Source organism: Amblyomma maculatum, unplaced genomic scaffold (assembly GCF_055883805.1).
Source record: "Amblyomma maculatum isolate TAMU_Amacu unplaced genomic scaffold, ASM5588380v1 scaffold_13, whole genome shotgun sequence".
Classification (NCBI taxonomy): Eukaryota; Metazoa; Arthropoda; class Arachnida; order Ixodida; family Ixodidae; genus Amblyomma; species Amblyomma maculatum.
Window position 1 is genome coordinate 32,243,078 of NW_028146738.1, and position 72,089 is coordinate 32,315,166.

General features: G+C 47.9%; 1 pseudogene; it reads right to left on the reverse strand.

Moving 5' to 3' along the window:
* Nucleotides 1-13,971: 13,971 nt before the first annotated feature.
* Nucleotides 13,972-36,938, reverse strand: LOC146172518 (uncharacterized; annotated as a pseudogene).
* Between the last annotated feature and the right edge of the window lie 35,151 nt (nucleotides 36,939-72,089).

Here is a 72,089-nt window from a genome sequence, read left to right on the forward strand (position 1 = left end):
AAATATTGTAGTGCAAATTACATGAAGAGTAATGGCGTTTTTTTTTTGTAAGTGTTAGCACGTTTGCTGTCAAATTGAGATACATGCGACGCACGCATCTTGTACTGACTTAGTGTTTGTTTTAATGCAATGCATGGTTTATTTCAACTTGTCATGTCTTCACATGTCTAATATGTAATAAACAGTGCCTAACGCATTCTTCATTTCTTTCACAGCAACAAGTTTTGCATACATCATATGTATCAAGGCATTGTTAACAAGACCTGCAGCCTGAAAGAGACTGCTGACTGCCATCATAAATTTGTTTATTATTATTTAAAAAACTGCATCTGTTTTTTTTCATAAAAACATTGAAATTATTTGATAACTTTCAGTTTCTTGAGTAATTTTTTTTCATTCGTTGCATTAATTGCTTGCAGTCCAGAAATTCTTGACATTCTTATTTGACTACCTTACACTTACAAACACACATATGTGCTACACTATTTTTGCTTCCATTTGGTATCCCTTTCACAAAACCTCAGAGTTTAAAGACAATTATTTATCAAACAGCACTTATGAATGTATCCAAGTGGACACTTCTTTAATTGCACAATGATGGCATAATGCTATGAAGAATAAGTTAATGTGGTCCACAACTTCACTTTGCAAAAGACCTAAGAAAGAGAAAGGTAGCATGCACTATTGCAAATTTTTAACGTCAGTTTTCTGGCCGTATGCCATCCTTTATGCGACTAATATGCCAACAGTAAAAAAAAATCCCTTTCTTACACGTTACTATAAGGTATGGAGATGAGTAAAACGAGTATTTGCTGAATTTCAGGCTGTCCAGATGTGGAATTGCTTTTCAGGATATAAAAAGGCCTTTTTTTAGTATAAAGCAGGGGTTAGAAACACTGCTGTCCCTATAGACCATTTTACCGAGAGCGAGCATGAGAGAGAAGCATGCAACGACAGTCCGAGTGCAGCTGTATAATGGTTCTGCTTCACTGCTTTCCAGTCTATCCTGATTTAATTCACCTGTGAACCTTTTTTTGTAAGCCAGAGAGCCTTAGTACCAATGACGAACTCACGAATATGATGCCCATTTTACTTCCTCCGCCACAGCAACACACATGCCTAACAGGCCGTGCCTCCCGCAAGCTCTCCGCGCCAACGATACGCGGTGGATCTCTTCCGCCAGGGTCAGAGGAGCGTGCCAAAATCTGTTCCTCACTTAAAAAATAAGCCGACAACAAAAAAAAAGGAAAGAAAAAAGTTCTTTCTTGCGTATCTCTGGCCCATACTGTGTTGTTGATAAGTGCAATACAAGCAAGTTTCGCAACACATTGCCGCTGGTGCTGCGCGCGGCTCATCGTCTGCACGCTGGCTCCGCTGCTAAGGCGTCGCCGAAATTTACATCTTTCTTTTACTGATACAATGGGATCGGTAGTAGGGCAGTTGCATGAGAGACCATTTACTCTAGTGCTTTAGGTCTATCGACGACCAGGGAGTAGCGCTCAGCGAGGGTGCCGTCGCCCGCCGCGCCAGCGGGCGGCGCTGCTTTCGTAAGCACTGCTGTGTGTGCCGCGAATTTGTCGTCTTCATTCATGAAGCAGCTGAGAGCATACGTTTTTCGACGTTTTTCTCAACACTACGTTGTGAAAGCGATGCTGCTACGACGTACGGGATGGGGATAGGATGTTGTTGCGCCGCAGGACGAACACCAAGGCTGCATAAAAACATCGACGGATGGTACTTACGACACTTTTTTTTCGTGCTGTTCGTGAACCGTTGCTTAACTTGAAAGTATACACTGTTGAAGCAGGAAAGCTCGATCGTATATGAAATGGGTCGCATTTCACGTTAAATCAATGAGGCGATGACTGGAAAGCATCTTTCGTGGTATCTGTATTCCGCGTTCGGTAGCTGCCCGTACGGTTTATTCATTGTGTATTTATGTGTACAGTTACCATTGCAATTATAAAATATAATTAAAAATAGATGTATCATGAAAGATAGAACAGATACATCCTCACAGTTAACTCTGATGAATTCGGCCTGGGGAAGCGGAGCGCAGTTCTTCTCAGTCGCCACGGCCGATAGTGCTGTTTCCAACAGCTACCGCCATGCCAAACGCATGGTATACGGTTTGTTGGCGCGCTCAAACAAAGCACGAAATAGCGCCAAGGTGTCTAAGAGCTTTCACGAGCACCGCGAGACACTACTTTTACACTGCCGCATCGCAGCATCAACACGATCAACACGCACAGCACAGCCCAAGATGGCGTCAAGAGGAGTCGGAGCGGGCTTTCCCGGTTTGGCTCATAAGGGGCGCCACCATCAAACTAAGATGGTTGCGCCCAGGCATCGAAACTAAAATCGACTATAGGGTAGTGTGGACCGCACCGGGTGCTGGGGATGGGGGTGGGGAAGGTTTGGTGAGAAGTAGCAACTAATTCCTCATTGAAGTCTAAATTACTATGTGAAAATACAAAGTGAAATGAGTAGGTGCGGATGCTTTTTTAGGAAGTGCAGTTAGAGAAATATATGCAAGGCGATTCACATGCTGCATTACTGTGGGCCTTAAGTTCTTTTTCTCAAGAGAAGGCTTTCTCTTTGTTGTTGCTGAAAGAGAGGGTTATTGTTAAAATAAGAGATACAAGTAAATCCATAATGAAATCGAACCTAATAATCCCCACTATCACTCCGCTGCTGAAGACCACTTTGAGACTAAACGTATTCTCTTAGCGAGGCATCACTGCTCATTGGTAAATTTTTATTTGCATGGAGGGTATTTTGTCTGCGACTTGGCTTTTCTATGTTGCTTGGACCTATAACATGCAGTACCTGAAATAGTAAACGCTGCATAATTTCATTTGCAGACAAGGCACCCATACCTTGACAAAGTGGTGGCAAAGTTGGAGGCTTTAAGCTCTTTCTCGAAGATGAGTATGGCCACAGTGTGTAACGCTATTGAGCAGAAACTCGTAAAATCAAATGAGCTCGGAATATCAGTAGACAAGCCCCAAAAGTTAAACAAGAGTATAGTAGGGGAACGTGTTTGAGGTTCAGGGGTTTTTATTGCGGAAAGAAGTAAAAGGGGTGATGCTGGACTGTACTGGTAGATTTTATGCTGAGCTCTTCATTAAATCAAGTGATTTTAGAAGCCGCAGAACATATCTGGTTCTTTTGAAGTGAAAATATTTCTTTATTCTACTGAGGAACCGCTCAAGCATCGAAGTATGTATTTCGAGCTCACATTCTTCTACGGCAAGTGTCTGATAGAGCACATTTAATAGAAATTCCTTGGTTGAGGAGACAGCTCAAAGCGGCTGGCATTGGATTCGAAGAGGCCAACAGTTCAGCAGCATTGGACCTCCCCGGGGTGTGATCTTTTTGTCTATCCCCAGTCTGCATCTGTTCCTAATATACGAGTGTCTTGGTGATCGATTCAGTGGTCACTGACCATGGTCAATTTTAAAAACAAATGACGTTTCGGGAGCGCTACGGCTCCCTTGTTCACAATCTTGTGTCTATTGTACCCCGTGAGAGAAGGTTTTCCAAACTAAAGCTTATCAAAAAATGCTTTAGACCTATGATAGGTTCGTGCAAGCGTTCAGATCTTGAATTATCTCTCGAAGGTGAACTGACAAAAAGCATCGACTCTGACAAAGCGAGTAGCAGCTTAGCCTTAAAGATCGGAAAACGAAAATTTTGGCATTTTGGATTGGTTCTTCTTTTTTGCTTTATGCTCTTTGGATTAATACCCGCTTTAAAAACAAGGTTTATAATATCCGGAATTAGTTGCTCAAAGCAAGATGGCTTCAGTGTTTCCCACTTTCTGTACACAGGCCATTTCTTTATTGTTTAATGGATCGATCGAGAGGTATGCTTATTTCGTATGTGCGGCAGACATAATTATGCGCTTGTCCCTTTGCAAACTTTGTATTTTACAACGTAGTCGTTGAAGTCCTCAATTATGACTGCTTGTTTGTTTTTGCAACTTCAGTTCTTTTCTGTGTGTTCGGGTTATCCCTTCGCTATTATCATGCTTCTTTGAAGGCCTCAAATATGACTGCTTGTTTGTTTTTGCAACTTCAGCTCTTTTCTTTGTGTTTGGGTCGGCCCTTCGCTATTAGCGTGCTCATTTCTCAAATGGCATTTCTATGTGTATCTTTACACGTGAGCGCTCAGTATAACATTCCAGCTGGTTTGCTATTGGTTTATTCTTTGTCACTGTGGCCGACGTAAGTGCAGTTGTCTTGTGCATGTTCAAAGCTTTCAACAGACCTTATGAAGGGTCTGTGGAAGCATAAAAATATGGACTGCAATACAGCACATCTGCCAGTTCTCTATGTTTTTGCTGGCACTGTTATGCCTGACGTAAATGAAATAGTCCACAATGGCACCATGTTATAATCCTGGTGGCATCTGCCACTTTGCCACTTTTTAGTTACTGTGTGTGCATCAGACCAAGTATTTCTACACGCATGCTCAAAGTTCGCAATTCTCGTGGTTTTTATGTGCCCTTTTATTTTTGTGGTGCCAATCTAAAAAATCATCTGCCAAAAATGTCGGTTTAGTTTTTCACAATTGCGCCTTTCTTAAGAAAAGTTTTGCTGGTCTGGTTGTACTGCCGAGCCCACAGTTCTGTATTTCCATTGCAAATGAATGCTCATGTGTATTGCTTAATCTTTTAATCCTTTGCGGTGATATCGAGCAAAATCCCAGGCCTTTGACTCGCGGTGGAGCCGATAGCACCGGAACCTGCGCAGGCGTCGATAGCAAAAATATCAAGACTGGCCAAACAGCCATTCTAAGTGAAGGTCAAAGTGCATCTTCAGTGCCTGTGTGATATTTTCACAGTTTACTTGGTCTAGCATTTTTGGCTGCAGAAGTGCACAAATGAAATTTAAGTCTCAGCTTCACATGACGTAAGAAGGTATACATGTTGCTTGACTGGGTCAGTCATGCCAATGCATTTGAAAAAACTTCAGCCAGCAATACCATATCATAAAGATGCACCAGACAAACCTTTGAGCTCCATCTGCCCTGAGAAGTCGCTTAGTCGGGTTGCTATGCTCACGTTTGTTGCGCTGCAGACTGAGCCTTCCTCAGCGGCAAAATGTTGTCAGTGTGGCATATTGCGGGGAAACATCTGAATTGACAGGAACAGACCTGGTGTTCTTTGCTCCTTTAAACAGAATAACTCCACCTGGATACACTAAACTTTTTTCTATGCTGATGATGGCGGCATCCACATTTATTTCAGACACAACACTAATACACAAAGTGCAAGATGACAGCCATGTTCTGTCTTACAAAAACTGCATTGCCTTGAGGCATTACTTTTCTTACTTTACATTTTCTCTCAGTTAGCTGCAGCGAAATTCAGAGTTCAGCACGCTGCGAGGAAGAATAAATCCACGGTGAGAATTGCACTGGCCCTGCTGCCGTGGCTGAATGGTTAGGGGGTCGAACTACTGAGCCCAGGGATATGGGATCGAAGCCCGGTGGTGATGGTCACTTTTTTGATGGAGGCGAACAGCAAGGGGCCCGTGTGCTGTGCGATGTAAGTGCACGTTAAAGAACCCCAGGTGGCCAAAATTCCCAGCGCCCTTCACTGCAGCATCTCTCTTAGCCTGAGTCGCTTCCAGATGTTAAACCCTACAAACACAACCAAGCCACAGAATTGCATTTTACAGCATACAACCTGCGAGAGTATAATTAATTGTACAGATGCCAGAAACATCGGTAACTCAATAGTGAAAGCCCCAAACGAGATATTTGTTTTGCTAAGGTAAAAAAAAAAAATATTGCTCCTTCTCTAGTCAACAGGAGGTATTGCTACATCAGCTACAGCCAGCTTGCACACTGGCTTTGAGGAGGCCTGGGCAGAAATCACCGGAAGGATCTCCCTGCATGTGCTGTAAACCAAATAAGGGAGAGATTTCTGTCCGAAGGTTACACTGGTTTCCAGTATGCACAAGGTTTGTGAAGTCATTACCACCACCGGTTCTGTGCTAGCTGCATCCACTTTACTCCTGCGAACTTCTTAATCTCATCCGCCCACCTAACTTTCTGCCGCCCCCTGCTACGCTTCCCTTCCCTTGGAATCCAGTTTGTTACCCTAAGCGACCATCGGTTATCCTCTCTTCGCACTACATGTCCTGCCCATGTCCATTTCTTCTTCTTAATTCCACTAGAATGCCGGTAACTTGAGTTATTTCTCTGACCCACTCTGCACGCTTCCTATATCTTAATGTTACCCCTGCCAATTTTCGTTCCATAGCCCTCTGGGTTGTCCTCAACTTAAGTAGATCTCTTGGTTAGCCTCCACGTTTCAGCGCCATAGGTGAGTACAGGTAAGATGCAACTGTTATATACTTTCCTCTTTAGCGATACCGGTAAGCTGCTAGACATAATCTGCGAGTGCTTGCCAAATGCGCTCCATCCCAATCTTATTCTTCTTGTTATTTCCTTTTCATGGTCCGGATCTGCGGTTACTACCTGTCCTAAGTAGACATATTCGCCTACTACTTCCAGTACTTCGCTACCTAATGTAAACTGCTGTTCCTTCCCGAGGCTGTTGAACATTACCTTAGTCTTCTGCATATTGATTTTCAAGCCTACCTTTCTACTTTTCCTGTCTAGGTCGTCAATCATTATTTGTAGTTAATCTCCCGAGTTGCTTAGCAAGGCAATGTCATCAGCAAATTGCAGATTACTGAGGTATTCTCCATCTACCCTTATCCCTAACTGCTCCCATTCCAAGTCTCTGAATACTTCCTTTAAGCAAGCTGTGAATAGTACTGGGGAGATTGTGTCTCCGTGCTAAACACCTTTCTTTATGGGAATTTTGTTACTTTCTTTATGCAGAACTATGGTTGCTGTGCAGCCACTGTATATATCTTCCAGCACTTTCACGTACGGCTCGTCTACCCCCTGATTTCGCAATGCCTGCATCACCGCCGAGGTTTCAACTGAGTCAAATGCTTTTTCGTAATCAATGAATGCTATGTATAAGGGCTGGTTATATTTCGAGCATTTTTCTATCACTTGATTGATGGTATGAATATGATCGATAGTAGAGTACCGTTTCCGAAACCCTGCTTGATCCTTTGTTTGATTAAAGTCTAAGGTTGTCCTGATTCTATTAGCGATTACCTTAGTAAATACCTTATACGTAACAGACAGTAAGCTGATTGGTCTGTAATTTTTAAGGTCCTTAGAGTCCCCTTTCTTATGAATGAGGATAATGTTTGCATTCTTCCATGGTTCCGGTACCGTCGATGACACCAGGCACTGCGTATACAAGGTGGCCAGTTTTTCTAACACGATATCCCCCCGTCCTTCAGCAAATCCGTAGTTATCTGATCCTCTCCAGCTGATTTCCCCCTTTTCATAGTTTCTAATGCTTTGTTAACCTCGTCCTTCGTCACTGGTGGAACGTCTGAATGTTTGTCCCTACCGCCAATCTCATTACGGTCCTGACTACTTTGGCTACTGTAGAGACTTGTATAGAATTCCTCGGCTACTTTGACTATCTTATCCATATTCGTGATGACGTTGCCCGCTTTGTCCCTTATCGCATACATCTGGTTTTTGCCTATGCCCAATTTCTTCTTTACCGCTTTAAGGCTTCCCCCGTTCTTTACAGCATGCTCAATTTTCTCCATGTTATACTTTCTTATATCGGCCACCTTGCGCTTATTGATTAGCTTTGATATCTTGGCCAATTCGATCCGGTCTGTTGGATTGGAAGCTTTCATTCTCTGGCGTTTCTTACTCAAATATTTCGTCTCCTTAGACAGCTTACCGGTATCCTCTCTAACTGTCCTACCGCCTACTTCTACCGCGCACTCAGTAATGATATCTCTGAAATTATTGTTCCTAGCTTCTAGGGTAATGTCGCCATCCTCGGTTAGAGCTGCATATCTGTTCTGTAGCGAGATCCTGAACTCTTCTGCCCTCCCCCTCACCGCCAATTCGTTGATGGGTTTCTTTCTTACTAATCTGTTGCGTTCCTTCTTCAGATTTAGGCTAATTCGGGACCTCACCATCCTGTGGTCACTGCATCGCACTTTCCCGATTACCTCTACATCTTGCATAATGGCGGGGGTTGAACACATTATGAAGTCGATTTCATTTTTAGTCTCCCCGTTCGGACTTTTCCATGTCCATTTCCGGTTTTTCCGTTTGCTGAAGAAGGTATTCATGATTCGTAAGTTATTGCGCTCTGCAAACTCAACTAGTAACTCCCCCCTGCTATTCCTAGAACCAATGCCATAGTCACCTACTGCCTTGTCGCCTGCCTGCTTTCTCCCTGCCTTGGCATTGAAGTCGCCCATTAGTACAGTATACTGCGTCTTTACTTTTCGCATTGCGGATTCTACATCTTCGCAGAAGCTTTCAACTGCCTGGTCATCATAACTACATGTAGGTGCATAGGCCTGTACAACCTTCAGTTTATACCGCTTATTAGACCTAATTACGATGCCTGCCACCCTCTCATTAATACTATAGAATTCATCGATATTACCCGCTATATACTTATTGACAAGGAAACCTACTCCTAGTTCTCGCTTCTCCGGTAAACCTCGATAACACAATACATGCCCATCCTTCAGTACAGTATATGCCTCATTCGGCCTCCTAGCCTCACTAAGCCCTATGACATCCCATTTCATACTTTCTAGTTCCTGTAAGAGCACTGCTAAACTAGCTTCAGTAGCTAGGGTTCTAGCATTGAACGTTGCCAGGGTCAGTTTCCAATGGCGGCCTGTCCAGCGGAGCCAGGCTTTCTTAGCACCCCCTGCGGCGTCACAGGTCTGACCGCCGCCGTGGTCAGTTGTTCCGCAGCCGCTGGTGACTGAGGGCCGGGGTTTTGTGGAGCTTATCATGAGAGGTTGCGGCCAATTACTGCTCCAGGGTGGCCAACTCCTGTTCTGGTGAGGGAGTGCGTTGCCGGAGGTGTTCACCGGCATCAGGTCGCACCCCAAACCTGTTTATGCAATTCCATCGACACGCGGATTTTTTTTAATCCGGTGGAGAATTGCGCGGCACCGGGATTTGAACCCCGGTCCTCTTGCATGCGAGGCGGATGTTCTACCGCTACGCCACCGCTGCAACCTAAACATATGGTTTGTCTACTGCTGCAGTCTGAACTGAACAAAAAGCTTGATCGTAATCTATGAGCTATGTGTAAGTTTTGGTTATATTTGAGCATTTTTCTGTCCCCTGGTTGATAGTTATGGCTATGATCTATAGCAGAATAGCCTTTACTAAAGCTGGCCCGATTGTTTGGTTGATTGAAGTCTAATGCCTTGATTCTATTAGCGATAACCACAGTAAATACTTTGTACGTAATGGATAGCAGGCTGGTTGGTCTGTAATTTTTTAAGTGACGTCGCCTTTTTTATGGACTTTAATGTTATTAGCACTTTTCCAAGATTTTGGTACAATCGTGATCCTGAGGCATTGCGCAGGGTGGCTAGTTTTTCTAGCATGATATCCCAACCATCCTTCAATAAATGTATAGTTTTCTGATCTTTTGCAGCTGATTTCCCCTTTTCATAGGTTCTAAAGCTTTTTTTACTTCGTTCTTCATTACTAGCAGAACATCTGATTGCCCTGCACTACTGCCATTCTCATTATTGTCCTGATTACTTTGTACATGGTATACTTCAGTCAGAACTGGGCTAATTTGTTTGCAGTCATGTCTTGCTAATATGACAAAACTTTGCGGGACTGATCTTTGTCCACTCATTCTGCTGCACTAATTATTGCCTAGATATTATTTACTTATTTGTGTTCTAAAAGCAAGACATGCAATTTGACTGCATTTAAACCCCTCTTCTCATACTTTAATTTCGCTTTTGTAAACAAAGATCAACTGCTACAATTGCATATTACTACTCTGCAGGTAGCGCTACTTTGGAAACTATGCTAACTTATTCTGCTGCATAGATCACATTAAGTGCAGTTATAATACAGCTTCCAAAAATTGCTGTTCCACCAATAGTGGGTCATGCAGCATTGAGGCGAAGCTGACTTAATATTTATGAAAGAGGTCCTTTGTGGACAGATTCAGTAAACAAGGCTGACAAAGGCAGAAAAAAGAAAGTAAGGTAATAGCAGAATGAAATCAGCTGCACCCTTTTTGATTACTTCCTTTCCTGAGGGGCACACAACTAAACGAACATTGGTGTGGTGGGTAGGCAGGTTGACAAATAAGTAATGAATACACTGGCAATGTGTGTCTTTTGTGCATGTGGCAAGGCAATATGCTTCATATAGGTAATAGGAGGCAGTAAACTGGGAAGTGGAATTGAACTAATGTGATGAGAGCTGTAAAAGTCAATTTCAGTTTCAGCTTAAGTAAAGAAAGGTTTAAAAATCAGTGATTATTCATATTGTTTGATACGTAATCAAGTGAAAGCAAAGAGTGCCTCATTAATTTCGGAGGTGCAAAACTTCATGAAACTTAAATGTATTCCAGTAACTGGACCAAAAAACAGGGTTTGAAATATCCGTTCTCACATAAATTGCTTGTTTTGTTGCAGTAAAAATTATGCTCACTGGCTATAATTTGTTTCTTGTTATTTGTATACTAGTCACATTACAATTTTTCTGGATAGAACTGTCCATATTAGCCAGATATCACTGTATTATGCAGATCGAGGAGTGCACAAGAGGGTCAATGCACAATTAGGACAAGTGACTGCAAAGTGTGCCAAAGCATTTCAAAGAAGTAACAACACATAGGAGCCCTTCTTCCCTTTTCTTTTTTTTTTCAAAAGTGTTGTTTTTAAATATGCCAGATTTCAGCCTATCCATTTCTGGTAGATAATTATCTAAAGTTGCATTTGCATCCACCTTGTTATTGTTATAGTTTTGCTTTCAATGTGCTGGTATTACATATGAGGGAAAGGAGGCTCACCTAGAATGTATTTTGTACACTCTACTCCACCTACAGTTTTGATAGGTGGAATTTTTTATGGGTGAGTAATGGCCTGAAATACATCATAATAAATGTGTAGCTGTATGTACTTGTTTCCATATTTAGGTGTAAGGCACCAAAGTAGCATGAATAAAGATGTTCTGCTCCAAGTGAGCTGCCTTGTAACCTGAAAATTTTTAACTCCTGCCATGCTTCATGGTAGGCAATGAATTGTGGCCAGCCAATAAATTATTTTGAAACTAAAATGCCTTTATTTCAACACTTCTGACTTGGTGGTATTAGAGAATGCCCACCTGTATTACAGGGTGGTGCTCTCTGTGGCACTGGTAAACCTAGACCTTCTAGCTGCCACGAGTTCACCTTTGGAAGGTCTCAGGAAAGAGTGCCTCATGGGGGTGGTGTAGTTGAAGGGTTTGCTGCAAAAGCAGCCTTAAAAGATGGCCACTGTTTGTAGCAGCATGCCGTCTCATCCAGAAAGAGACCAACATAATCTGTAGACCAGAAGGTGTGCATATATGAGTGTTATCCTTTCTTAATATTTAAAGGTACAAAAAAAAGAGGACAACCACAGAGAACAAAACGTGTTGAAGCATTAGCCTTATCTTTTCAAATATACCACACATTAACCAGTGTTACAGCAGTATGCTGAAAATGCATGCATAGCAAAGCCCTCTTATTGGTGATTGTATGCAGCCGTACTTAGCATGAAAACTCCTGTACTAAAACCCTCTAATGACATGGAGTTATTTCTGATTTCTGGTTGAATATGGCATCAAAACACTGGTGAAGCCTGATTCTAAAGCCGATATTGGGAGTTAGATGAAAGATTACAGTTAACATTGTAATGCAGGTATATAAAGCAAGGCCTGTAATGTAACATATGAAGCAATGTGTCCAAAGACCATTTTCATGTCCGGGCATGCTGTCAGTGTTCCATAGTTCTAGGCAACATCAATTTATAGATTTTATTGTATTCACGCCACTAGGGGGCTGAGAACATCATTTCACAGATATGGACATCCTCGGCCACATTGCACCTTTAAACTGGAGTGTACAGACTGAAAAATAAATGGTTGATTGAATATACCATATAAAAGATGTAACAAATTTGGCCAATACATATCTGAAATCTTGAATCTTAAAATTGTACATTTCGTTTTCCTAGTGCTAAGCATACTATACCTACCATATGTAGGCTCATCCTTCACAGGACAGGCAACGGCTGTGCCCTTCCTTGCGTTTGGACTCTTTATTTTTCATTTAGACAGGCCTTCAGCTGTGGTGGCTTGTCCTTTGCTGGCATTCTCATTAAAATGGAGTATTGCCAGCTGTGTTCTGAAAACAGGCAATCCGACAGTTCTTCAATAAATTTTCGACAGGTCTCATTCACCACCTACCTTGCACGCATGCCCTCAGATAAGAAACATATGCACTTTGGTGCAAAGCCTATAAGCACGTTGTGAAAGGTCTCCAAGCTGAAAGTGTGTGTGCCTGCTGGGTGCCAGTTTTCCAATGTCTTTAACGAGACGGGGTGCCATGACAACCTCGACAAACTTGTTGTGTGCAGGTGTCCCTATTATTAAAAAAAATCTGGATAAGTCTTCTTCAAATTGCACCACAATGAAGTACAATTGCACATTTTTAGGTGCACATAATTTTCATAATTATTAATATAGTTGTATAAGCATTGAGGTAACAAATAGTAGCTTGGCAAAGGTTGACCACTAGCTGAAATCAGGAACCTCAGCTGTTTGGCAAAACTTTAAATTTAAGCATTTTGCAAGTCATGCTTGATTACAAGAACATACATTCAACATGAAAGGCACATTGAGGAGTCTGCAAAAACTTTATTTGATTTTGAATAGCGACATACTGACCTGGAACAAGCCATTGCCTATCTCCAAGATCATCATGGGCACAATGTGTGTAGAGGCCTGAGTGATCTGAGTGCACATCTATGACATGCCGTTCCATCCTTTTCCTCATGTCTCACAGCAAATCGATGTTGCCATCACTCATGGTGGCACACCAGTAAAAGTGATTGCTGTTCCAGTATTCTGCATGCAGCTCGTTTTGCATGGGCAGCCAGCTTTTTTTTATGCCTGGAACGAAGTTGTAATAAATGGATATTAATCAGTTATGCATATGTTAATTGCTGTAAGGAATGCTTAGGAAGCGTCTCTGGTAGGTGATAAAAATGACAAATAATTTTGACATGCAATTAGTCGGATAGGAACACCTAATTTGGTGTCCCTAGCTGCAGTCTGCATGTATCAGTGCATGTATGGCATGCATATGCCTCATCATTCTTTATGTCAGACAACCAAAAAAACAAACAATACCTTTGCTCCTTCTCATGCTCTCAACTTCTGACCCTCCCTTTGCTACTGTACTTCCCTATGATATTGTTCTCATGGTTGAATTCCACCATGGAATCTAACAAAATTTATGGTAGCATGCTGCCGCATTTTGCAAAACATGTTTTGTTCAGTTGGGCGATGTGCAGTGAGTAGGTCATAAATTTTGCCGAGAACCCTGGGGAATCGCAGCATTCATCACAAGCCAGGTCAACATTACAACCTTGTAACTGGCGAAACAACTCCTACTGCTGCTGTTGCTGTTAATTGCCAGATCTGGTGCGAGAAAAGGGTTTTTTCACTGACCTGGTATTACATGAACACATGTACAAATTGCATGGTGTCTTTTAAGAAGCATTCTTATATTTACAGGCACATGGGCACATGCAGGTTTTCCACCCAAAGGGGATTAGACTATTATATATTGTTCAATAACATTGGGGGAAAAAAGGGAAACCAGGAATAACTGGCTGCACATTCTGAAATTTAATTGGAGTTGAGTGTATTCAACCACCTTCTGATTCATCCCTTGTATAGGCATATGGTCCAGTTTCTAAATGCTTTTGCTTGTGGTTATGGCTTTACTGCATAAGCTGAAATAACTCTAATCGTAAAGTATTGGTTCAGCAATTCATTACGCAGCACATAACCTTTGTCCCACCCTGTCAATCACAGGAAGCAGGTAGCCTTGCTGGTAGTTTGTGGCATGAACACCTGCAAATTCACATGCTCAAACATTTGCAGCACTGAGATGGGGCTGGTGCCGGCAAACAGCATGGCTGCTGACAGTAGCACGTTGCCTGCTGGCTTGCCGTTCATCATCGGTTGGCTCTTCCATGTAAGGCAGTGGTGGTTCGCGCACATCGTCTGTACTTGGAGCAGAGTCCCATCAGTCACACGACTTACACTTTTGCAACAGGAACAGCATTCACAGCATACTGTGAACAGCTTCTTGAGGCAGCTTTCAAACATGATGAACTTCCTCTCATCCTGAGGAAGGGCTTCCTCAGTGCTGGAGTCAAGTCTGAAAAAATACAAAGTTCGGGTCATTAAATTGTAGAGTATTTTTCTGCAGAGGTGATTGGAGGCTAGAATTTAACAGGATTAAAAAGCAGCAGTAAATATAAGGGCTGCCCAAACTGGCACTACATCTATGGTGTTCTAGTGCATATTTTTTCATACCATGCGCTCTGCTTTTAAATAATGTAAGCACAGGTTTACAGAGCTTCAAGAATTTTTACAATGTTACACTGATGCTGTCTGAGCAGCTCCTTGTGCCACTGAATATTTTGAAAGTGTTTGATGGATCAAGACCTACTTGGTGAATATTTATGCATAGTGAGGTTTATGAGGAGCACAAATATTATGCACACATTCACATTTCAGTCACGCAAGCACAGACAATATGGTACTCATACAAATAGAAAAACGTAGTGGAAGGAATGGAACTAAAGACTTCTAGGTTTAGCAGTGGAAACTTTTGCCACGTGTGCTTTGGGCTGGGTGTGCTAACCCACTGATGCCTCTGATCCCCCTACTCATGAAAGTGGTGCACACCCTTATGTGCCCTTGTTTTTCCTAAGTCATTGATTTGATAATCATACGATCATAATGGAATAACATGCGGCACACAAAGTCGCAATTTTTACCCTAGGAAGCTTTTGTTAAATTATGGGACGAATTGCGAGTGCTCCAAGTTATCCTTCTCTTCTTCAGTCTGAGGCATCCGACTGCATGGACTAGACGCTTGCCTTGGGATGAGGAGAGAGTGCTCGATCAAGTGGAATTGAGGGCCCTGTTTTGGAGGAAGGTGATAAAGGAGGAGAAAGGAGGCGGTGCAAAGGTAGGTGCACTTGCAGTGTTGCTGGCCTCATGGTATGTTTCACTGGATTGCCTGAGATCTGTCTGCACCTGCATATCTCTTCTTGAATAAACATAGAAGTTCCCCTGCGTATCTGTAAGTTGATGAAAAAATAAGAATAAAACACATGCACTGTGAAGTGCTATTTGTTTATGCAAATGCAACATCATTGATCTAGTTGCACAACATATTTCAGATAAATTTTCTCTAAATATTATAGATGAATGCCTCATTATCAGTTTGTAAAGGTTACATTCTTGATATCATTTGTTACACCATGCATGTGAAATGCATGAATACTTTCTTTGCTGGCTTTAAAACTGTTCCAACATTCCGCCACAACATTATACAGGTTGGACCCGACACCACCTAACTGCCGCTCCCAGAATTTTTTTAGCATTCATTGATACCACTGGACAATGTGGAAAACAAATGTTTGCTTGCTCTTCCCATACTGAAGATTGAAAACACCCTAGGTTAGGCCGTGGTTCAACTATGGTGCCTAATTATTATACACAATTTGTGCTTGTTAAATACGGAAATGAAATGAGCACGCTACTGTTAAGAGGAAAACCTTACGTCGCGTTTGCACATCCCTGCCATCAGTATGGAAGGAAGCACTCGAGACACTTCTGGTGGTTTGCGTTGAATTGTCCACCATTCGAGGCGAAGTTTGCACTTCCTCAGTGGTCAAAACTTCATACTGCGAGTCGAGTAGTTCCTAAGAAAAGGGAAAGCTGTTAGCAGTTCCGCAAGATATAAGTATAAATTGCAACAAAGTTGACATCTATCATGTGAACTTACCTCAGACCTCCTCCGCTTTTTTTACTGGTGTACTGGGCTAAAGGTTTTGCGTTAATACGACGTCTGGCTTGAGGCGATCGTGCTTCGCTTTCATGCCGAGGCTTCGATCGAGCGACATCAAGGTTCATTTCATAATCTTCTGGTAAAAAATGATCATGTACACACGAACCTGTCGTGTGTACATCATCATTTCGCTCCTTTACGTCAGGGCCACGACGTAAAGGAGCGAATAGCAAACAGACGGGGGCCCTATTCTCGACACACATGGCCGACGTTCGGTGCCATTTTGTTTTCTCTGATTGGTTCTCAGAACAGTCACGTGTTTCAAAATATGTAACCTGATTGTGTGCTTACATTACCTGGCACCATCCTACTGCAATGTCACGCGTACGTCACAATTTCAACAAAATGGTGAATTGTCGAGAGTTGGGCCCCTGCTTTACTCTCTGTGCAGGTTTCTGCCTCCTCATTCTTAACCTCTCCTCAACGCCTCATATAACTTAACTGTCCTCCTATATTGCGCGACATTACTTGGTAGCGCAGGCCTCTTTATTAGGGAGTTTTAGAATAGGGGGACCCAAGGCTTGGGGCCCCCCAAGGAAATAGCGCGCGGCAGCGCAACGTGCTAGCCGAGCGGCGAGTTTTAGAATAGGGGCTTTCCCGACGCAGCGGAGCCGGGCTTGCGTTCGTCGATTGCAGCGCCACGACGGTAGCCAAGGAAAAGCATTTTAATAGATAAAAGCCAAAAACGCTATCTTATTCGTCAAAAAGTACTATTATTGTGAAAATACTATCTTAAGACTACCGGTTATATAAACCGTTTTCGTCAGACAAGACGAAATCGGCCAATTGTCAATCCAGGCTGAGACCGGGAAACCTCATTTGAACCTTCCGCGCTTTCCGCCGTCTGGTCCCCATGGCAACCAAAGGAGGCGAACTCGCTAAGCCTAGCAGCTCGGTAAATCCGGAAGCAATCTGAAAATATAGTGCGTTTTATCGCTAAAATTTGGTTGTGCGGGCATCATGAGACATAGCATAAGCTTCGTTGGCCTTTCGTTTTCCATGAACGCGTGACACCATAGAGCGATGACGACGAATGTGTGCCGAGGCGAGCGGCCGCCGCTTGGCCGAACGCCGCCATGTTGCCGTAACCCAAGCGACCCAACGGCGGCTTGGGGCGAACGCTATTTCCGAAAAATAGGGGCCGCCCCTAGCGTTAACCCACGACCCCAAGCGCGCCTTACGTTCTGCGTATGCGCATTTCGACGCCCCAAGCTCCTTGGGGGCCCCAAAGCTTGGGGCCCCCTATTCTAAAACTCTCTATTCTCTGAGGCCCTACTCGCCTCATCATAACTCCGAGCCCTCTGATACCTTCATATTGCATAATCGTTGCGCCCAGCAAACAGCAAACTAAGAGATAATGTAATCATCTAAGTTCAACGAAAATATTTAGATATGGCTTCACCTGTCGGATATCAGCGCTAATTCATTCATTCATTCATAAACCTTTATTCATGAGGATGACCTGAGGCCTAGAGGGGAAGGGGGTGGGTTAGGTCAGGTTGAGGGCGCCAGACTCCGACATGAAGTCTAGCAGGGCACTAAGCTTGCGCTTGGCGTTGGTATTGGGGGCTGTCCAGTCTTCGTAGCTCTGAATGTGGTCAGCAGATGTGTAGCGTGCGCGGAGGCCAGCCGTGCCAGGACAGGTCCAGACCAAGTGCTGCAGGTCAACGGAGTCAGCAGGGCAGTTGGGGCAGCTGATCTTGGTTCGGCGCCATTGACTCAGGATGTCCGGTGTGTACGCTGCACCGGCTCGCGCCTTGTGAGTTAGAACTTGGGCTGGACGAGAGAGGCCGGAAGGGATCGGAGGATTAATACCGGCGACAAGGTCCCGCAACAAACCCCTCCGCTCATGTTTAAGCCGCGTGATGACAGAGTCCGGTATGATGAAGGAGACGGGAGAACAGTAAGGGTGGTCCGAGTTGGACGGGCCCACATCAAGGCTATGCCGGCGGTCTTCCTCTAGCTGCGCGCCAGCGGCCTCGTGGGCCATTCTGTTCCCAGTTCCTTGTGCGTGATGTCCAGGTGTCCAATGTATTCGTACCGAGACTTGTGAGGTCTCTCGCAGGTATCGGCAGCGCTCTTTGATGCTGTGTTGTACCGAGGTCTTGTAAGAACGGGCTTTCAGGGTTTTTATAGCCTCTTGACTGTCGGTTTAGATGTGGATGAAACGATCTGTTCCTTTGGTGCAGTGTTGAAGGGCCTCGTCGATGGCTGTTAATTCGAGTTCAGTTGCGGACCAGTACCTGCGACCACTGTGGCTAGTGGCGTGCAGCTGTGAACCCTTTTGGTAGTAAGCAGTGGTTGCAAACGTGATGCCGGTGTCATCGTCATGATATAGGGCGGCGTCGGTATAAATGCGGAGACCGATGTGCTGGTCTTGTGTATCAATTATGTGGCGTTGTCGGTGATCTCTTCCTGGTCCTTTGGTGTTGGTTGGAATGGGTTTTGGATCTGTGTCCATGGTGCTGTAAGGTGGTCCAATATGGGCAAGTGTAGGTTAGCTTCGTCAAAGATTCGAGTGAGGAGGCGATGCCCGTTGGGTGTGTGACGCAGGCGAGTTTCATGATTGGCTCGGTGCGTAGCAATAAGTGCATCCACTGGTGGGAGCTGAGCGAATCTGTGGAGCTCCGTGATGCGCGTGTGTACGGGTAGACCAGTTATAACCCTCAAGGCAGAGTTATAAAGTAAGCCAAGTGTCTTGTAATTGGCTGCGGTCAAGTCAAAGTAAGGGGCACCGTAGCGGAGCTTAGCGAGCAGAATAGCGACGGTGAGGCGACGCGCTACCTCCGTCCCTGCGCCCCCACTCTTGCTGCTGAGCCGTTTGATTAAGTGGAGCGTTGGCCTCCATTGAGATTTTAGCTGAAGGATCCAATCCTTAGCAGTGCCATGCTGATTAATGGGAACGCCAAGTATCCAGAGATAACCTTCGGGGGGTTGTGCTATATTTTGACCACCGAAGTGAAGGTTGACGTCCACGCCGCCAGGCGGTGGATGTATGACCAGAAATTTAGTTTTTTTTTTTCTGGGGATGGACGCATGCCTGTAGAATGAAGTTCAATCTCGATTGTATCTAGTGCTAGTTGCAGCGTCTCTGTTTGTTCTCGAGCCGTATTACGGTACGTGGTCCAGAGCGTGATGTCGTCCGCATATATTGTGAACCATAGGCCATCGATTTTATCTAGTTGCCATGCGATTTTCGCCATGACGATGTTAAATAAGGTGGGGGAAATGACTGAGCCCTGAGGCACACCCGTGCGGTTTGTAAAATGTTGTGCCGTGTGATTGGTATCGATTTGAATTTCATAGGTTCTATTACTCAGGAAGGATTTCACAAAGTTGATGACGCGAGCTCCAACTCCAGTGTGGATTAGCGCGTCGACAATGGCTTGATGGCTGATGGTATCGAACGCCTTGTGTAAATCGACAGCTACGAGTATGTCAGGACGGCCTTTGCACCATCGGCGTGCTCTGTTCAGGTTGGTGTGTAGAAGATAAAGGCTGTCCTGCGTTTCTAGCTGAGGGCGGAAGCCAGTCTGGAACGGGTGAAAGTAATTTGAGGTCTCAAGGTAATGTGTAAATCGATTGGTGACCATGCGTTCCATTAGCTTACAGACGGTTGATGTTAGAGAGATCGGTCGCAAGTTGGCACGTTGCGTGGGGTGTTTTCCAGGCTTGGGAATGGGGACGACTACCGAGTGTTTCCAATGTGGTGGTAGGCAGCCCGTATCCCAGTGCTGGTTGATGAGGTCAAGCAAATTTTCCTTAGTAGGTGTGCTGGAGTTCCGGAGCATGCTCCAAGTGATGCCATCTTTGCCGGGAGCGCTGTTCTTTTTAACTTGTGAAAGAGCATATTCGAATTCAAATGTGTTAAAGGGGGCGTTAATGCCAGTAGAGTCTGTGGATGGAACAGGTGCATAGGTGTCAGGTGGGGGTGGTGAGGCGGGTTGCGGAAAGAAAGTGCGGGCTGCCTCCTGTTCAAGCTCGGTAGCAGTCTGACTAGTGCGGAGGAGAAGGGTTTCTCCGGTATTTGCGGATTTGCTCTTGCCGTTCATGGCCCGGAATGCTCTCCACAGCTTGCTGGTGTTGGTCCTATAGGATAAAGTGCTACAAAAGTCAAGCCATCGACTTCTGCTAAGGCGTTTGCTATAGCGGCGTGCCTCAGCAGTGAGTGCTATAGCGGCGTGCCTCAGCAGTGAGGCGACGAAGTTTTAGAAGCTTTTTGTATTCTCTTCCAGATTGGAGATAATCGAGTTCGGCTTGTTTTCTGCTTTCCCATAGATTAAGCAGGTGAGGGTCGGGCACAGGAACGTCTTCTGTTACTTGTGTGATTGCAGTGGCTGAATCACGGGCGCGTTGAAGGAGTGTTTCGACTGGCAGTTCGGCGAGATGATCGTCTAAAGCCTGTCGGAAGTTTTTCCAATTGATGGTACTTCTTTCATGGCTTTATTTTCCATTAAGGCTCATAGATGGCGCTGCTGTGCTAGGGGCTCTAACCAATATGGCTCTAATGGTGAATTCCAATCGCAGAGCAGGAGCACTTCCAGAGCAACGTTTTCTGCTCCTTTCGGAGCAATTGTCTTCCAAACGCAGATCCGGAACACGGATCGCGTCTTCCAAACGCAGAACGGGAGCAATTGCCGAGCAAGGGTCGCTCCGCGGAGCAGTCAAAACTGCTCCGCCGAAATCGGGGGAACCGACCGGAAGTTTGCGTGACGTGACTTTTCGAGCGGCGCTTGCGCATGCGCTAGCTAGCGCATCCATTTCCGGTGGCTCGCCGCGTTGGCTTCTGGTCTCTTAGGGTGTCTAGATGGGCGGCGGGGGTAACGCGTGCCTTTTCTTCATGACGCCGCAGTGGCGCCACCAGCGAAAGCCCGGTTCATGACCGTTTCTTCCGGCCGTCGCCACGCATGACAGAAAGCGACTCGCTTCCCTTTTTTCCAAGTGCAAATGAGTTTATTGCAAACAAGCTGTCTTACGGGAATAGGGAAGGGATGTAAACATATTACAAAGGCAGGGGAGCCGAGTTTAATGCTGTTTTTTTACGTACAGCGTGTTTGCTGCGTTCCCAATTTTTCAGGCAAGCAACTCCAAACACTGTTATGTCACTTCCTCGTTCTTAATTTTTTTTTTCATTAAATGTTCCACGCCATCACAAGGCAACGCGAATATATATTAACACAGTGCTCAGCTGTGATTTATGCGTGTGCATGGGCGTAAGCATACCTTGTGAATAAATAAAATAAAACGAGTGCATAAGCTTGTATTGCAAAACGGTATCTTCTAGCTGAACTTTTGAAAGTGCAATAAATGACATGCACACATTAGTGTTTTTGAGTCAGTGAAGTAACACACCCCAAAATCATGCCTATGCGTTCAAAGCACGCGTCTCAATTTCAGGTGTTTTCTTTTTTTTTTCGCGCGTTTTCACTGGCCAGGTTCTTGCTCTTGACTAAGAAGTGGAGGCGCATGATAGAGTAAAACTTGACGACGCTGTTAGTGATCTCAATCTTATGCTCCTCACAACCGATCATAGGCGGAGGTTTGAGCTGCAGAAAAGAGGCGAAGTCTGCGAGACTTTCTCGCCTCAGTTCAGTGACTGTGAAGCAGTGACTGAAGGTCTCCTCGAGAGATGTCACGAGACTGTTCAAAGCATCAGATGAGAATATGAAGTTCCCCATGCTTACGTGGGCTGTGAGAGCGGCCACAGGCGGAAGGGGAGCTTCTGGCGATGCCAGCAAACAGTGGCACAATCGGCACATTTAGTCTTTGAAAGAAACTTTCGCGCCACGTATCCTTACAAATAGAAAATCAGCCGAGAATCACTTTTTCCTACCGCTAGGCTGCTGTGGTTGTTGTGAAGCTGGCAAGCGCTGAGCATTTCGTGTGCCGCCTGCACATTCCCTATGTCCAGTAAGTCGTCCACATACCTCTGCTGGGTCTCTGCTTTTGCTATGACATCATCGGTGTCAAGCAAGCTGCTTAGTAGACCGGGTGAAACATTCCCATGATCAGGTGACTTGGCCAAGTTCATGAACTCCACAGTGTTTATGGAGATCAAGAACTGAACGGGGGTTGGATGGTCGTTACTTCCTGTCATTTGTCGCAAAACCCCAAACAGTTGCTCCAAGATGTCTTGGCTTAGTCTGGCGGTCATTAAGTACCTGTAGCCTATATTTGGACGACAGATAATCCAAGAGGGAAAGAGTGCTCGACAGCGTGACTCGGAGGCCTTCTGCAGTGCTCCCTGATAAGAATCCCTCCTTCTGAGCACAGCGTTGCCACTCATCAGATAGGTGAGGAAGTCACGAAGTCGCCGAGATTTCGCAGAGTTCGGACGGAGGGCGGCAGCTGGAAATCTTGAAGTCATGATGCTGATGATCTCCTGCATCAATTTGGCAAGTTCATCGGTCGCGTGAACTGAACCGTGGTTGTGCTCAATCTGCTGTCTATACGTGAAACGACCACGCCGGACATCATCAGAGAACAAGCGAAACGCATAATTTACGCGCATTTTCTCGAATGTGTCGGGCCTTACAACAGCTTTGTGCACCCTGGGCATTGCCTTCAAGCCGACATGGCTTTGATCTAGCTGCCATGCGGCATCAACGTGACTGATGGATGCCACGCCCTGAGGAGTTGTTAAAGGGTGCTGGAGCAAGCTGTTTCTTACATTCTTCACCAAATGGGGAAAATCGGAGACGAAGTGCAAGGAGCGGTTCTTGTCCACAGGGTGCGGGGACTTGCAGACAACTTGTCCTGCTTTCCCAGAAGTTCCAAAAATACGCCACATGGAACGATTCCAGCTAGCAGCGTCTGTTGTTATGAAATCCACAAAAAGTGAGGCGTTTTCTGCCATTATCACACCCTCCACTGTAATTTTTGCTAGCACATCAGCTTTCACGTTCCCCTTCGAGGCGAAAACGCCAAGCACCTGGTGCCACTTTCCCGTGAATGGTTGGAAGAGAACAACTAGGGCGTGATCCGCCAATTCTGAGCTGGAGCTAGATGAAAATTTTTCGAGGTCCACCAAACCGTTCACTTTCCCGTAGTGACTGACCGTTAGGTTCTCGGAAAGTTTAATTTCATCCATCATAATGCCGCCATGACGTTGCTGCTCCGTCATGCATATGCATTTTTCCTAAGGCAGCAAACACCCGTTTGTTGAAGCCGAATCCGCTTCGAAATCCGCGCAGGTACCGTTGGAGACACGTTCTGCCGGGCAGCAGCATGATCTCCTTGCGCAGGTGCTCATAAAGCCGTTTGCTCCTCATCCGCATTATCAAGCATTCGAGCAGCCACTCGCGCTGGTACTTAAAACCCTTCGTGCTTTTCCGCTTTGAAGCATTTAAACAGGCCATGACCTGTGACTGTTGTCTTACTGGCAAATTTTCTATTCTTGACATGAGCGCGCAGCTTTCTAGTTTTGAGTTCTTCCTCCTCATCTCTTCCAGTTTTGTCTCAAGAGTAAACATATTTCGCTTCAGTCTCTTGAACTTTGCGGTTACAAGCTTTCTCTTCTTTTCGCGCTCCCTCGACCTCCGGTCCTTTGTTCTTTTGTACGACAGCTGATTTAGGAGCAACTTTTTTTGCGTATCGGCAATGCAAACAGGAGTCTCCTTGACTTGTGGCGATGCCGACGCATTTGGAGCTGAATGTTGTGTTTTCGTGGATTCTTATATTCTTGGATTTCGCGAGGACGGTGTCAAGTTGGTCATTGCAGATTATGCCCTGACATGGAATCATGGCATCCACGTCAGCCAAAAGGTCCCCAACCTGTTCACGAGTTTCCAAATCCAGCTTCTGTGTTACGGCGCCTTGCACGGACACGGTGGCTCGCAGTTTTGACGCACAGTGCTCCAGGAGTATTACTTTCACCAGAACGATGCTCTGTCCGCTTTTTCTGCAAGTCGAGAACGCAGAGGCGCCAGAATCTTCAATAGAGTGATGTGTCCAGCCGCTGTGGGATACCGTGCAGGTAGTGAAGTCAATGTCAACCGGACGAGGTGACACTTCGGTTACAGACGTAGAGATACCTTCACTGGAGCTTGAAGGTACTGGATCGTCCGGCACTGCCTCAAGGTCGTGGCTGTCATTTCTGGCAGCCTTGGTTGGGCGGCAGCCTGTGGAATTCTTCGTCTTTCGTTTCGCGGTCACCTTTCTTGACAGGTAAGCAGGAGCATCGGGCAGGGCAGAAGGCACGGCATCTTTCGTCAATCGTGGGTGAGAACGTGGGAGGCTAACAACGTTGCCTTCTATCATATATTTGTAATCCCGTTCGATACACTCTTGGTCAAAATGCCGCTGACACACAACGGAGTGTGGCTGCAACCTCTTGTCGGCACGCTGAAGAGCAAGCTCCCACCTTTTGAACAGTTCGGGATCCCGCGGCGCCGAAAACAGCGATACTTTCAGTCCTTTTCTCGATGACTTGTAGCCGGATTTTCAGAAGGGTGCGAAACAAGTTGTGCCCTTTTTGGTCTTCATTCCGATCACTTCTCACAAAAAGCGCAGCGCCTGCTCCGCTACGGTGCTTGCATGTGGACGATGACAGGCAGCAAACAGACGAGAAAACAGGTATCTAGTGTCGTCTGTTTATTGTTTCAATGCCAGACCGCAAAAGTCTCAGTTTCAGCTACTATTTTGACTGATAACGCAAGTAATAAGTAATGTTTTTAAACAAAAATGAGGTTAACAAAACGCGCGATGCGATTGCGACAAGGAGCAGACGATCCGCCGGTGAGCACCGGGCGGAGAACAGCAGCGCCAGTTTCGTCGTCATGAAGCGGAGGCACGCGGAACTACGCTTTGTGCCCTGCCGGTCGGCACACCTACCCATCTAGCCACCGTAGTACAGTGGCTAGATCATTCTAGCCACTGTAACCGTAGGTCTGTGCAACGCGCCGCTCCATAGCAGACGATCAGTATTTGCCGCCGCCATGGATGGTGATTCGCGTCGCGCTCTTGCGCTCGCTTTGCTTGAGGACAGCGAGTCGGAGAGCAGCAGTTCCGACTCATCTGTCGAAGAATCAACTATTTATATGTCAATCGTCCGTGTAAACTCAAAGCCGCACACGTTACAGCTCGGCTCTGGAAGATTGCAAACATTCGGTACGTGAACCGAAGTTTTCTTCCATATTAAAGAAAGTGCTGAAGGAGTCTTACCGTGTGTGTCCGCGCTCGGCTCTTCGAGCAAGGAGGATATAATTGCATAAACGGCTGATGTAACCTCCATATCAAAGGGAAGAAAGGCTGCAGGCTTGCCAAGCAGACGACGCGCGCACGAAAAGCGCGGGCTAGTGCAAGGAATGATGGGTACTTTCTCCGTCTCCGTTTGCTCGCGAGCGCCACCTACTTGCTCCGGCCAGAGCAAGAGTATTCGAAACGCCGAGTCTGGGAGCGTGCTCTCCGCCGAATTGAGGCGTTCTGTGATGGAGCGTGCGCGCTGCTCCAGTTCTGCGATTGGAATTCGCCATAACAGTGTCATGAGCTACGAAGGCTGACAATATGTATGCGGCAAGCGCGGAGTTGGCGGGGCTACACGGCGTACGAAATAAAGGCCTCGGATTTTACGTTTTTCAAGGAGAAGAAGCTCCGAGAATAATGGATCGCAAATATCAACAGTGCCGGACAGACTGGGAGGTAAGTTAATTAGAAGCGGTGCGCTTATCCTTTTACTGACGCCCGTCTGCCGCCGCTCTGGCTCGCACGACAGCACAGCGTACACGCGATTAGGCGTAGCACTAGCGAGGCCGCTTGCAAGTTGTAGCAATGGCACCGCGCCGCAACCTAGGTTGCGTCCGTTCACCTTTTTCGGCCGCATGCTGAACGGGTGAACACCGATATATGTAAGGAGCTGCTAAAGCGATTCAGCAAGTCCGAGATCTGGGGAGTTCGACTTCTAAGCCGGACGTTTCGAGATCTTCCTGTAAAACAAGAGGGCGGTGCAAGCCTTCCTCGCGGATCCTGTCGTCACCCTGCGCGGCACCGCGATGCGCTTCGCGTACCGCGGCAAGCTCAGCACAACCGTTAGGCTTTCCGAATGACCTGGAGGCTCTATGGGAAGCTTGCATGAAGCGATGCATGCCGGGTAATCCGCCATGATGATGTCGCTGACAGCAGACGGCGGGCAGCACAGCCAGGGTGAATTGAGCAAGTGCCTTGTATTTTTGACGGTCCACCGAGCAAATACACGGCTTTTCGTGCGCTGCTCTTACGTGCGTGCAATTGTTAACAGATTCCTGAGGAACGTACGCGTCTACGCTTTGCCCGAAAAATCGGTCGCGCTATGAATAAATGCAATTGCAGTGCGACGCGGACCTATTCTAGCTACGCGACAACGACTGACTGCACTATATGCGTCTGGACCTGGCCGCCCGTCGACATCGCCGGCATTAATGATTCTAGTTCTAGCAAGTATGTAGTTTTATACTTGCCCGGATTGATGTCGTTCTCGGGTGTGTTGGCCCGTGCGAACCATTCGCGTCGGCATCGCTAGAGGAATCACTTGCCTTCTCGCCCTCACGCAGACGTATTGTTGGAATAGTGAAGAACCCGAAGTCGGCCTGTCCGATCACGCCAGCATCGTCTGCGCGCACTACGCGACTATGTAGACGGGGATGTGGGGCAGTGCCGTGCTGCGTCGTCTGCTGTCAACGACAACATCATGGCGGATTACCCAGCATGCATCGCTTCATGCAAGCTCTCTATACGCAATGTGGTCCGCGCGTAACAAACTGCACAGCGCGGAGACGCATACCGCTTCATAACTTTTCATTGGCTGGCGCATATTTTTATGGGGGGGGGGGGGAGGGGGGGGCTTTTAAGCCCGTATTTTTCCCCGAGAGGCGCGCGGGTGCACCGTCGCAAGCGGCCTTAGGGCTGCAGATTGCTTTCAGTTCAGTGATGCCCAGGTCGACGACAATATGTTGGAAAACTTGTCACATTCTCATATCGCTATGGATTTGCCATAGTAGTTCTGCTAAGTAGGCTGGAGTTTTTCTCAGGCATTCCTACAAACACCAATCATCGCTGAAACCGCGTGCATTCCTGGCTTCCTTATTCAGCTGTCGGGAGAAAGCCTACTTGCGAATTCCACCGCGGTGGCTCAATCACCTTTGCATTTGGCTGCTGATCCCAAAATCACGGGTTCTGTCTTGGACGCGGCAGCAGTATTTTTGATAGAGGCGAAATATAAGAATGTACATATGCTTGATGCACCTTAGCAAACGCCCAGATGGCTTAATTCCTGATTTGCCGCTTCCAGACGTGAAGCCCTCAAATAAAAAAAAATACTTACAGCATAGTATGAGTCGAGTCTTGTTTAAAAATGGTCATTGTGAACACATCAAAGTGTTGTGTAACTATATGATCATCCTGTTTACAGATTTTCCTGGTTCATTCCAACATCAAGCCACAGGGTCTGGGGAGCCCACTTCGAAAGCAAAAAGACCTACATGGTTCTAGTTCTCTCTGTCTTTCCCCTAAATCAGCAAAAGGTGACAGAGAAGCGTCCGCCTATACGAAAGGTATAGCAACTAACTCTAAGCCGAGAAATATGGCATCCACATTTCTCCATTGTACGGATTACGAATTTCTGTCACCTGCAGGTTAATGCATGTAATGTTTAGTATTGAGTTGCAAAGTAGTCATAGCATGAATCCCTTATGTAGCAGGTGCTGCTGCAGATTCCATGTGCTGAATGTGAACAAACTCTTTTGAGAAAATTGTCCTTATTTCATTATTAGGTAGTCTCGCCTTAGATGTGTGATATGTGGTACATAGGAATTTGGCTTATTCTTACACCTTTCTGGCATTTATTATTGCTATTCAACTTTTAACACGCCCACTTTGGCTCCTAAAACCACACTATTTTGTAAATAAATGATATTTTTCTCCTTGTTTCAACTAGCGCACCCAAAACAACTCTCCCTACCAGTACAGATGAAGCTGACCACACCACCATCGATGATCAAACTTCAAGTGGGACAACCGAAGATCACAACTTCAGCTTCCCGAAAGCGAGAGAAGTGTCCTTGAGAAAAATGCTGCACAAAAGGAGAATTTCAATGCTTTAGAATAACGGCACAGCACAAAAGCAGAAGTTGAGGCAACTAAGAAAAAGCTAGCAAAACTGCAGCAAGAACAAGCCAAAGTGAAAAAATTGTGCAGTCGATTGCAGCAGAAGAACAGCTAGGTTAAAGCTTGAATTATCAGTGCTACACAATGAAGTCAAAGACATGAAAGCTAAAGCCAAAAAAATGAATTTGCATATGAGGTGTTGATTTAAGACTTGAAAAAGCTAAAATACTACACGACCTTCACGTCACGTGAATGGCTCAATGCATTGTGTTTTTTTCTGGAGCCAGAAGCCAAGCGACTACGTTTCTGTCATAAATCAAATGCAGAAGGCGAAAGCAGGAAGCTTATTCTAACTTTGAAAACCCAGTTGACCCTTGTGCTGATGCATCTGCAACTGAGCCTTGATGGAACAGACCCAGCCTACAGGTAAGCTGTCCACTTGTGCCTTTTGGCACATTTCTTGCCCCGAAATATAACAAAAGGAGCATTATACACAAACAGTGATGTGGAGCTGCATCTGTGAATTTTTGATTTCAAATCGAAGTTCCTGCTCTCCATGGCATAAAAAGGTTCTTATTTGCCTGTCAGCAGCTCAGATTAGCACTGTATTGAGATAAAACTGTTGTTCAGTAACAAAAGGTCTCTTCGATTTGGCTGCACCAGCTGCACTAGTTCAAGTAGTGCTGCACCGTCGTCTTCGTTTTGCCGGTGCACACGCGCCGCCTGCACTTCTCTCCTTGTTTTGTTAAGGTGCAGGGCTAGTTCTGCATGAGTTCTCGCCCATCCTGCGCTGGCTGCAGAGGAGGTGCAGAAAAAAGTGCAGCATGGCATAAGCGCCACTCGACCAAGAGCAGACGACGCTGCGCATCGTTCTGCAGAGATTTGTAAAATCCGTCTCCTTTAGAACCCGGGCGGTTTGTTGCTGACGGATCCACGAATGGTTGCTTATACAGGGTAGTTGAGATGCACGCTGGTGATTAACATTTTGTTAATGGAGGCGCGGAATTATATGTAGTTGCGGCCACATGTAGTGGTACGTGGCCGCCATACAGCACCGCGCACGTTGCCCTATGTAGTATTTTTTTTATCGTGTTGTGTAGCACTGGTCTTGACTTAAGAAAACGGGCAGTTGCGAACAGAAATCAGTTGCGATCGATACATTTTGTGTCGTGCCAGGTGTGTGTGTGCCACATGACAGCGTGCACAGCGATTCTGCGACATCAAACTTGTCGCCCATTTAGTAAACATAGGCGTCTGAGAGTCAATGTATACACCGCGCAATGAGGTACATGCGTTTTTCATTTTCAGCAGCTAGCGCTTTTGGACAGAGGTTTGTGAAATTCCTTGGATTTCGAAACGCTAAACGAATCAAGTGCCTCGTCTTATTTAAACTAATACTCGTGGCACCTGCTTACAATATTAATTCTCTCGTACTCAGGCGCATGTATGGCATCTTCGCAGACCAGCCGATATAACGAACGTGCAGTCGCGCATACATTGGTCAATTGGCTGCATTCAACGTCACTGTTAGTCGTCATCACTTTCCAAATTAGACGTGACCATGTTATAGCACGCGATACATGAAATGTATACTGCACCCACGCATCTGCTAGGTCGCAGAGTCCTATATTTGCATACTCATGTTGGCAGCTGCCTACGCATGCCAGTGTCGGAACTGGCACTGCACGCTCACGTGACCGCCTGACACCGCTGCAACACGTTTCAGAAGTAGTGCAGCCAGTGCAAGCCAAACCGAAGAGACACAAAAACTGAGCTGAATGTTCTTACTTGAAACAATTCTTGCCCTAATGAAAGAGCGAGAAAAAAGGAAATATGGGTAGATTGATTGTGATTTTGGTTAGCAGACACTCCTAAAGAGCAACTATGACTCAGAATCATTATATTTGCTTAAGTTGGCCTTGTGTTATTGCTGTTAAAATGCTCTTTACTCTATTGAAATAAGCAGGTGGTATCACCTACACACAAAGTTGTCTTGCGATGCTGCATGCTTTATTACAGAATAAATACAAATGATCAAGTACAGTTCTATAGATCATATCTGCCATATTACAAGAAAATGTCTTGATGCAATTTATACTGGAAAATATGCTCACAAAAATTTCTTTCTTTAATAGGTTTTACGTGTCAGACGATGGCATCATGGATGTGGATCACCTGACTGGATTTCCTGAACAACGGGCTGTGTCAGAAAAGAGGAAAACACACAATATTTCAACCAGATGGTCAAATGATGTTTAAATCGAAAGGCTGCAATCATCCAATTTTTTCAACTTGTTATGCAGGTGCAGACATAGATCCAACCTGTCATCTGTGATAAGTACCGACCTGAAGTGTTCTCTGGAAAAGTATACGACACAGTCGATGGCATCATGGATTGTATTGAAATATTTATAGAGACTTCATCATTCTTCAGACTTCAGAGTGAAACATACTCACTCTACGAAAAACATAACATAGCTAAAGACCTGATAGTATGCAGGCCCAATGGGTTTGTCATATTTGTTTCAGATCTTCCCCGATATGGCCTTAACACTGTCGTGGGGTGCTCGACAAGCTCTCACCTGGGCACAGTGTAATGGTGGACAGAGGATTCACCATTACACTGAATTTCAGGTTACCGTTATGCAGTTGTCCCTTTGCAAATACTTCCACATTCATTGGAATTTTGATTTCAAGAAGGTGAGCCTCACAGAAACTGCATGAAACAATATCATCTGGACTTGCACCCAGAAATGGCTTGTGGCTTGGGAGAAAACGTCCACATTCTCTGACATGAATGTCAACATGGCTCTCATTCTTACTGATGAAAGCTGCTTGTGTCTTGGCTTCAAGCTGCAGCCCTCTTTTCATTATGTAGGTCGGACGGACTTTTTTGTCCATTACTGCATTAATGACAGACCGTGCGTCATGGGGCCCCATATTTGTCTTACATGTGTGCACCCACGTATAAACCCAGTGTGCAATTGAGGCTGTGATTAGGCCTTCCCTGTAAGAGTGGTACAAGGCCGCTTTTCAGCCGTATGGCTGCCCTAATGACTGTCACCTCTTCTTGCGTATACGATGTTGAAGGACACTTCTCTCACACATTCCAACCACTGGGAAGGCAGTTTAGAATCTGTGGCTGTGTCTGGCTCCACAGCTTTGTTTCGATGGGCAAAAAATCATTTGCCTCCAACACATTGGCAAAGCACTGAAGGCCACTTTCCTTTCAGTTTTCCGTGCAGGTACCCCAATTGTGGGGCGAAAACGTTTAAGTTTTCACGCCCAAGTGCTGAATATGCCACTCGCCTTTTGTGGCAAGTTATTGCAGCACTAATCCTTTGTGATGTATCCTTGCAGAAAATTGGGCTCTTAACCTTCTTGCTCACTGCCCTTGGGCTCCTTGGCTGGTACCACTGGCGTTCTTTCTCTGTACAAGAAATTGAACATGGTACACAATCGAGATCATGCTGTGCAATGTACATAAGACCATACAGCAGACAACAGAGATGTTTGCACCCCCCTTTCCTGCAACACATGAGCAGTAGCTGGTGATTACCTCACTATCACACTTCCAGTGCTGACTTTGTAGACTGTTCGTGTCGACATAGATGCCAGCACTTCAGCACGGACAATAGTTTCTGGGGATTCCCTGGTAGAAAACTCACGTTTTTGAAGATGGCCGATGTAAACAGGTACAGGCCATTTTCTCTGTGCTTCCTTCCTTCTTAGCAGTAGGGATGCATCAAACAACCACTCTTTGTATGCTATGAATAAGTGTTAGGAATTGCAGTGTCCCAAGTAACTATGGTCACAAGTAAAAGACTTCCTTACTAAATCAAGATGCATAGCATTAAGACATTGGGCTCCCTACCCAGAATGTTTCGACCCAACTACTGAAAGTAGATTCAAAAGCTATCATTTATTCTGTAATTTTGTCATGGTGCTTTGTTTAGAAAACAATAATTTGAGCTTTATTTTATAATTTTGTTTGTTTAATTTGCCATGTGCTTAAGGTGTCATTCAATGCCAAACACCCCACACATTTCGATCGGCTACCTTCAGTTTGTTTTAAAACAAATATTGTGGAAACTTATCCCAATGTGAAAAATCAAATCCAAAACATTTAAAAAAAATTATCCGTGAGGTGAGTGCAGTTTGTTCTGAATCACAGCAAAAGCCAGAATCTGTGCAAATGCCATTGAAAATACTGTGGAAGAAGGCCAGGTCCAGACGGCAAGGCAAGAGATGCCGTGTCTGGGGTTTATTCCGATGGTTAAAACCCAAGCGCGTGCCGGAGCCGGCGCCGCGGGACGATGATGATGGCATGTACAAGAGGAAGAAGATCATGGTATGTACAAATGAAAGAAGATCCGTGGAGGGCTCACACAATATGCCCGGGGGGGTCGGAAGCGGCCAACCTGGCCGCTCCTAACCAACCGATGTACCGCGGCGCACAAATGGCTTCAAGCGAGATACATGAACAATTTCAGTTCCACGGTGGCGTCGGTCGGCTGGGAGATCAACAGGTGTGACTTGGTAGTTTACTGGGGACGTTCGGTTGATGACCTTGTAGGGACCAAGATAGTGGCGCTGAAATTTATCACTAAATCCAGGCGTGCGCAGTGGTGTATAGAGCAGTACTTCGTCACCAGGACGAAAAGAGACCACGCGATGCTTCGAATCGTAGCGACTCTTGCGGTCTTGCTGGCACGCTTTTGTGTTGAGGCGGGCAAGATGACGGCATCGGGCCACACGGGATAAGATCTGGGCTGGTAATGATATGAGGAGTAATCGGGCGTAGAGAAGAAGGAAGTGTCGAGGATTGCAGTGGAAGGACGGCCGAAAACAAGGAAAACTGGGGAGCAACCGGTAGTCCGTTGTACTGCAGTATTATAGGCGAATGTGACGAATGGTAGAACAGTATCCCAATTTCGATGATCCGGTGTGATATACATGGATATCATATCGCTCAGTCAGACCGTTAGTCTGGGGATGGTAGCTTGAGGTTGTCTTTTGGAGGGTGGATGACGCACGAAGAACTTCGGATACGACTGTCGATAAGAACGCCGTCCCGCGGTCACTTAGAAGCACCCGAGGAGCGCCATGACGCAATACAATTGACCGCAAAAAGAAATTAGCTACTTCTTCAGCTGCACTAGTCGGTACAGGGGCCGTCTCAGCATAGCGTGTAAGGTGGTCGACAGCTGTTATAATCCAATGGTTACCCCCATCGGAGAGAGGTAGGGGACCATATAAGTCAATGCCGACTACGTCGAATGGTGTGGAGGGACATGGAAGAGGCTGTAGGAGGCCAGCGGGCGAAGAAGTCGGCCGCTTGCGACGTTGGAACAGATTTCAGGAAGCGACGTATTTAGCTACGGTAGAAGATAGGCCAGGCCAAAAGAATTGTCTTTTCACGCGGTCATATGTTTTGTCAAAACCAAGGTGACCTGCGGTAGCGTCATCGTGGAAAGCCGCCAGTATACGCGGGCGAAGCGCGCGCGGCACGACTGGGAGCCAACGAGTTCCATCAGGGCAATACACGTAGCGGCGTAGTATGCCATCTTCGAGCTTGAAATTGCGAAGCTGTCGGCGAAGCCTAGCATTGGGCGGGTTCGAAGCGCCGATAATTCGGTCGATGATGGGCCGGCAGTAGGCATCAGCTAATTGCTGCGAGCGGAGTGCGTGTTTGTGCTCAGAATCGTCAAAAGAAACTGTTGTGATATGCGTCGGGGGAAGAGATGATCGGCTGTGGTTAGAGGTGGAAATGCGTTGCGAAGAAAAACAGCAGGCTGATTCCGTAAGTGTACAGCGAGAAAGTGCGTCGGCGTCTTGGTGTTGGCGACCCGATTTATAAACGACGTCGAAATGGTATTCTTGCAGGCGTAGAATCCAGCGGCCAAGTCGGCCTGTCAAATTTTTCAGTGAAGACAACCAGCAAAGGGCATGGTGATCGGTCACAACTGTGAAGGGCCGACAATAGAGGTAGGGGCGAAACTTTTGAACAGCCCCGACGACGGCAAGACATTCCTGCTCAGTAATGGTGTAGTTTTTCTCAGCTGGAGTCAAGGTCCGACTGGCGAAGGCAATGACTTTCTCACGCGAAGTTGCATCGTGCTGCAGAAGGACAGCGCCAAGACCGTGACCACTAGCATCAGTGTGCAGGATGGTAGGAGCGCTGTCGCTGAAGTGGCCAAGAACCGGATCTGATGTGAGGGCGTGCTTTAGGTCGGTAGAAGCAGTGTTGCACTGTCCAGTCCACACGAAAGAGCTGCGCGCTTTAAGTAGTTCATGAAGTGGCGCAGCAATAGTTGCAAAATGCCTTATGAAACGCCGGAAATATGACGCCAGGCCGAGGAAACTGCGCAAATCTGCAGACCGTTGCGGGCGAGGAAAGTTGAAGACCGCGCTGATTTTATCAGGGTCTGCACGAATGCCGTCATGGCTAACCAGATGTCCCAATATTTTAATTTCCTTCTGTGCAAAGTGGCACTTCTTGGTGTTGAGCTGAAGGCCCGCTGAAGAAAGACACGCCAGGACTTGATTCAGGAGCGTGAGATGGTCGTTAAAAGTTGCCGGAAAGATAACAATGTCGTCCAAGTAACATAAACAGGTTCTCCATTTTAGGCCACGAAGTACCGTATCAATCATTCTTTCAAATGTCGCTGGTGCGTTACACAGGCCGAAGGGCATAACATTAAACTCGTAAAGTCCATCGGGAGTTGCGAAAGCGGTTGTTTCTTTGTCGCCTTCATGCATAGGTATTTGCCAATAACCTGAGCGGAGATCCAAGGTCGAGAAATATTCGGCGCCTTGGAGAGAGTCAAGGGCGTCATCTATTCGCGGCATCGGGTATACATCTTTACTGGTAATTTTGTTGAGTGCGCGATAATCAACACAAAATCGTACCGATCCGTTCTTTTTTTTTTAACTAATACTACTGGGGAGGACCATGGGCTTTTTGATGGACGAATAATACCGCGACGGAGCATGTCATTCACATTTTCTTCAGTTACTTTTCGTTTCGAGAGAGAAACCCGATAAGGTCGTCGGCGTACGATCGAGTTACCTTCAGTAATGATGCGGTTGTGTGCAACACTAGTCCGTCCCAGTGGTGGGGAAGTGGCATCAAAAATGGCTTGGTGGGCTTGAAGCAATTCCAGCAATTCTTTGCGTTAGTGCGGCATGAGGTCCAGACTGATTGTTTTCGACAGCATGGAAAGAGAGACGCGCGATGAATCACGTTGCTAGCGGGGCGGTGAGAACCATCATGGACTTAGGGTGAGCATCCACTATGCATGGCAGGGAAGTTCTTTTAGTCAGCACGAGGGATTCACGGGATGTGTTCGTGGCAGCTACTATCGCTGAGCTGCTGCGGAATCGTACAAGACTTGATGGGAAGGCGATTCCACGTGCAAGATGACGATGAGATGGTGCGATGAGTACGTCTCCGTCAGTGATATGGTCAGGAACGACGGTAAGTAGTTCTTCGCACTGAGGAGGCAAAACAATATCAGCTGCGGCAATGAGGGGATAATGTCGTTCAGAAAAGTCAGATGCAAAATCACTGTCTGTCATATGGATGATCCGGTCGCCACAGGAAATTAACGCTGAAGCAGTTGACAAAAAATCCCATCCAAAAATCATCAGATACGCACAAGGTGAAAGCACAGCAAACTGCACATGGTGGCGGACGCCGTCGATAACAACTCGCACAGTGCACTTTGCTGAAGGGCGCAAGGGAACGTCATTGGCTCCACGTAGTTGAGGTCCACCATATGGTGTCGTCACTTTTCGCAAGCGGTAGCACAAATCAGCGTGAATAACAGAAATTGCAGTCCCTGTATCAATCAAAGCTTCGACAAATAATCCTTCAGCGAAAACAAAAATCATATTGTAGGGGCGATCAGGAAGACGTTTAGTAAGTTCGCAGAGTGCAGTTTGACCTCCGGCAACTGCATCATTTCATTTAGTTTTCCGGATGGCGGACAGGAAGAGTTGTTGTGGGACGGAGCGGAGAAACTGAGCGGCGTTATGGGGATGGGGAGCGGCGTCGAGATACATGGGCTTCACTAGGCTCAGACGAGGACACTGGAGGCGGAGGGAACCGACGAGGCGGGCTGGGAATAGACCGGCGTTGATATTATGAAGCTGAAGGCAGATCAGTTTCGAAGGCGTCGTAACCACGGCGCTCGTTCTGAAGGCGGCGGCGACAGAAGTGGGATATGTGTCCTCTAATGCCACAGTAGTAGCGGACTGGTCGGGAGGGGCGCCAAGGTGCGTAATATGGTGATGCAGGTTGAGCCATCGCCATTGCATTGATGTGATTGTAGGGCAGTGACAGTTGGGACGGCGGAACAAAAGGAGGGGGTGATGCTGCGACGCGCGCAAGTCGATGCTGGGCGGGGTGCAGGAGGGTCGGACGCCATAGGTCGGGTGATTGTTGCCAGCTCATCTTTAATGATGTTGCGGAGACCGGCGTCATTAGAAGGTACGGAAGAATGATCGCACCCGTGTCGACATAGAGGCTTGAGGGCTTGGAGCTCCTCCCGGATGATGGCTCGAATCAGTGCCCGCAGATCCAGGTCAGCAGAGGTCGGGCCAGTAGCAATGCCGGGCTGCAATCGGGAGGACGGCAGCTGGTCGATGCGTTGGCAGGTCGCAATAATGGTGTCAACAGTTGAAGGATTCTGGGCAACTAGGGTGTTATAAGCCACAGAATTAATTCCTTTCAAGATGTGGTGTACGCGTTCAGGTTCCGGCATGGTGGGACTAATACGCCGGCAAAGTGCAAGTATGGCCTCTCTGTAAGACACGTACGACTCATCGGGGCCTTGGAGGCGAGAGGCGAGCTTGTTCTTCGCGACCTCAGTCCGAACTGCTAGGTCCGCGAAATATTGGCGGACTGCTGCTCGAATGTGGCCCAGTTAGTAGTGTGGGGTTCGCGGTTAATAAACCAGGTTCTGGCGACCTCAATGAGGTAGAAAGAAACATTCAGAAATTTTAGAGCATCGTCCCACCGGTTGTAGTTACTGCAGCGTTCATAGGTGTCCAGCCAGTCATCGACGTCTTCATCGCGACGACCAGCGAACAGCGGCGGGTCGCGTTGTCGTGTGGGCACAGTCGGAGGGGGTGGTGCAGCCGAGGTAGAGGGTCCTGCCGGTTCGTGGGTACTCTCGGTAGACATAACGATGGTGGCAGGCGGTAAACAGCGACCGGAACGTAGCTCCAGCGAGAGGCAGGGCACAAAACAGCAAGGGGATCAAGTCTCACCTCCACCACTTGTGGAAGAAGGCCAGGTCGAGACGGCAAGGCAAGGGATGCCGTGTCTGGCGTTTATTTCGATGGATAAAACCCAAGCGCGTGCCGGAGCCGGCGCCGCGGGACGATGATGATGGCATGTACAAGAGGAAGAAGATCATGGTATGTACAAATGAAAGAATATCCGTGGAGGGCTCACAATATTTTTGATGTTTTGTAAAAATTTGAACTTTTTGTTTATTGAGTGGCCCTTGGTTTCTGTTTTCGAAAGGTTCAAACTGTGCTCAGCTCACAAATAAATTGCTTCAACAAAAATATTTTAAGCTTTGATTACGCACACTGGGTAAATTTCTAATATTTTTTGAATGAATCGGAGATGGGTCGAGCGCAACGCCTGGGACGTTTGGCGTGGTATGCCCTTAAATTAATTTAAAGTTCTCTTAAAGCCTCTTCGCAAAATAATGGGTTCAGTGATCTTGTTTTGCGAGTCCACCCCTGCTGGTTGCACTCGCCCAAGTGTATTAAAGTTCTCTTAAAGCCTCTTCGCAAAATAATGGGTTCAGTGATCTTGTTTTGCGAGTCCACCCCTGCTGGTTGCACTCGCCCAAGTGTAGGCATATTTAGTTTCACGATGGCCTGCAGAGATAAGTGATTGAATCACCAAAGCTGTCGCATGTTGTTTTTGCACAGTTCGAGGGGCCTCACAGTTGTCATGAACGTCTGAGATAAAAATGCAAACCTGCATGCACGCAACATCTAGAGCCCTCAATTACGCTCGAAAGCTGGCGAGCCCTTTCTGACGGCACGCAAAATATCTTGACCAGGCATTCACTGTTGCATATGGTCATATTATGGGGTTGCAATTTTCACAGGGACATTCTGTGCCAGTAACAGTTTTTGAAACGAACGCAGCGCTGTCAATGCCAGTACAGGCGCAAAAGGAATTAAAATATAGCCTTTGTATCTTTTTTGACGATCTAAAATGTGAGTCACCTCTAAGCTTATTCTATTTCTAATCGGTTGACAGCAGTACACAAAATCAAGGTATTCAGGTTCCACAATCTCCAGGCATGATGACTGTGCAGTTTACTTAAACATGTTGGAACAGCTTTCTAGGTACTTTCCTCTTGCCAGGGGTCCTTCAATATTTTCGTTGCAGTTCACTGAACAAACTGTGTCGACACTCTTATCATTGTTCACTGGAACATCTGAGAAGCTACAGCACAGTTGTGCAGCTTTTGCTCTTTTTTCAAAGCGCTAATAAGGAAACCAAGAGCAGGATTGTATTGAAAAAGACGTGAATAGAGGAGCAGAGGTCATTACGATGAAACAAATGAAACTGTGTCCCTGCAAGTATCTGAAATCCTCTATCAGAACATGACAGGTAGGTTGCAATGCTTCTAAGTGAGGCACTGCTGTGCGTCCCACAAAGCAGAATGTGGGTCAGCCTCAGCATTGGTAGCATACATGGAAACGGCGGCGATGCCGGACCATCACCTGCTGTACCACAACAAGCATGGCAGCAGGGCAACTTCCGGGATCCCCGCGCATGCGCAGTTTGCCTTGTGAAATCGGCCTAATGTGACACTGTTGTTTATAAGGAAAGCTATCATCTGATAAAGATGTTATAAGTAGCGATAGCAATGATGCTGCAATTAGTGATAATGACAATGATGACATCAACAATCGTATTGATGGTGCATTTAGTTGATAATGATGAGAGCAAACCTGATGCACCGTGCACACAAGCAAATCTTAGTCTTTCGCATTTCTGCAGTGTAGGTTCCACAGTGCTCTCGGAACACTTTCTAAACTGAGAAGTGTGTTCATCTGCCATATCTCGCAAATTCTCACCCACCCTATTCTGCCTTCTCACTGCCGTTAGAATGGAAAAGGGACAAGGTGGTTACGGTCGATTTTAAGGGAGCGTGAGGATCCCGTGTCACAGAAAAGCCGGTGTTCGTGTTATTGTCCATTGTAACGCAAAAATGCACAATGAATGAAAGAAAAAGTGGTAAACATCATCCGTGGGTGTGAAACTCCATAGCATATTAACAGCGGAGTCTCTCCTGCATTGCATCGAACACAAACAGCGCGTTCCACTGAATGCGCATTACGACGCATCAAGTTTAAAAAGCGGCATTCGAGCCGATGTCATCGCTGAGCAGGCCATGAGAGAGCATATTGTTACGGACAATTCAAGGAAGAAAAAGCGGGCAGTCGCTTAGACAGGAGCAATCGCGTCAGGCCCGGCAACATTTCATTAAATGTCATCTTTATCATCCAGCATCGCTCGTCCTCTGTTCTGTTTTCATCGGCTTGCCACTTCGTAACAATATTGTCCCGTGGAGATTCAATGTATATACAGTATATTCACAGCACAGCTTGAACTGGCATAGCAGCGACCATCAACACGGAACCAGTCCCACTTCGTCGTCCCCTTGTCCCTTCCGCGAGGCAAGAGGACACACTTCGTCGTCGTCATCGCGTAGCATGACTCCCCGGTGGTGTAAGCGTCATCCTGGCGCTAAACTGGCAAAAAAGGCATGAATTCGTATGGCTTCAGGCGCGAAACATGGACAATGTCAGTAGTGGGGCGAGAGGAGGAGGATGTGGGCACAAGAGGGGCAAGTTCATACGCAACATCAGTGACTTGGCGCACCACCCGATAAGCTAGGGCCACTGTAGGGGGACAAAAGTTTCTCCGAGACCAATGCAGCGTGCAGGAGACCACAAAATAACCGAGGACCCAAAGTCATAGGTTATGTGGCGATGTCGTCTATTGTAGGCAGACTTCTGAGAGGCGAGGAACCGAATGCGGGTTACTTGGCGCACTTCTGTGGCTTGCGCAATGGCGTCATGTGCGTAGGTAGTTATGGGGCGGCCAGCAGGCGGAACCACCGTGTCCAAAGGTAATGCAGGGTGCCTGCCAAAGAGCAGGAAGAAGGGTGAATAGCCCGTCGTATCGCGCTTGGAAGAATTGTAAGCAAAGGTCACATAAGGCAGCGGGAGGTCCCAGTCGTGGTGATCAAGTGATACATGCATAAATAACATGTCCGTAAGTGTGCAATTGAAGCGCTTGGTAAGGCTGTTGGTTTGGGGATGGTACGCGGTCACACACTTATTCTTCGTAGAAAATGAACGCAAGATGTCTTCAACAACTCGGGACAAACAGTAGCGACCGCAGTCGGTGATTAATTGACGAGGAGCGCCGTGATGGAGAATGACGCTGTATAGAAGAAAGTCAGCGACATCCATAGCACAGCTCGTGGGTAAAGCGCGGGTGATGGCATAGCGTGTTGCATAATCGGTTGCCACTGCGATCTATTTGTGACCAGACCGTGACGTCGGGAAGGGGCCAAGAAGGTCAAGCCCAACACGATAAAATGGTTCCAAGGGCATGTCGTTAGGTTGGACAAGGCCAGCTGGTGACCGCGATGGTTTTTTTTCCTCCGCTGACCCGTGTCGCAGGCTGCGATGTAGTGCCGTGGAGTTCTTCAATAACACAGCAGCGGAGCTTTTTGGGGATCACCAACAGGAGGGGATAACCGTCATTATGAAAGTTACGGCGGTAGAGGATACCATCCTGTACAATAAAAAGCTGAAGAGAAGAATCTGTTCTTACAAATGCCAGGCCTTCAATGATGGCTCTTAAAGATGGGTCGTTGCACTGCTCGCCTGCTATGTTGGCGATATTGGAGAGGGCAAAGACACAGGGAATCGCCTCTGCGCCACCGAGATCAGGGGGCTCTACAGGATAGCTAGACTAACAATCGGCATCTTGATGAAGGTTCCTTGACTTATAAACGACGTTGTATTGATATTCTTGAAGGCGCAAAGCCCAGCGACCAAGACGGCTGAAGGGATCTCTCGGAGAGGACAACCAACAAAGCGTGTGGGGGTCAGTGACAACTGAGAAAGAATGGCCGAATAAGTAAGATCGGAATTTAATGACGGCCCATAAAAGGGTGAGACACTAGCGCTCAGCACTCGAATAATTGCGTTCCGCGTTGGAGAGAAGGCGGCTAACATATGCGATGACGCGGTCATTGCCATGTTGGCGTTGAGCCAGCAGTGAACCGATGCCATAAACGCAGGCGTCTGTTCGAACTTCAGTGGAAGCTGAGGGATCGAAGTGAGCCAAGACGGGGGGAGACGTCAGTAAGCTTATAAGCATTGAAAACTCACCTTGCTGCTCAGGGCCCCATGTGAAAGCTGTGTTTCTCGAGTAGGTCGGTGAGAGGACGAGCGATATGGCCAAAATATTTGATAAAGCGACGAAAGTAAGAGCAGTGGCCGACAAAGCTGCGCACATCCTTCGAAGACTGGGGACGCGGGAAGTCTTTGATGACTTGAATTTAACCGGATCAGGTCATACTCTGGAGGCGTCAACCATGTCTCCAAGAACTGTGAGTTGGCTGTGACCAAATTGACATTTCGATGAATTGAGCTGGAGGCCGGCTGTGCGGAACACATTGAGTATACTGGTAAGGCGTTCAAGGTGCGAAGTAAAGCTCGGCGAGAAAACGACGACGTCGACGAGGTAGCACAGGCAGGTTGTCCATTTAAATCCGCGAAGAAGGGAGTCCATCATTCGTTCAAAGGTCGCCGGTGCATTGCAGAGACCAAACGGCATGACATTAAAGTGGTACAAGCCGTCTGGTGTGACAAAGGCTGTTTTTTCACTGTCTTGCTCCTCAACAGCGATCTGCCAATACCCGGATCGTAAATCGATGGAACAAAAGCATTTAGCTCCATGGAGGCAATCTATGGCATCATCGACTCTGGAAAAAGGGTACACATCTTTTTTAGTGATACTGTTGAGATGGCAAGAATCGACGCAAGAACATCAGCTGCCGTCTTTCTTTTTAACCAGAACGACTGGGGACGCCCACGGGCTCATCGAGGGTTCGATGATGTGATGATGTCTTGAGTGATCATCATGTCAACCTCCTTTTGGAATACCTGGCGTTCAGTACTGGATACGCGATAAGGACGGCGATGAATAGGAGCAGCATCGCCAGTGTGTATGCGATGTTGCGCAAGAGCAGTTCGAGATAATGGGCGCTAATCAAAATCAAAAATGTCTGAAAGATGCCAGCAGACGATAGAGTGCATGAGCTTGTGGAGGAGAAAGGTCCGGAGCGATCATCTTGGCGTAGTCTTGGAGATTGGAAACTTCAGATAAAGAGCAGCCAGAGGAGGGCGGTAAACCGGTGGTCACAGCAGAGAGGTCACATTCATTTACAGGACACAGAGTGGCGAGCGAGATGCCTTGCGGGGGGGACTGGATTTGCGACGCAAAGTTCAGAACAGGGCGGCATGTTTTGTTCGCGGTCACTGTGACGACGTAATGAGAAAGGGCAACGCGTCGGTTCAGGGGAGCATCAAAGGTTGGGGTAAGGATATAGTGTCCATAGGGAATAGAGAGCATTGAGCAGAACATAAGTTGCGGTTTCAGGTGACAAGCGGACAAAGTCGACACTACAAAGACAGTGCAGAAGAGGAGAGGGTGGGTCGAAAGAAGAGGGCAGGTGAAGTTAAACGACGCTGGTAGCACAGTCTATGATGCTGCATTGTCAGAAAGAAAGTCGAGGCCAAGAATAATGTGAGGATAATGCTGCAGAACTGTGAAGAGGACGGTAGTATGGTGGCCAGAAATCGTTACGCGGGCAGAGGACAAGCCAATGACTTTTGTCGGTGCTCCATCTGCAACACGCACAATCTGTATAGGGGCAAGGGTCAGCACTTCTCGCAAGCGAGAACGGCGTTCTGGGCTCATGACAGAAACTTGCGCACCGGTATCAATGAGGGCTTCAACGGCTGTGCCATCCACGAGCACGGTGAGCAAATTACGGCGCGCACGAAGAGCTAGACGAGGATTTCAGATCGTGGTCTGTACTGCAGCATCACCTCTAGATGCTGCAGCGCCTAGTGTTTCATTGTAGAGTAGCCAAGAGATGAAAAGCGACGGCGTTGGGGAGAACGGAACTGACGGCGGTGGAGAGGGTGATCGGTTGAGACCTGAATACTCGGTATCAGCGGCTGTGCTTGAAGGGTCGTGACGAGGTCAGAAAGGATGAGAGTGGTCATCGTAGATAGATGAAGACCTTTGAGGCTGGAACCAATGATTTCGACAATATCGGGCGATATGGCCGACGCAGGAGCAAGTAAAACGAATAGGTCGGTTATCGGATGTGGGCCATTCGTCTGGATTACATCGGCGCTGGGCAACATAATCAGGTGAGCCAGAATAAAGGTTGCGAGCAAGCTCGGCCCGGATAAACTGTGCGAACGTCGCTGTCATAAGGGTGGTCGACCAGGATAAACTGAGCGAACGTCTGCATCAGGCTGATGGCAGGAACGGAGTTGAGTCCCAAGGTGGCGAGCGCTTGGCGGACAATGGCCTGAATTAGGGGAACGTCCGGGTGGTGGCCGTCGGGCAAATGTGGCGGCCAGGTAGCGGGAGCGATGGCCTCGAGTTCGAGGCGGACGATAGGGGTTACATTTTCGGTCGACGCTGGCTGGTGTTGGTATGGCAAATCTTGACACGAAGAGGTCGGAGCAGTATAGGAAGGCGGGCAAATGAGTGGGCTATGCGACGGCTTTTGGCGTCTTCAAAACGGCGGCATTCTTTGATGATGGCATCAAATGGGTTGCAGTCTTTGTACACAAGCAGGTTGAATGCACCGTCTGCGATGCCTTTCACGAAATGACCAACTTTGGCGGACTCCGACATGTTGGGATATAGTTTGTGGCAAAGGGCGAGGACGTCTTGGACGTATAGGCAACCTGCAGTGACCAGGCGGCGCTAGTGGAGCGTAGTGTTCCTGTATTTGCTCCCTAGGGGAGCATATACAGGAACACTAGTGGAGCGCCGCGATCAGCGCCGCCAACGGCGGCGCCGAGTAATCTGAGGCGGCCGGCGCGGTCGGGTTGCGTTCGCGTTGTACGGCGGGAAGCATCTCGGCTCTCATTTTCTGCGGTTTTAAGGCAATCGAATGTCTTCAGAACTACTTCCGAAAACCAATACTGGCGAAAGGACTCCGCCTGTTCGGGAATGGTCATGTTTAGAAAGTGAACGGTGTCGACATCACCGCGAAGTGCGCGCCGCTCGCGCACTTCGCGCCGCTCGCACACACCCGCGCGCACAACTTTGAATTTCGCGTGAATCAACGGACATTTTTTTTGTAACGAAATGCATTGCCTCAGGGCATCACTCGGATATGTGATGATGAATTAAGAAATGATTAAATGAATGAAAAATGTTTTAAACGTAGCTTTTAATTTACCTATTGCGTTCACACCTCTTGCCCAGACATTGAAAGTGCAGGGAGAACCTGAAAAGAGATTGATCGCCGTTATTTTTTGTTCTTGCTGTTTGATTACAGCAGCATAATAATTTCCTCGTGGTTTCGCGCTTAACAGTTTAATACCATGACGAACATTTTTGTTCGTGGTGCACCAGGAGGCATGGTGCGGTACCCGCTACGGATATCGTGGCGATTGTAAGCACTGTACGGTTGTAGCGTGCGTCATCAACGAATACTGGCATTTAGTCGCTGAGGCCCCGACCTCAATCCTATAGGACTGCATGCCGGGGGCGGGGAGTAGGGGGCCGCCTACTTCGGTGGAAAAATAAAGTTCTTAACAACAACAACAACAACTTGCATGCACTTTGTACCTCCGGACCACAAACTTAGGGAAAGCCGGCGGGAAATGCTGGCACTTAACGGCAAAGCTTCCGTAAATGAGGTCGTTAGAGTTAGGATTTTTTACCGTTGCTGCTAATGATCGAACGGACTATCATCTGGGACAAGAAACTCTTAAACAGCTCGAGCAGTCGGTGCAAGAAATATGTTTGGCGCGGTACGACAGAACGAAGTTCAATGCTCCGCGTATACACAGTATCCAGACTCCGCCACTTCGATTCTTTCAGCACCTTAACTATTTTACAGATAAATAACCTTGCAAAAAAGACCAATAGGGAGCGTTATTGGTTCTATAAGAATCGGTATTGGTTCTGTAGGTATTCTATGTGTTGTATCTGCATTTCTATGGGACTTATGTAGAAACTGATAGATCTTATAGACTGGTACATATTTGTCCTATAGGCAATAGTATCGGTTTCATAGGTTTATCTGTGGGTTGTATAAGAAACGTATCAGACCAGTACAGAAGCCCATACCCAAGCATCCTTAGCCGACCATTTACGTGTGGCAGGCGTTCGGAAAATGGTCGGCAGCCGAGTTAGTCAGCTAGTGAACCACGGCAAGTGGTCGGCCCGGAGGCGACCGCCAGCCATTTCGGCAAGTAGTTCGCAGCGGGCTTTGACCATACTTCTCGGGCGGACTAAATTCCGGGCACGGTGCCAGCCAGGTTCATGGCAAGAGTGCGGCAGTGCGTCGGCCCGACTGTTGAGGCGGTACATTGAAAAAAAGTTATGAAGGGCACGACTGCTACTTTTTTTTAATTTGCCTGTTGGCTTTGGCTTTTCGCGATGTTATGTAACTTGCGCTTAGTATGGAACAAAATGATACATGCTATTTAGTGTAAATGTTTTGTTACATTAATTAATGCTATTGTTTGTTTAACTTGTCGCTCACATTTTTAGTGAACCCTAGCTGTTAGTAAAATTTTTTACCGAGTTTTCCTGATAAACAGCAAGCCACGAGGTGACCGCGATTTCATGTGTAGATCATGTCATTATAATGTTTGCTTGTTACAGAAGCGTAGCAGTAGGTGATGTAACATCAATTATATTCTGGCGCACACGCGCCCGTACACCCTATTTAGCCCGTATCACTCACTGAAATTCGTCCGCTATATGGTAGGGCACTTGAGTAGATGCAGCTTGGCATTGCAAGGAGGGAAAAGGCCATTGTGTAAAATAAAAGAAGCGGATAGAAGAGAAAAGGCACACGGGGGCAGACATTATGCGTAGGGCACTGGCAAGCCATGGCCGCGGCGAACGCTCCGGCAGGCAAGCAAAGAGACAAATTCTAAAAGCACGACTTCGCAGCTGGAGAAGAGAAATGCGTACACGGAGGGAGACCCGGACGAAACAAACCGACCATGCACTCGGACGTTTCGAAGGAAGGGCGGAAAAGAGGGGGAAATGGTGGGAAGGGCGGGGCAACTGTGTCACCCCCGCAGCTCGAAAGTTGGTGGCGAGCATTCCTGACTGGGCGAGAGAAGAGATGTGTACACGCCGACTTTGAAGATAGCATGCAGTTTTGCGGTATTTGTATACTATTTTTGAAGGAGCTCTTTTCAAACAAAGTTGTCTTACGATCAAATACATAAAAAAACGAAGGAAAATGATTATTGACCAGGTTAATTATCGCATACTTTTTTCTCAAAACAGTCTGGTAAAGCTAAAAGTCGCGAGAAAACGGGCCAGCGTCCTTGTCATTTGGTTTTGTTTCTTTGCGTGTGGCCCATTCATCCTCTTTTACGACCTGCCGGGGTGGGACGGGCGGCTCTTTTAATTTTTTTTTCGGAAGTCGGAGGGGCCCATTTTCGCAGCGAGCGGTCCGATTCTACAATGCACTGGAAGCTACCCCCCTCTCCTCCCCCGCTTCTTGTCAACAGTTCTTGGAAGACTCGGCAGCTTGTATTCGTGGGTGCGTGCTTTCAAGTTCGTTTCAGAAGCGTAGAGCGCGAAAGTCGCGAACCAAGAGACGATCTCGAGCGCGCGACGACGCTGTACATGCGAACGAAATGTTGGAAATGTAAGCGTGTTTTCCAAAGTTGCGCGTTATTATAGTGAATGTTACGAGACAGTCAACTTGTTACCTTCAATAACTAGGCGCTGGACAACCAGGCCTCTTTTTCATTCGCATTTATATATTGTCAGGACAAGTGACTGTGGTAGTTTTCAACCGCTGTATCCTTTCAGTAACTCCGCCAAGCCATTCTGAAGTAACGCGCTCCTCCGGCGCGTTTGGACGCAAAAAATCGAAGATGCACCGCTTTTCCTGTTTTTTTTTTTTTTTCAAATAATGGGAGTGTGGTTTCATAGGAACGAAACAGTTGATTTTTGTTTATTTTATTAGTATTTTGCTTTTGTTTTACAGATTGTTTTGAATTATGGCTTCTATCTTTCTTACTTGTTATTGTCCACTCCTGGTCCGCGAGAGACATATTTTCTCAACGCATCCTGCATATCAACATGAGTTTGAGACCCCCATGTTATACAGAGTGATTGAAAATTAAGAATATTTATTGAGAGCTACACGAGGTACGCGCAAGTAAAAGAAGCTAATTGAAAAGAATTCTTTCCTGAAGCAGCTGCCGCAATTTCGGGTTTTCGTTCTGACTTGAGACTAATAATATAGAGAACTTTTAGTTTTAAGGCGCGAACATGTATCGGAAGTGATTAAAGTGAATTATATGTCGTACGTACTAAGCCGAGAGATCCCTTGTAGAATAGCCCTGCATATGGAAGGAGTGCTGCATAAGTCCAGAAACTTAAGGCTTCTGATTGAAAAGTACCGGGATAAGAGAGTAGAAACGATCATGACGTCATAGGCGCGAACTTCAACCATTTACATAGCAGGGAACCAAAGAAATCTTATTGATAAACATGGAAATAACAAAGCGCACTGGAACAATAAATAATGTTTCAGTAAAACAGCAAACAGTACCGAACATATAAGGTAGCGGCAAGAAATATATAATGCAGTGGGTTTCTGGTCAAGCGTTGTATATCAATAATGCAGCTGCAACAGGACTCCCTCGGGAGCTCTGACCACCTAATAAATTTCCAGGCAGTCGATTTCTCGATCCTTTGTGCTCACACATATACGCGTGAGCCGCAGGCTTGCGTCTTTCAAGACAAGAACCGAGTTCAAATCACTTTGATGTACAAGTGACTTTCCTGAGGTGGATGTGCCGCGTCGACAACCTCCGGATAAAGCTTTGCTCTCCAAGAGCTAACAACTGGCTATATCTAGGTGAGACGCACTAGCATGGGGAACAGTAGACAACGGGGTCGCCGAAAGAATACGATCGACCGCGTTCCTATTCTGCCAAATGATCAAGCCCACGGACTTCACTACGCGTTGTTCGAACGCTTTGCACGGCCTTCCTCTGTGCGACGAAAAAGCTCACGGCGCTAGGCAGCGGAATGCACAAGCTGCGACGCAGTCCTTAAGGACACGTGTGTGTGAGACTCGACCTGACCAAAGTTGATACTGTGCGGATCAATATGCCAGCTTTAAATCCTGTCTGAATTTGGTGGGGATTGAGTACGTCACACTCAGTGCGCCGCCGAAAGTCTCTTACAGCATGCGGAAGATTGGGTGCAACAGGCGTCTCCCACTTCGCATACCTTTGGCACATATGTCTAGGGGCGCAGAATAGCATGAGCGCTTCGCAGAGATTAGATACTGTTATGGCTATCCATGCTCCGTCTACAAACATCTCCTCTAACTATGCGAACACGTGCGCCTGTCTTTCCCTGACCATGCACTACAAACATCTGCCTTCTACTTCCAAGCCAGTATAAAAGTCAAGGCCGCCCAACGTAACCTATGTGATCCACTAACTCGGATACCCATTAGCGCACAACAAAGGGCATAATGAAGACAAGGCGGAACCCAAATAGGCGCCACCACCTAGCTATAGTGAAAATATAATCAAAGTGCACTGACTCTGCAAGAGGAATACACAAGAAAACACGTGCTAAGCCATGCAGAGTCGTATCATTGGGAGGCTGGATCAATAAACAATCAGGGAACACAGATGTGGGAAAGTTGGCACCTGTGTGCACTAGGCTTTATCAGAAGTTTCGCGCATACTTTAATTAGCTATAATTTTAGGATGAAAAAATGTCCGGGATTATTGAATTAATAGTCTATCCCGACATCGGCACGAAGCCGTGTGTGACGCATGCACGTACGCACGCACTTACGCACGTCTGCACTCGCACAGAGTAAATTGTTCCACGACCTTACACAGTGATGATACGATAGAATAGTTAATAATAATTGAAAGAAGAAAATAAAAATTAGGGGGACGCTCAAGCTTCCCCTTAACATTCGACGGGATACAACGCCTTTTCATTCTTCTCTCTATCTCTCTATTTCGATGGACAACCGCAGTTAATTGTAAATTGTTTATAGGAAAGTAAAGGCGCAGCATCTGTCAGAGATCCCGGTGGGAACCTGAACCGCATCTCCATATTAACTACCACGTTCCAAATATTTCAGACAAAACTCGACAATACTCAAGCGAAAACCGGGTTAGCGAGGTGGCTTTTGGACCAAATGAGCTGTAACGCTTCGCATATATACATATATGCTGCACTCTCGATAGACGAAACTCGGGGATAGGGCCGACATGAGGATAAATGGAACAGCTTGGGATAAATATTTGCCCGCCTCAGTTAAAACACGGGGATTAGGAAAGCTTTATTCCTGATATATCAATATGCCGAGGCCGACTGTCTTTATCGAGAACTCAATTGTGGTCCTGATAGTTTCCAAATAAAAATGAAAGGCACGCAAAGAGCCGATCGCCCGGACGATTCGCCTGTCGAACGTAACTTCCTGCGAACTCAAGCATTGTGTAAGGAGTAACATTTTGTCTCTTTTGAGAAAATTCAAAGGGATTGCGTTTTGAGAATCCCGCGCAACATGACGAGGATCGATCGGCTCCTGCACCAGTGGCGGTCTACATTGTGTTAAATTCATCAACGTCAGCCTCACACGCAGAAATATGGTATGAAAAGCCAGAATATATATAAAGTTCCTCGAATCCCCTTTTCCCCAGCCGCGTATTCACTGCTGATCATTAAATAACTTTGTGCATATCAAAGTAAAGTTTCCTGCAATACAGCAGGTTTCCCCTCTACGTTCCATGAGGCAGTCGGCAAAGCAGGAGAAAAGTGGAAAATTCGTATCATTGAAACAGCTATTTTTATGCAACATTGAATTATACCATGTGCATGATATATACTGACACTATATCATTTGCGCCTGCTGATATAATTATACATCGCGCAACAGAAGGTGAAATTATCTGTTATTTATGCATATTTTGAAATAAAGCTTTAACTGCGCGCTAATTGAGCCGCGGCGGGGACACTCTGTAGTTGATCGCGAGTTTTCATGAACTTATGCTTGAATTTGTGAACTGGTAGGCGCTTATTGTCTGTTTGAAGCATACTTAGTATTAAGTGCCTAAGATTTGCGCGGTAAACTGCTATGAACCTACGAATGTAATTGTCCATTTTTTTTTATGGTTAAATGGTAACATCTGAACTAAAACAACCTCGTCATAAAGTTAACCTATAACATAACCTTAAGCAAACCCACGGTAAACCGAAGAGATCATGTACCTTTAAGGTTTAGATGTTAAACGTGAATTATTTTTGCCAGTGCCCTCGAAATCTATCAATCCTAAACGCCCATAAATTCGTTTCGCAGGTATAAGCCCCAGTGAGTTTACCTTTCGTACGGGGTCAAGAAAAGAAGCGGTGAGCTTTTATGAGCTTTCATCCGGATCCGGTGCACTTTGCCTTGAGACCATACTGCTTTTCATGCATCCCTAGAACAAATGGACAAACTGTTTTTGTCAGAAACTTGCAGCAGTTACTATGTGGTTCAATCGGTATTTACCAGCTTGAGCTCGAGGTCACGGGCTTTAGTCGAGCTGCAGAAGCCGCATTATGATGGAACGCGAAAACGGAAATGTGTTTTGCGATCGATATGACAGCCCGAAGAAGAAGAAATGGACATGGGCAGGACATGTAGTGCGAAGAGAGGATAACCGATGGTCGCTTAGGGTAACAAACTGGATTCCAAGGGAAGGAAAGCGTAGCAGGGGGCGGCAGAAAGTTAGGTAGGCGGATGAGATTAAGAAGTTCGCAGGGGTCAAGTGGATGCAGCTAGCACAGAACCGGGTTACGTGGAGAAATATGGGAGAGGCCTTCGCCCTGCAGTGGGTATAGTCAGGCTGATGATGATGATGACATCCCGAGGTGCTAGCTTCCTCTGAACAACACTGCGCTGCTTACGGCTGCACAAACAGCCAGAAAAAGGAAATGCGGCGAGGAAAACGCTTTGCGCAGCTCATCGCGTTGTTCAAGAAGACTGTGGGTGCAACATGTTTCAGCTACACAGTCTGTAATCCTATCAGGATGCTCGTAGTCCTGATCTGTAAAAGAAAAGTAGAACATTACTTTGGGATATTTGTAATTACAAAGTACACTTTTTGTATACAGTGGCTGCAAAAAAAAAAGTTGAGAAAGGGGAAATGAGTACTCTGACGAATTGATTGAAACCCATGCACTTTGCTGAGAAACGGCAGCTGATTGCAAGGCGCTAGCGATAAGACGCCTATGGAGTGCAGATTGCGGACAGTGGTCTCTATTTCTGCGCAATTAATACCGCTGTTTGCTATCCCCCCTTTTTTTTTTTATTGTGGGTGTACGTGTGTCAAGCATGCTCTGGATGAATATTTTCTGGTCAACGTTTTAAATTTGCCCACATAGAAAATAAAGTGTTAACAGCGGTATTTGTCGCAGAACTATTGACAGCACGGTCCGCGATCTGCGCTCCATAATCGCCTTATCACAGCTAGCGGCCGGCACCTTGCAATCAGCTGCCGCTTTGCGGCAACGCTAGCAAGGCGAGAGTTCGAACAGTTAGCGCGACCGCGGCGCTTCTTTCTACTTTGTTTCCGACAGCGGCAACAGCGTAACGCCCCAAGTGGGTTTCGAAGGCCATGCGCTCGCGTGTTCCTGCTCGTATTGCTCATGATAGTACGTGCGTGTACACTGGAAGCACCTGCATTAACCCGATACCCATCGGAAACCCCTGCGTGGGAGCATGTTGGACGACACTCGTCGCAGCCGCGCCGCCGCATCGCCTCTTTTTGTTTGTGTGTAGTTCACTTTCCTTTCCAAAGCAAGGACCGCTGGCAGCATCTCTCTCCGGCAGTCTGTTGTCTTTTTCATTTATCTCCCGACTTTCTCGCTCATCGACCCAATCACACATCCCCCTCACACTTTCAATGCGCGCCGCGGGTGACCCTAGCGACGCCACTGAACCTAACCAACCATTTGTGTCCCACCGCACCATTAACCTTCCCACGGCTTGACGGTAGCAAGAAAAATTGCTCAAAAGCAAGGCTTTCCTCGCTAGACGATATGCCATACAGCCCACGTAATGCATGTCATAGCTTTATTAACTTCCAACCTAGTGATTCGGTACACCCTTCTAATTACGTTTGTTAGTTTGGGCTGTGTAAAATAAATTGCCCTGCCCGCACCGTCTGAGACACAACGGGCTCCTACTAATTACAGCTGGAAGTGAAGACATAAATTGAGTACCGCTAGCTGATGCTCTCTGCTAGGCTTCAGAATGGCAAGAGCGTTATTTGCTTATTGGCAGCGACATGCATGTCAAATATTATACGCTGCTGGGAGCTCATCCACTCAAGTGCACACTCGCTTACATTTTTCTAAACGATAACGCGTAGGCAACATTCTCTTGCTCGGCTTCCGTAAAAGTAGGGGTTAAACACGCCGTATTGGAGACGCTACCGAAATGTGACCGCCGCAGCCGGGATCAAATCCGCGTCTTTAGGGTCAGCAGCTCAGTATCCGCGACATCTGTATCGGTCAACCGAGATGCAGAAAATGGTATAAAGGGAATAGCTATCGAAACGAAATAGTATAAGCAGTAATCGTACCTCCGATATTAATGAGCCGGGTTGGCTGGGTCCCCGTCGAGCACGACGGACGAGTGTCAACTGAATGCACAGATGCCATGAAACAAAACAGCCCGTTTTTCATATATTCACACCAGCCAGTCTCCTTCAAAGTCTTGCGAAGCAAAAAATGCTCGTACAAGCATTGACGCGGAGACTTTCTCCAAAAACACTGCGAAAAGCGGCAAACCACACGTAAGCAAGCGCAGAGAAAAGCAACGCGACGAACTTCTTGCAGAGAGAGAGAGAGAGAAAAAAACTATTTCAAAAAGAAAAAGAAAAAAAGGTGGGGGGGGGGGGGGGCAGTGAGTGGAGTCTTCATTTCAAGACCCCAGTGGCCTGGGCTGCCGCTCTTGCCTGAGTTACCAGCCTACGCTGGGTCTCTAGATCATAGCATAGCAGAGTGGCCTCCCACTGCGCCTCGGAATGGTGCAGGTTTATGTGTGGAGGTTTGGGGCCTGTGCAACCCCATGTGACGTGGTAGGGGGTGGGCTGGTCGTTGCACCAAGGGCATATGTCTGTGTAGTGTTCTGGGAACATTATGTTGTATTGATGTAGGTTGGGGTAAGTGTTGGTTTGGAGCTGTCTCCATTCCCGCGTTTCTTGTGCATTTAGTCCCTTGTGTGGAGGGGGATAAATCCTACGTTGTTCTCGTAGGTACTGAAGTCGCGCGCCGTAAGTCGCTGGGACAGGAATGCTGGTTGTGAGATCGGGATTGGTGGCCGCTCGGTTTGTGTGACCTCGAATTAGCCTATCCGCGACCTCATTACCTTCCAATCCAGAGTGCCCCGGAACCCAAGTGATCCGATGTTTGAGCAGTGAGTTTGTAGCCAATGGGTTAGTTGTGAAGCGAGCTAATTTCGTAGGTATTCTGCCTGCAAGAAGGAGCCGACACGCCGCTTTTGAGTCGGTGATTACGTAAAGCTCTCGATTGATCGCGTCTCCGTAGCTAATGGCCCGCACGATCGCCGCCACTTCCGCTTCTGTGATAGTACAGTGCGGGATGGACATGCTGGAGACTTCTGTGTACGAAGAGCCCACCACCACGACTGCTGCTGCGTTCGATGTATGCTCGTATAGAGCGGCATTCACATAGACAGTTCTCGGACTGCGTTCCACTGCACGCCTAAGATAATTCACTCGGGCGTGTCTTCTGCCTTCGTTGTGGACAGGAGACATGTTCTTTGGGAGCGGGGCCACATATACTCTTGCCCGGTACGGAACAGGAATGCTAGTCGTTGACTGTATAGCTTGTACGTCCGAAGGATAGCCAACGCGCTCTAGAATGAGCCGGCCTGTCTCAGTTGACAGAAGGCGTTCCCTTTGGGACAGGAGGGCAGCCTCTTGAATTTCTTCAAATGTGTTGTGCAGTCCAAGAGCTTCCAATTTGACGTTGGAGGTGTATGGTTGGAGGCCTAACGCGTTCCTGTAAGCTGCACGTATCATTGCGTGTACTTTGTTGAGATCTTTTCGGAGCAGGGTGAGGTAAGGTAGTCCATAGGAGAGCCGACTGATGACCAGCGCCTGCACCAGACGGATCGTGTCTTCTTCCCGCATGCCTTTTCTGTTTCTGCCCACCCGGCGGATCATTTTAGAGATCTGCTGTGTTGTATTCGTGAGGAGGTGGAGCACGTGGTCTACTTATCTATCGCTTTAGAGCCAGAGACCCAGGATTCGTATGAGTGGCACTTCCCGGATTGGGACCCCATGTAGGATGATGCTGAGATTTCCTGGTGATGTATAGTGGTACCCACGTATGCGGATGACTTCATATTTATCTGGGGAGCATTGGAGCCCGCGTCGAAAGGCCTCTGTTTCCACGCAGGTTGCGGCTGCTTGAAGTGTTTCTTCTTTCTGACTTAGAGAGCCGGTGGTTATCCAGATCGTAATGTCATCAGCATACAGGGTGTATCCAATGTTCGGAACCTTTTGCAGAGCCCTTGCGATTCTAATCAAGGTGATGTTGAAAAGGAGCGGGGAGATGATCGATCCCTGTGGCGTGCCCTTGTTTGACATGTTTTGAAGATCCGATCTCATGTCACCCATTTCTGTCGTTGCCGTTCGGTTGGACAAAAAATTCTCGACGTATCGAAAGGTGCGTTCGCCACAGTTTAGGTTATTGAGCTCGGAGAGGATTGCCTTGTGAGACACGTTATGAAACGCGCCTTTTAGATCTAGCGCCATAATAAGGTGCTCGCCTCCTCTCGGAATGTCAGAAAGTACCTCCTCCTTGAGGAGAAGAAAAGCGTCTTGAGTGGACAGGCCCGATCTGAAGCCGATCATGGAGGGATGGAAGAGGCCGTTATCTTCTATGTAGTGTTGAAGTCGCGTCTGGATGACTCGCTCGTAGAGCTTGCCCAGGCAAGAGGTGAGTGATATGGGTCGTAGCGTTTCGACCGCCGGCTTCTTGCCCGGTTTTGGAATTACGATTATCTCCGGGCGCTTCCACTCAGAGGGAATTTCATTCTTCTCCCACAGCGAGTCATTCAGATATTTGGTGAGGTCGCTGATTTGTGCCTTGCTGAAGTTGCGGATCATGGCGTTGCTGATCTTGTCCGTTCCCGCCGCCGTGTTGCGGGTGCATGATCGAACTGCAGCATACACCTCGGCTTCAGAAATGGGAGCATCGAGTGCCGGATTTTCCTCGCCCTGGTAGGTCAAAGAGCAAGGTGGAGCTTGGCTGGTGCCGATATATTTGTCCTTAAGAGCCTGAAGCAGCGTGGCATCGTCCCATGGAAAAAGGTGAGCAATACGCTTCAGGGTCCGTGTAGATGCGGATTTTGATTTAGAGGGGTCAATGAGGTTCCGCAGGATTGTCCAAGTACGGGACGTTCCCAGCGTTCCTCTCAATGACTCGCAAAACTGTTGCCAATTTTATTGTGCTAGGTTGGTGACGTATGTCTGGGCTTCCTCCGTGAGCTGCGGAATCCGCAGACGGAGAAGTCTATTTAGGCGCTGTCTTTTCCATCGCCTCACAAGGCGGCTGCGCTTCTGCCATAGCTTGAGAAGATGGCGGTCTACCTCTGGCGCTTCCAGTGTGCGTTGTATTTTTTCGGTGGCTTTCTTGTGTGCTTGTCTGATGTCTTCGCTCCAGTCCTGTATGGACTGGATTGGACCTGATGGGACGTATGCGTTGCGGAATTTGGGCCAATCGGTGATGTGGGCAGCGCCCAGATCCGTCCGGATTTGGGTAGATGATATGGATGCGCTCAGTATGCAGTAGTCACTTCCCAGGGTTTCTTCTAGGTTCGTCCATGTAGCCTCAGCAATGTTCTTGATCAGGGTGAGATCCGGGCAGGAGTCACGGGTGACGCTGTTGCGTTCCCTTGTCGGATATAGAGGGTCGGTGAGGAGTTCCAAGCCAAGGGCTTCTATTGCTCGCGCAACTGTCACTCCTCTGGCTGAGTTTGACTGGTGCCCCCAGTCCCGGTGGGGCGCGTTGAAGTCGCCGACCACGATAAGCTGATTTGCTTGCGCCAGGTGGGTGGCTTCGGAAACGAGGTTGGTGAAGTCGGCCTTTGCGGGTAATGGCTGCTTGTACATGTTGATGACGAATGTACTCTTTCGGCCTCGTTTGTTAGACACTATTTCTGTCGCTAAGTGCTCAACGTCCGGTTCGGATAAGGAGTGCTTGATTACAGTAATGGCGTTTGCAACGAGGATTGCAACCGACGGCATGTGGGGTTGGCGGACCGTGTAGTAGCCGTCTAGCGTCGGTGACCTGTCGGCCCCTACCTCTTGCAAACCGATAATGTCAGGTCTGATGAGGGTGGTGCAGAGATATTGTTTCAGCAAACCCTGTTTTCGTCTGAAACCCCTACAGTTTTATTGCCAGATTTCTATGTGTTCGATGTTTGGGCTACGGTGTGGGGTGCCAACGGGTAAGGGACGCGAGGCCACCTGACTGCTAAGGCCCATACTGAGTTCGAGCGCGGATTTTGTCCGAACGTTCGTGCAAAACAGAGCACGACTCATGTCCTGCATGATGATTCGATGGGCGACCCGCGGCAGCACAGGGGGCACACTTAACGGTGGGGTCCCGGACGGAGCGAGGACAAGCCGCCAGAGCATGTGACCCCGCACAACGGGTACAATACGCCTTCGAAGGATCGTTCTTGAGTTTGCACTTCTTCAAAGCGTGGCCATACTGCGCACAAAACGTGCACAGGGGAACGTGCAGGTCCTCACGAACCTCGACGGAAGTCCAACCGATGGTTACAGGACGCGCCGCATACAGACGGGCAAACGCGGGTGGGTCAGTTTCAATAACATGAACAAACTGTCCGGAGCGCCGAGCAAAAGACAGCCTGGCCTTACAGGAAGAAGGGTCCAGATGAAGAGCGTGGTTCCGATGATTGAGTGCCGCGATGAGCTCCTCTGGCCTTATATCGGGATCAACCCCAGTCAGTCGTACGTGCGGATTCCGCTGCTTGGGGATTCGGACGTTCACGGAGTTCCGCGTTGCCTCGATCCGTGAGATTGCGGACTTCAGATGGTCGAGGTCCTCAGGGTCTCTGGAGGTAACCGTCAGGGCGCGACGAGAGGCCCTGAGAGTAACAGCTCTGATTCGCTCAGCTTCCGGATCGATGTTCGCCTTGAGCAGAGCCGCCACCTCGCTGCCAACGTTGTCCAAGGGTTAAACAAAAGTTGGGAACATCTGGTGCAGCTGAGGATCCGGGCAGGAGTCTCCAGACTGAGGAGGCCTGAACGGATGAGATGTCGCAGCAGGAGCTGCAATGGCAGCACCTCCCTGTTGATGAGATTCTGAAATGCCGCTCAACATGGCAGCATACGTCCGCGGGACCTGGGGTTGTCGCCTCACGTCGCAGAGGTCTGCCGCAGTAGTGGTGTCCTGGGTAGTCCCGCAAACAAGCCGCATTCGGAGGATATCCAGCTCATGCTCTCGCGCCGCCAAAGGTCCGGAGCGTTTCTAAATGATTCAGCTCAGCGACCGCACACGCAAAGAAGTGCGCAGTGTGTCGGTACAGGGCACAGACCAGAGGCAAAAGGACTGCCCTGGTTCCGGGACCAATCTTGTTGTCTTTGTCCAGAATTGCCGCAACGATCTGCTCATGGACCCTCATGGCGTCCGTGTCTGTGCCAAGCTCCAAGCGGTTAGATTGCGGCGACTCCAAGTCCGCAGTTGTCCACGGCGGAAGGCCCAGGAACCCCGAAAGCTCAGAGATGCCGAGTTCCAAATGGAGACTGGCGGAGGTGGAGGCAGGGTGGGACTCACGAAGCGCACCGGGAGGTGCAAGGACGTCGGGGTGGTAATACGTCTGGTCCGCGGCGGTATTATGAGCCGCTCGACATGAGGACGCGTCGCACAGAGACGGTGGGCTGCCTGGAGCAGCCTCGTCGGCCATGGCCAAACAGGAAGCCGGTAGACCTAACCAGCCAGCAGCCAGAGACCAGAACAGGGAAAAAAGCGATCCAAGGGCACGGCCCGCCAGGAAGGAGGCCACTCGGAGATTCTCCCAGGTCTTACCGGGCTCCTCCGAGTAACATGGGTACCAAGACACCCGGAAATTAATATAAAAGAGAAGTAGCAAGAGAAGCGAAAAGGAGCGCCTGTCAGCCAGCCATCTTCCCACCCTCGTCCTTGCTTTTCCTACCGGGGATTTAAAAATGGCAGCGCCCCTGGAGGCTTGTTGAAAAGGTCTATAGTCAGTAATATATCCACGCTTATTAAAAAGCAAATCGCTAGCTTTTTCTGAACGCGGTTGACAAATAAATTTTTCACCAAATACTGCAGCTTTTGTTTCTTCATGACATCAGAAAAGCTACTGCTTTTCTTGATGCATTTGTATGCGCTACCCCGTTGTATATGCGTGGGCCACGATATATTAAATGCATGGCATGAATACCTGCACGAGGGGCGATGCCGGCCATTAACCGGCGTCGGGAAGCAACCGGCTGACGCACGGTCTTTCGTCAACAAAATAGCTAGGGCAGACGAACGGCCGACCATTCAATAACGCTGGCAGATGGCCGCCCACGTGTGACAGATGGTCGGTCACGTCGGGCCAGGAGGTCGGGCTGTTCGATTGCCGAAAATCGGCCGACGTTAGGTCAATTTCAATCCCCGACGCCGGCCCTTAGTCGGGTGCCGAAGGTCGGCCGGCCACTTTTTGGTCGGCAAGAAAGGTCGGCCCTACCTTTTGCCACAGTTTTTTTTTTGCTTGGGTACATCTTATAGGCTGATACATGCTTGTCTTGTAGACCAGTACATATTGGTTGATGTGTCTCATACATCAGTATGCCATTGTTTATGGGTCTTACATGCAGGATCAGGTCTTTTTCATTGCTTCCTTTTCCATCTCGGACACATCCCCAAAATTCACGCATTCATCCCGTTTATTGAATGTTGCCGTAACGTACAATATTAGCCGCAATAACATTTGGGAACGCCGCGACACAAAATATTCTCACTTAATTCTGCGCGCGGTCTCAACAAACCACGTACGGTTGGAGCCGCAAGACGCGCGACGCTGTTGCTACTGGATCACTGAATGGAGATGGGAAAGCACGGATGTAGCACGGTTCTGTCGGGGCCCAGCTGAGTCACAATCACCTAGGTAGATGTGCAGAGCAGGGCGGTGAAATTGATTGAGAGGCGCGCGTCCAAGCAACTGCACCCGCCGCCGAAGCGAGAGGAGTCGTCGTCGAGCACGTGCCGCGGTAGCGCGATGCCGGCGGCGCTCGGCGCTTCGCAGCGGAGTGGTAAGTACCCTTTCTCTCACTCCTACTCCCGCGCAAGCGTTCCCGTGCTGGCCTCTCTCATCCTCCTTTCCACCCCTTCTCTGGACGCGGATGGCGCGATCGCCGATCGGGCCGGAGGCAGTTCGGTCGGAGCTCTGTGTTTATAAGTTTTCGCCGTTTTTCGGGGTGCTTCTCGAGGATATCAACGTTCCAGCGCGTGTTCAGCTTTTGATCACGTGCGTGTGCATCACTTGCAACTTCGGGCTGGCGTTTATACTTTGTCAGTGTATGATGTTGCTTTGCGTTGCACTGCTGTTGTCTGCGCGCCAACAAAGGAATTTAAATCGCGCGGTGTGATATAACGCAGCGCCGAGTTTGAAAGTTGTCGGCACGATTTCTTGAAAGTATTGATGGAACTTTTTAGCGTTAATCTGTTTTCGAATGTCGTGCGCACTGTGTTCAAGTGGCAGAACCTGTGGTGAGGCACAAGCGCAAGTTGGTTCAGCAGCTACCTCGGCGTGCAATAATGGCGGCGCCTCCGTAACTGCCTCCGCATGAATACGCGCGCAATCGCGGTTGCCGGTATATATGTGCGCCGATTTTTTGAAGTCGTGGTGGTGTCCCGCTCTTGAAATCGCTTATTTTTCAAGCTGTAACGCAATTTTTTATTTCTTTCAGGTGCCTTAGTATTGGAGAGACATCATCGGGCCGAAGTCCGCATTTTGGAATCGAGGGCTACCTGGATGCAGTCAATGTTTGGATTATGTGCCAGTATGCGTTGGCGCTGTCATTATGGATTAAAACGTGTATACATGCACCTGCTGCGTAACTCATCCCTAGAAAATGAAACATAGCTGCCCTCTCCCTCCAGGTGTGCGGAGAGGTAAATACACGCAGGTACTCGATGAGACCAATATTCTATAGGGCCTACAAAACCAATAGGAAGCCTGCTGGTTTTGTAGGTCTATCAGATTATTGACAGCTATGGGTGTACTGGCATTACAGACCTACCGGTTTTACCAGATGCCATAGGACCGATAAAACCATAACCTATATGACCAGTAAACAAGACCTATAAAACCAATACTCCAGCAGACCTGTAAAACCAATAGGCTAGGATACCCATACGACCAGTACCCATACGACCAATAAAACCAATATCAATAATCTGATAGGCTGTTAGTTTTCTATTGGATTTTTTGCTGAGGTATGCTTATCCAAATCTGTCATTGAAAGTTGTGCACATATTTTGGCTTTGAGGTTCCGAATAGACACCGCATTGGAAATCCGGTTCAGAGATCCACGAGCATTTTTTTATTTCGCCTCCGATGAAACGCGGCTGGAATTCGATGCTGCGGCTGCGCGACTTTGTTGCTTTTCTGGACGTTACGTCCTTTAAAACGACAATGCCACTCGATTCTGCACAGCATATACCAGTACACGCCACATTTTACAGCGCGGAACGCGTACTGAGGAGAGTGCCCCAACCAGCGTGCGACTCGCCGAGTCAGGAGTTTATATATATATTGTGAGCGCAACGCGTGAACTTTCACCTCTTTCATCTGTATAGATCCATCATCATTATCATCACCATCGCTGACTGCTGCTCGGAGCGTCGCGCGCTATGTGCCAGCTGGTTCTGGAATAGAACAGACGTTTTGTGCAAGTGCTGTCTCACAAGTGGTGGAGGTGCGATTCGTATTCCCCACCTCTCGCTTTAGACCCGCCTACCGTTCTCCCTGGAGCTCCGTTCAGGCCTTCGCTTGCGTCCACGGTCCTGTGCTATGGATGAGGGCAACGGTGCTCGCTCACCCCCGGCGTCTCCTCCTCCTACTGCGGCTGCCCCTGCCTGGACTGTCACCAGCCGCCAGCGCGATCCCCAAATCTTTGCTGGCCTTCGCGGTGAAGATGTCGACGACTGGCTCGACAACTACAACAGGGTCAGTGCATTTAACCGCTGGGATGACGCTCATAAACTGCTAAACGTCGTCTTCTACTTGACTGACGTCGCCAAAACCTGGTTCCTCAATCACGAGGATGACATCGCTGACTGGCCTACATTCACGGACCAGCTAAAGAAAATTTTCGGCACTCCGGCTGGTCGCTCAGAGCAGGCAAAAAAAAAACTTGAAGCTCGTCTCCAGCAGCCCGGCGAGTCCTATACGTCGTATATCGAGGACGTTCTGGCCCTTTGTCGCCGTGTCGACGCTGCTATGCCTGAATCTGAGCATGTTCGCCACTTAATTAAGGGCATCAACACTGCTGCTATCAATGCCTTCGTGTTTAAAAACCCGTCGTCCGTATCTGACATCACATCCACATGTCAACGTCTGGACCAGCTACAGTCCTGCCGCCTCGTGCAAGACCCCAGTGATGGTGGCTCCCTCATAGATGGAAATTTGCGGTCCCTAATCCGCACCATGATCCGGGAGGAGCTTTACGGCCTCACCAACCCCTCTGCAGTGTCTCCAACTCTTCCGCCAGCAACGATGAATTTGCGCAGCATCATCAAAGATGAACTGACGAATTGCAACTGCACTGTGGCACCTGCCCCACCTCCCATTGCCTCCCAACCTCCCTCGCCGCCTCCCAACGCCCCCCAACATTCCTTGCCAACCTATGCCGAGATTACTTCACGTCAACCCACTCCGCCTTCCCCGACTTGTTCGGCACCCGTGTGCGGTCACGTCGCTGCCATGGCACCATATCCTACAGTGCACCGTCCTGTTACAGCCTGGCGCCCCTCCCGCCCTGTGTGCTACTATTGTGGGATACGTGGCCACAATGCCCGTGTCTGTCGCCGCCGCCAACAAGACGAGCAACGGGGTTATGCTCCCTTTGAACGTGCCCGCGTGCGCCAGCTTGATGATTCTGCACTGCCCTACTCAGACTTTTACCGGCGTTTTTCCTCTCCTCCAAATTCCCCCAATGTTTCACGGCCCTCGCGTCCTTCCCGACGCCGATCCCCTTCGCCTTTTCGCCGCACGGCACCGCTTCGTCCTGCCTCGCAACCCTTCCAACCTATAACGGAAAACTAACCGAAGCAGTTTTTAGAGGGAAAGCTGCTTCGAGTTCGAAATCTACAATTCCTCCAGGGCGACCGTCGAATATGCTAGTAGTGATTGTTGAAGGATTGTACGTTGAGGCCCTCATCGACATCGGCACCGCTTATTCCGTCATGCATTTCTGTCTGTGTTCTCATCTGCGCAAAGTTATAACGCCATACATCGGTCCGCCACTTCGTGGAGGAAATGGAACTCTTATGAAACCCACCGGCCAATGCACAGCACGTGTCCTCATCGATAACCAGCGGCATCATATCGAATTTATTGTGCTCCCCACGTGCGTTCATCTCATGATCTTGGGGTGGGATTTCTTATCGTCGGCGTCCGCCCTCATCTCTTGCCGTGAGCGCCTTATTCATCTTGCGGACCCCGATATATTACCGACTTCTGATTGTTCACCACCACACGTGTTCGCAGCAGTTGATTTCGTTTTGCCCCCAGGACGCGAGCAGCTGATCATCGTGGCATTGGACTACCCTCTCGATGGCGAAGCCTTCGTTATGCCCGCTTCTCGGTGGACCTCCGACGGCCTAGCTCTTGCCTCGTGCCTCACCTCCTTCACCCGCGGTTGCGCGGTCGTTGCGGCCCTTAATACAACTCTCCAGCCGTTCTTACTGCCCAGAGGAGCCACAGTTGGGTTTATTTTTGACTGCGATCCCGTTCCCCTCAACACACTTTCCAGCGCACCACCGCCTCCTCCCAAGCCTCCATTTCCGACATCCTCTGCGCTCGCAGCCGCCATCAGCCCTGACCTTACATCCGAGCAGTCCACAGCTCTGCTAGACGCCCTCCTGCGGCACCGAGAGTCTTTTGATGTGTGCGCCTCAGCGTTGGGGAAGACCTCCGTCACCTCTCATCGCATAGAGACGGACGGCTCTGCTATTGTTCGACGAAGGCCGTATCGCGTTTCAGCAGCAGAACGCAGAATCATTGAGGAGCAAGTTACTGACATGCTTGCTCGAAATGTCATCCGACCATCCACGAGCTCTTGGTCCTCACCTGTGGTCCTCGTTCGCAAAAAAGGTGGTTCAGTCCGCTTCTGCGTGGATTACCGGGCACTTGACAAGATCACGCGCAAGGATGTTTACCCTTTGCCTCGTATTGATGACGCATTAGACTGTCTCCAAGGCGCTGAGTATTTCTCCAGTCTCGACCTCCGCTCGGGATACTGGCAAATTCCTATGCACGATGCAGACAAGGACAAGACTGCCTTTTCTACCCCCGACGGTCTCTACGAATTTAACGTGATGCCTTTCGGACTCTGCAATGCGCCGGCCACCTTTGAGCGCATGATTGATACCGTGCTTCGCGGCATGAAATGGAAAACATGCCTATGTTATCTCGACGACATCATTGTCTTCTCGTCAAACTTCACTCAGCACTTGCAGCGTCTCACTGATGTCCTCACGTCCCTTGCCCAGGCGGGGCTTCAGCTGAATACCAAGAAGTGCCACTTTGCCAGTAAGACCATCAAAGTACTCGGCCATGTCGTCAGTAAGGCAGGAATCCAGCCTGATCCCGAAAAAATTACGGCTGTCGTTAATTTTCCTCGGCCCCAACGTCAGAAAGATCTTCGCAGCTTCCTTGGCTTAGCCTCCTACTTCCGCCGTTTTATTCGGAACTTTGCAACAATTGCTGCCCCGTTACACAAGCTCGTGTCTTCCCAAGTGTTTTACACCTGGTCCACTGAATGTGAAGACGCCTTCAAAGCTCTCAAGCAGGCACTCACTTCCACCCCTGTGCTTCGCCATTTTGACGCTGACGCGCCCACCATACTTCACACAGACGCCAGTGGCCACGGTATTGGCGCGGTTCTCTTGCAACGCATCGCAATGTCTGAAGAGCAAGTCGTCGCATACGCCAGTCGTACGCTTACTGCAGCTGAGCGTAACTATACTATTACCGAGCAAGAGTGCCTCGCCGTTGTTTGGTCGGTTCAAAAATTTCGACCTTATTTGTATGGCCGCCACTTCACCATTGTCACAGACCATCACGCACTCTGTTGGCTGTCATCGCTGAAGAACTTATCGGGTCGACTGGGTCGCTGGGTACCACGTCTTCAAGAATACACCTTCATCATCACTTATAAATCTGGGCGAAAACACCTCGACGCTGACGCCCTCTCCCGCTGCCCATTGCTACCTACTGACGCGGCCCCACATACGGTCTCCTCTCCCTGCTGCCATCCGAGTCAGCCTTCTGCTGGCCACCTGAATGTTGCACCCATCACTATAGCTCCACTCGAGAACAATGCTGATTTCTCGTCCCTGCAGCTGACTGACCCTTACTGCCGCACAATCATCACTCGCCTCCGTGGAGAATCAGTTGTCCCAAACAGTCGCTTGCGCCGTCAGCTTCGTCGGTTCCGATTTCACCATGGAACACTTTACTGCGACGTTTATAACCCTACGGGTCAACGATGGGTACCCGTTGCCCCTCGCTCCCTTCGTTTTAAAATTATGGAGGCTTACCACGACGACCCCACTGCTGGACATTTAGGCCACTTTAAAACTTACGACAGTATCAAGAGCCGCTACTTCTGGCCTAGGCTTTCTGCCAGCGTCGCCAAATACATTTCATCATGTCCGTCTTGCCAGCATCGCAAGCGTTCAACATCCCCTCCTGCTGGCTTACTGCAACCTCTACCTTGCCCATCTGTGCCTTTTGACACGGTCGCCATTGACTTGTTTGGTCCTCTCCCTTTGACGTCAGACGGCAACCGTTTTGTTGTCACTGCCATCGACCATCTAACGCGGTACGCTGAAACCGCACCTCTTCGCTCCGGTGCCACCTCTGAAGTCGCCGATTTTTTCCTGCGTGCGATAGTTTTGCGTCATGGTGCTCCTCGTATTCTCATTAGCGACCGTGGAAAGACATTTATTTCTCAAGTCCTTGAGGAAGTACTGCGCGCAGCCAACACCGTCCATAAGACTTCTTCTAGCTACCACCCTCAGACCAACGGACTCATCGAGTGGTTTCATCGCACTTTGTCCGACATGATATCCATGTATATCGCTCCTGATCACCGGAACTGGGACAACGTTTTACCTTTCGTCACCTACGCCTACAATTCCGCTGTTCAGCGCACTACTGGTTATAGCCCTTTCTTTTTAGTTTATGGCCGTCAACCATCGACAGTACTGGACACTACTTTCTTCTCTGCTCTCTCTACGTCTGAATCTCTGGGCGCAGAGTTTGCTACTCGTATGGCCCAGTGTCGCCAACTTGCCCGTTTGAACACTGAAGATGCTCAACAAGAACGCAAAGCCCTGTATGATCAACGCCATCGAACTCCCTCTTTTTACCCCGGTGATGAAGTTCTCCTGTGGACACCAATCCGCATCCCTGGCCTGTGTGAGAAGTTTCTCCATCGTTACATTGGCCCTTATACAGTACTCCAACAAACGTCTACGGTGAACTATCGCGTTATTCCCTCGCACACCGTCGCAGATCGACGTCGTCGCTCCGAAGAGATCGTCCACGTCTCGCGCATGAAGCCCTATGCCCGTCGTCCCTCATCCCTGTAATCAGCGACCAGGGTGGCCGCTTTTTTGTCGGGGGGATTTGTGTGAGCGCAACGCGTGAACTTTCACCTCTTTCATCTGTATAGATCCATCATCATTACCATCATCATCGCTGACTGCTGCTCGGAGCGTCGCGCGCTATGTGCCAGCTGGTTCTGGAATAGAACAGACGTTTTGTGCAAGTGCTGTCTCACAATATCGTTTCCTCCGCTCAACGGGCAATCGGCTTATTTTAACTCCTTGGCTCCATCACCAAACGAATTTCAGTTACAATACTCTCTCTCAGCCACTATCCCCTTCTCTCATCATTATCTCCAGGTTCTCCCAGCAAGCGGTACGCTTGGGTTTCCTCCGCGATTGTGGAAGTCTTTCTCGCCGCCCCTGTGCTTATTTTTATTCTTGTTCACATCCGTAGTAGTCTAAGTATCGTACAAGACCACTGAAGTAACTAAATGAGTAAATCACAGTTCACTGGGATAACAAAACGCGAACGCAGAAGGAACACAGCGGCCGCAACATACACGGCGTCAGCTTCTGCGCCACCTCAGTATTAGCTCCCGTCGGCCGCCAGGTGGCGCCACATGTCTCAGCAAACTCCATTGCAGGTTGCCTATGCCACGGCCGGTCTCGAGGCACAGCGCTACAGTGTTCTAGAATATTGTAGTGCGCTCACATGGCGGAGGCGCGTGACGCACTTCATGTCGACACCGGCAGATGGCGCGCTTCCCAGCGTAACCTGAAGCTAGACCGCGCGCCGAAGTTGAACGGGTACCGTTCACTGCTGGATTGGCCGAACGAAATGCAATATTCATGACGTCTGATGCACGATACATCTTTTGCTGCATCTTACCGGTATGCAGTGACCTATGGGGCCGTGTAATTTTTGCACCGCAGACAATGGCGAAGGGTGCCTTCAGGATGTGCAATGATATTTTGATAATATAACGGTAATGGTAGCCGCATTCTCGCAGTGAGAATACCACAGGGCCAATTTCAACGTAACCGTTTTTTTTTTTTACAACTACCATCGGCTGCGGAAATGCACGTTATTAAGCAGTGTTCTTCCCAAACTATGCGCGCGAAATTCGACATCAGCGCATTGCTGCTTCAAGAAGCTATTTATATGCATTGCGTCGCTCTAAACCCAACAGAACATGTAAAGGAAATAAACGCAAGGCACTCTTATTTAATAACGTTTATTTTAAGACTTGGAACACGTGCAGCCGAAAAATCTGGCCGAATATTTACAAGTGGACATAATCCTACACCATGCACATTAGGAAGTTTTCGCGATCTTCTTGTGCATGGTCCTCTTTCTTTTTTTTATTTCTCTCTGAGTTAATGCCTTTTGTAAAAAAAATGAAGCCGCGTTGTAAGGTAAAAGCTGATCACATTCTTGGTGAGCTCAGCTGAATGCTCAGTGCAACCAATGTTGCGCATGCATCTTGCCTTCACCAGGCTGAGCACACCTAAAATGCTATCGGTATGCAACAGTTTTTTGCTGAAGCATTCCGTGAACATATCCTCAAGAGTTTTCACAAAAGAAAACAGTGTGCTGTGCGGGTATAGAAGCCCGCCTCTGTCTCATATTATTGCAGCCAGCCCAAGACTCTCATCTTCAGATGACACGGTTGGAGCTTTCATGCATTCCTGGCACTTAGTTTTCATTATGCACTTCCTCGCGACGTATCCTGACACACAATAAGTTAAGTGAGAGTCGCTTCTCTCTATGTGTTCGTCATGATCCACTGAAGACAACATCGCTTCAGCATCTGGCAAGTTCCCCGAAGCAATGAGGGCATCCACCTGGTCCCACACATTGCTGGGAGGACCACCTGCACTGCTGTGCTCAGCATCAAGCAAAGCACTGAGTGCACATGGATCTGCATTGCCATATCTCACAGTTTTGACTAAACTATAGAATGACATGCAGTTCATTGTTATGAGAAACTGAGTGGGAGTTGGATGGTCATTACAGCCTGAGGCTTGTCTCACGATTCCAAACAAATTTTCAATAGGATCCTGACTAAGCCGAGATGTCATAAGATATGCATACCCTAAATTTTCTAGGTATGACAGTAGCTCTAGAGTGCTTGAGATTGCCACACGCAGACCAGTCGCTGTTGACTCGCTTAAGAACCCTCCTGCTCCACCAGCGTGCTGCTCCCAAGACGTGATATAATCCAGAAAATCCGAGAGTGCTTTGGCTGATGAATAATTGGGTCGCAGAGCTTCTGCCGGGAACCTAGAAGTCATGATGCTGATGTGCCGGTTGATCCTCCTGTGAAAACAATTTTCTCATATTATGAGTTCAGGTCCCTTGAGATACATGCCTTATATTTTAAGTGGCATTATAGCTGCAACGAACATTCAGAACATTCGCCACCGGTTAGATGCGAGTACTGCAAAAAGTGTCAACACGCTTTTAGGAAATAGAGGTTTTAGGTAAAAGCAAAGATACAAGGGCAAGGAAATTATTGGGACGCCAAACAAAGACGCCTTCGGCGCGTCTTTCACACGGCTGTAGCCAGTTCTGCACCCAGGAGCGAAGCAGTAATTTCGACGACGGCCAGGCATTTTTCACTGACATAGCACGCTAAAAAAGCGTGAGGCACAAAAAGACCACACGGATTTAGCAGGCGATAGAAGACTAACTGATCAAAAGGGGCTGTGAAAAGCAAACCGTCGTCACCGCTGCCGCGAAGCAAAAGAAGCGACTAGCGAGATCGTTCAGGTGACGCTGGCAGCAGCGCCCCTGGTGGGCGCCGGAGATATCGACACTGAGTGCTTCACGGCGGAGCGGCGCATGGATACGGCAGTGAGCCCACTGCCCCCTTCTAGAACACTGTACACAGCGCGTTTCTCTCTTCTCTTACGGCCTCTCCAATGGGGTCTGTTTCCACCGCCCGCCGCGCCTCGGTGGGGTCGCCACCGCCCCACTGCTGCTCCTCCGCTACAGCCGTTCACGCGCAAGGGAAACGCGCGCTCGCTCTTCGCTGCGCCCGCATCGGTTGCAACCGGCAGGTCCTGATATTTCACCCCTTATGGCTTATAGGAAGAAGCCTTAATCAGCGTCTGATTTATCTTGTATGAGCAATAAAATAGTCAATAAGCAGGTATAACGCGACCTGACGCTAGTGCATGGCAGACTGTTCGGTGGATATTCTGTCAACCGCTGCCGTTTTCGTTTAGAGCAAAAGAGGCACTGACGAAAATTCATAGCACGTCTGATTCAAAGTAAGGAACAAAAATTTACGCATACAGTTAAAATTTCAGTTGTCTAGTGAAGTGGGCTGTTCTAGCTTCGTTTAAAACAAATCAGTAGGTTGAAAGACAGCAGATGTATACGTAGTCTCGCGACTGACGCACACGTAGACAGTCGTAGTCAGTTTAATACAGTGATAAAAAACATTTTATCAAGGAAATGGGCATAAACAGATATGCATAATTGCATAATTAAAAACAGCGGCAAGCAATAAAAAAAATTCCTTCAAAGTTAACACATTGCACTCATTCATCAAAACGGTACATGCGGCTAGAAAATTAGTCTCGAAATCTTTCTGGACGGTTTGCGCACATAAGGAGCTGGCTTTTCGTTCCTCTCTGTCACTTTCTTAGCATAATTGACAAAATTGTTTTCATCTTCGGTGTTACCTCGATGATTTCTCATCTAGCGCTGAAAGACGGTTTTGCTATTGTTGCTGTTAAGTTTGCCTTGAAGAAGCTTCGATGTGATCACTGCTCATTCGTTTTTTTATTCTTCTTGTACAGGCTTGGGAAAAAATTCAGATTAAAATGAACAAAAGTAGATACCATGCCGCAATACATGTCATATGCTTGTCAAACGTTTGCTGAGCGACAGTGTTTTTTTAATATAAAGACTCCATTCACGTGTGTAGCACGTTGACAGGATGCCGCTGCAGCATCTACCTTCTGTAATCTTTCATTTAGGGGCTGCACTCACCACGGAACCCGCGGGCGACAGCGCGAAACCAGGCAAAAGCCACCCGCCGCCACTGAAGCAGATGCGGAGCGAACAGTGAGCAGGTCACGCCCTTTGCGGCGGCGGAGAGCGTGACTCAAGGAGAAAAATTCCCATTGTTCACGCGGCGATTGAGAAGGCCGTAAGAAAGAGCGCGCGCTCTCTCCCTCGAGACCGGCCGTGCCTATGCCACGTATGATTCGGTAGCTGTCTGGAGATGGGTCTTGAGGATTCGCTGTGCGGTAAGCTCTCGACCAAGGGGCTTTCCAAATAGTTCGCAGATCTCTTTGCACGTATCCCAACTGGCCAGCTGGTCTTCATGAGTTTCGTACCAGGCGAGCGCAGTGACCTCGAGGTAAAAACATTCGCTAGCATGAGGGCGGGATCCCAGTGATTATAGGTGCTCACACGTTCGTACTTGCATATCCATTCGTCCACATCCGTAGTGCCGGTACCAGTGAAACTGCCAGGATCGCGCGGGTGGGTGAAGATGACCGATGGCAAGGCCCCCGTTGGTGTGGGGATGGTATCTTGAGGCATTATTGGGCAGGAAAGCAGGCGGCCGCTGCTCCGTCGTGCAGAGGCTGACATCGGAATCAACGGCCGCACCTCCGCCAAGATGTTACGTGGATGTATGTGCAGTATATTTATTAGCAGCGAGCAGCAGCACGGAACCAGTCCCACTTCGTCGTCATCACCTTGTCCCTTCCACGAAGGAAGAGAAGGACACACTTCGTCGTCATCACGTAACAATATATAAAAAAAATGAGGAGCACTATCACAGCAAAAATGCACTATCACGCTCTATCAGTGCAAGGTGGTGCATTATTGGGGACACTTAAGCTCATCCTTTAAGGGTATGACGTGAGAGCAAACGCTATCAGCCCACATAAAAAGTCACACTTCAGCCAAGCCATATGGACATGCCTGCGTGTCGTAAGGGCAATGAAAATGCAGACGGTCCTGGCAGGCTGATTCTGATATCACCCTCCTCCCATATGAAAGGAGCGACCAGAGTTGGCAGCTCCTGCTCCTGGCATAGGGGTAGCATGAATTCAAATGTCATGGGAGGCTGATTTTTTTTATGAGGAGACCGTAGCTACGCCTCTTCACGCGTCGTTGCTGCGGCCACCCGAGGTCTCACTTTGGCTGTCGTAGTATTGCTTTCGCAATAAAAATGAGCATAATAGCAACTGCTACCACCCCGTTTCAAAGGAGACCCTCCTATATTCCCTCCATCTATCCATCCATCTGTCAGTGTGCGTGGCACATCTGCTTGTGTGAGCAGAGACAAGGCTGTAGTGGAAACTCGCTTTACTGAATATTTAAAGTTTTAGCATTAAACTTCATTAAAACTTCCTGCTGGGCGAGTTGGTAGTTCCTCTTGATGTAGGTTTTTTTTAGCCCTAATAATGACGACAATTATAAGCATCTTGTTGCTCACGTCAGTAAATGTCATGCATGTGTGGCCCAGCTTGAGGAGACGAAGGTTCTTGGCAAAAGTAAAGACAGGACGGCACGGATTAGCCTAGAAGCCTATCACATTAAGAAACTTGGGAACGAATGTATCAGCGAACCCTCGTTATCTCTGTTCGCGGCTGAGATTGACATTTTAAACGCCACTTTGGCAAAAGTGTCTGTCAAGTGTAACACATGCCCACCCGCGCATGTGTCTTGATTTCCTGGCTTTTACCTTGTAATTTTTTATTTATTTCTTGTTTTCT